At 40.2% G+C, this 72,089-nt stretch overlaps 1 protein-coding gene across 1 annotated transcript; it reads right to left on the bottom strand.

Moving 5' to 3' along the window:
* Positions 1-23,594: 23,594 nt before the first annotated feature.
* Positions 23,595-69,105, bottom strand: sel1l (SEL1L adaptor subunit of SYVN1 ubiquitin ligase). The gene is made up of 21 exons (XM_060829371.1): positions 68,842-69,105; positions 60,399-60,436; positions 59,563-59,725; positions 55,557-55,724; positions 53,970-54,075; positions 48,624-48,786; positions 47,125-47,178; positions 46,912-46,971; positions 45,236-45,317; positions 42,230-42,384; positions 41,917-41,973; positions 41,261-41,329; positions 41,099-41,176; positions 40,149-40,211; positions 38,282-38,369; positions 34,092-34,240; positions 31,874-32,039; positions 29,719-29,793; positions 28,588-28,760; positions 26,032-26,160; positions 23,595-25,565 (listed from the first exon to the last, which is right to left on the bottom strand). The coding sequence occupies exons 1-21, from the start codon at positions 68,936-68,938 to the stop codon at positions 25,383-25,385; spliced, it is 2,316 nt and encodes a 771-aa protein (XP_060685354.1). The 5' UTR covers positions 68,939-69,105; the 3' UTR covers positions 23,595-25,382.
* Positions 69,106-72,089: the final 2,984 nt, after the last annotated feature.

Genomic DNA, 72,089 nt, shown 5'->3' with positions numbered 1-72,089 from the left:
ATTACGTGAAGTTTTTCAAAGCCAGTGATGTGGGTGTCAATGTGGTGATCCTGCAGGAGGATGATGAAGGAATAGAAAGATCCATCGGGTATTTTTCTGAGGAGGTTGAACATTCATCAACAGAAATATTCAAAGGTGGAGAAAGAAACTTTAAGCTTGGTGTTGGCATTACACCATTTCTGTGTGTGTATTATAAGCAACGCATCTGAGACAATCGTATACACTGATCATAAGCCATTGACATTTGTGGAAAAATTTAGGGATAAAAACGCCAGACTGATTAGATGGAGCTTGTTGTTGCAGCCATTCAATTTGACAATTGTGCATGTGGCAGGTCGCAAAAACGTGATTGTTGATGAGTTATCGAGACTCGAATGAGATACGACGGTGCTCAGTGGCGGGTGTGCCACGGCCTGAGTTCACATATGGTTGTGCACGTCTGCATATTTATAGTTAGTATGGTATATATCTGTGTTATAGACTACTAGCCAGTTTGTTTTTGGTATTGATGGTTCATTTCTCTTTTAAAGGGAGAGGTGTCATAAAGCTGATCCCTTTTTTCTAAAAGCTGTTCCTTTTCTCAAGGACACTGGGTCCTTGACTTTTTTCAGAAAGGTCATAAAACTCTTCCAGTTCCGATTAGACTGGTTTGGTACAGAAATGAAAGGGTATTGAGAGGCCATTTTGTTTATATGTAAACAGATGAGACCTCAGATCAAAGTGGACATGTTTTGGAAGTGACTGGTATAATGAAAGGGGTGTGGTCAGCTCTCCAGTTGAGCAGTTCAGTCCAGAACTAGTTAGGAGTTCAATAGTGAGCTGAATGGAAACAGGTTGCTAAAAAACTCTCTCTCTCTCTTTCTGCCCTTCTAATTTCAACCTGTAGGCATCTATTCCATTTTTTAACTGTTGTTTAAGGGGGTTTGCTTATTGGGATTGTTGCATATATTCAGAACAGCATAATTAATTCTAGTTTGGATAGATTGAGTTCTGTGGGGGTTCTTTATTCTGCTTTTGGTGTTTCATTGTGTAATTTTGTCAATAAATTTCTGTCTATTTTAAAATCTTGCTGTCAACCTCGCTAACTTACTCTGTATGCTTACTGACACAAATTGCAAAGTTATCGTCTGGGTTATCTGCTCAAGAATTTTTCGAGTGGTCTGGCGTGGTCCATAACATCTGGCACTGAAACTTTCCACAGAATTGTGATGGACAGAAGGCAGCCAAGCTACCCATCATATCTGCATTGCCTCTGTGAGCACTTTAACTTTGTGAATCTTCCTCATAATTCAGTACTTTTTTTATTTGAATAACTGTCCAATGCCACTTGAATGCCTCAACTGAAATTACCTCCCACACACTTCGAGCAAATGTATTTCCAGACTGGAGTACTGGCTGTGTACCTTCCTTTAGAACACTATGCAAGCATATAAACATTTATGTGTTACCAAGCCAATTTGCTGCTTTCAAATGCCTTATCGATGTCATGGTCTTAACTTGCATCATGACAAACTGTGTTTTTATCTGAACCTGTTAAACAAAACTTATATTTCAGTTTCGGGCATAAGCCCGAAACGTCGATTCTCCTGCTCCTTGGATGCTGCCTGACCTGCTGCGCTTTTCCAGCAACACATTTTTCAGCTCTGATCTCCAGCATCTGCAGACTTCTGCAGTTCTCCTTATATTTCAGTTTACCTGACATAGGTTCTATTTCTGAGGGTTCCATATCAGGACAAATAAATGGAAAGTGTTGATCCTTAGTTTGCTTGATATTCCGGTGAAATCCCTGAAAAATACACAATGTAAATAGAATTGAATCTTCAGAATAACTTCCAAATGATTAAAAAATGCAGATCTGATGTACAAAATCTGGCAGACTTGGGATTTAGAATGCGTTAGTTTTGGATTTGCACAGGTTATGGATTATCTGCTGGATCAAATAAGAACACATAAGGTGTTTAAGTTCAGAACACAGGAACTGGAGCAGCTCTTAACAAATAAGCCCCTCGGGCCTACTCTGACATTAGATACAATTATGACTGATCTCATCCCAGCCTCAACCTTGCTGCCCACTCTCCATTATCCTTCAACTTATTACAAATTAAAAAACTATCTCCTCCTTAATTTTACTCAATGTCTCAGCGTCCATCTGAGATAGTGAATTCCATAGATTCACAGCACTTTGAAAGAAGTAATTTATCCTCATGTCTCTTTTAAATCAGCCACTCTGTCTCCTAAAACCATGGTCAGAAGTCACACAATACCAGGCTATAGTCCAACAGCTTTATTTGGCAAGTCTTTGCAGGTGATCAAAAGTGTCAAACGCTGTGAGTGAAGATACTCTTAATTACCTGAAATTATCTTACCATCATTCCTCTGCGTAAAAATTCTGTGCCTATGTGCTTCCCTCCACTTCCCCCGATAAAGGAGCAGCAGTCCAAAAGAATCTGATTTCAAATAAACCTGTTGGACTATAACTTGATGTCACGTCATGATGACCATGTCCACCCCAGTCCACTGGCACATCCACATCATGGCTGCCATTGACACTCTTAAAAGCATGACCTTTCTTTCTAGATTATCCCATATGAGAAAAAAAATCCTTTCTACGTTTACTATGTCATTCCCCTTTAGTATTTTATAAACCTCAATTTGATCTCCTCTCATTCTTCCCAACTTGAAAGAGTATAGGCCTAAACTGCTCAATCACTCCTTGTATGTCCAATCCCTCACCTCTGGAAAAAAATCTAGCAAAACTTCTCTGAACTGCATCCATTCCAATTACATCCCTCCTCAAGTAAGGGGACCAAAATTGTATTCAATACTCCAGGTGTAGTGTCACTAATATCTTGTACAGTTGAAGCAACACTTTCTAATTTTCATACTCTATTCTTTTTGCAATAAATGCCAAAATTCCATTTGCATTCATGTTATGCTTATTCGTACATTTTATATTCATATTTGCGAACTGGCCTGAGGTTGTTTATCCTTTTATTTTCTGAATTCTACAATCTCTTCTCGACACCTGTATTAACCCCCAAGCATTAGAGCAAAAGTGAGTTCCTCGCACTTAATCTTTGAATAGAAACAGCAAACCCAGTTTGAGAGTGAAAAATGCTGTTTAGTAGTTACAATGGACCAGACCGTTCAAGAATATCATTTATGTAACCACTCAGAGAGAACAGTATTGTACCTGCAGTATTGCTGTGCCTAACTGAATTACAATACTTTCAGCTCTGATCTCCAGCATCTGCAGTCCTCACTTTCTCCCTGAATTACAATACCACCTTAAATTGAATTCTGTGTGTTCAATCATGGATATTGTCTTCCAGTTGCCTTTTTCAACAAACAAGTCAAATTTCACTTGCCTTTTTCAAACAGTTCGGATATTGTATACCTATGTGTTTGTTACACCTGCATTTATCTATGTTCTCTCCTGTGAATAATTTTTGCAAGATGTCAAGTCTTTGTATTTATAAAGAAATCAGTATTAACAAAGGAAATTCAACAGAACTTTGCAAATTTGAAACAATATTTATGTATGACCTGAAAGTAATGGGGTTCCTCTCGGTAAAGCTGCGCCCAGTCTATCTGCATAAGGCAATGCCACTGTTGGCAATTTGATTGCAATGTAAGTCGCACCTCTCTGACTATCTATGCAATGGCTGTAAAGAGGTCAGCCAATGGACCTCATAGAGTATGAGTTCCCTGATTGGGGCGGTTAATCTGGTCCAATCAGGGAGACCTGGCTGACAGATATAAACAGGAGTGTCAGAAGTTCTGTTCATTCTGAGGGAGCTCGATCAATGTCAAGGACACTACTTGTATAAATAACAGGTGACTTGGTGATAGATAGCAGCCTCTGTGGCGTTATTTCAATCTAATCTTCCGTTATTGAATAAGCTTCTCAGGGTAGAAACATCTTAATCCCTGTCAATACAGATTCTGTTCTAACTACCTGTAAAATTAATATGTTGAAGATAAAAGGTACGAGAAAATATATTTTGTGTGACAAATATGAAGCACACTGTTTATTAATGCATGCCTTTGAACCTTGAACTACTTTGTACTGTGAGCAGTGAAGTTTCACTGAATCCATGCCATTACTTGCATGTGTCTTCCACAACATTGGTTTCAATGACTACCATAGAAAAATGAAGAAGAGTGGGCAAGGATTGAATGCTACTGGCCAATGTGCAGTATAGATAAATTGTCTGTGAACATCTCATTAGACTCTCATATCCTGTGGTCCCTCTTGCTCAACAAATGAAATAAGGAATGTGCAATCTGAGAGGGTATTGGAGGCAGCTTCTCTATTTAAGAAGCATCAGGAGGAACACTTAACAATTCTCCCTCAATAGAATCAGTTGGTAAATTGGACAGAGCAATGGCAGACATAATTTAATTCTGGTACATGTGAGGTGATGCATTTTGGTAAGTCTAATAAGGTAAGGATAGGGCAGGAGGGTGGCTCAGTATTTAGTAGTGCTGCCTCACAGTGACGGGGACCCAGGTTGAATTCCAGCCTTGGGCAACTGTCTGTGTAGAGTTTTCACATTGTCCCCGTGACTGCGTGGGTTTCCTCCGGGTGCTCCGGTTTCCTTCCATGGCCAACAATGTGCAGGTTGGTCATGCTAAATTACCCATAGTGCACAGGGATGTGTAGGCCAGGTGGATTAGCCATGCTAAAATAGATTAGGAGAGTGGGTCTGGGAGGGATGCTCTTCAGAGAGTCAGTGTGGTCTTAATGGGCCAAATGGCCTGTTTTAACATTGTGGGAAATGATTCCATATGCACAATGAATGGCAGATCCCTTTATGGGAGCACTAGACTTGAGTATGAATGCTGTCATCCTGAGAGAGGACAACACATTTTGGGACCACTGAACCATTGTCACTTCCCCAAACACAGTTGTGCAGCCTGCAATTGTGCACTCGTAGTTTTGAATGGAAGTTGCAGTGTGCCGAGCTGAGTAAACATCTCAACCCTTCAAAATAAATGCATAAAACTGAGGAAGTTTGGAAATCTGAAACAAAAACAAAATGCTGGAGAAACACCGCAGATCTGGCAGCATCTGTTGAGAGAAAAATAGAGTTAAGTTTTGAGTCCAGTGACCCTTCATGAGAACGCTTGAGTTCCAGATGCACTGCAGAGAAATCAAGCCAGACTCACACGGATCATTCGCTGCAAAAGGGAAATCAGAGAAAAAGACCCTCCCACAGTCCAACTTACTTCCTCAATCCAAACTGAAAGTGAGAATGAGAATGGAGATCAGAGGGAACTGAAACAATCCACATTGAACACTTGTATCACCACAGTCTTCAATTGAAGTAAATCAAACATTACCACAGTTCTAACCATGATGTGGAGTTGGTAATCAGGTTTATTTCTTGGATTTAATCATGAGGTGTGGGTACCAATGGCTAGGTCAGCATTTATTGCCGATGCCAAATTGGCAGTATTTGCTGACATCAAGACCTTCAGGCAATTACCCACGCTGAATCATTGAGAAATGCATGGGTCTAAGCCCTAATGTTATTACAAGGACTTTACATGAGACGTTATGCACAAATTCATCACAATACATGCGGAGGGAAGTCAGTGTCCAATTTTGGAGTGGGTTTCAGTGGTGGGGACAGTGTACACGGGAAATGTGGGAGAAGAGGGAGACTCAAGGAGCTGGGAGAAGCTCTCCACAACTTTCTACGTGCCACGACGTCTGTGCCCTTGTCTTCTGTGCTTTCATTGTTGACCCCACCTAACCTCCGGATCCCAAACTCTTCAACACTCCACCACCATTACCTCTGATGGGAACTCTCAAAGGCAATAATGAACGGGCAATAAAATGTTGGCCAGCCAGAAATGTTCATGTCCCATGAGTCCATCCTGATATCTACCCCCATCCCATACATCCCACTCTCTCCTGCACACTCCCATATACTCAGCTCTCTAGTCCCCACCCATTTCCCCCTCAGTCTGTCCTGATCTCTTTGCCCCCTGCCTCATCCTGTCCCTCTTCACCCCTATCTTAATCTCTTCTCCCCTATTCTGGCCATGTGCCCCAACCTGAAATCTGTACATATGAGAATTAAAGCAACACCGGCGTGCATCTGTTGGCATCAGCAAACACAGCCTTCCCAATTACCATTTAGCAGGTGATGGTGAATTGCCTTTTTGAACTGTTGCAGTCCATGTAGGTTTGGTACAGCCACAATGCTATGGGGAAGGAGTTCCAGGTTTTTGATCCAGTGCAGTGAATGAACCGTCATGTCTTTCCATGTCAGGATTGTGAGTGGGCTTGAAGGGGGCCTTTCAAGTCATGGCATTTCTATGCATTTCCTGCCCTTGTCCTTCTAAACCACAGAGATTGTGGGTTTAGAAACTTTAAAAATCTGCAGCAAATAATTTAACTAATGACTCCCTAATGTGTGTCCACCAACTACAAAGCACAGTCAGGCATGTGATGGAACACTGGCTACTTGCCTGGATAAATGCAGCTCCAGCAACATTCAAGTTGCTTGACTCTATCCATTCCAAAACAGTCCGCTAATGCTTTGGCATTGCCTGTCCTGAATACCAAAGATCCTCAGGATGTACTCCTGACAGCTTTTACAACTCTGAAACTGATTGCACATTTCTTTAAAACTGTAACATCAATCTCATCTAGTTTGGTCATGGCTAAGTTTAGCAGATTCAGAAAGATCTGATGGTGACCAGCTGTAATAGGTCATAAAGATCAACATTGATGAGTAGCCAGAATGCATCCAACAGATCCTAATCCTATTGATTTAACATTGCAGCTTGTTACAGACCTGAGGGCCAATTGCACTCAGATACCCTGAAAGCCTGCAAGAGAAGATTAGATATCCTACAGTGTGGAGACAGGCCATTTGGCCCAACAAGCCCACACTGACTCTTTTAAGAATAACCCACCCCAGACCCATTTCCCTCTGACTAATATATCTAACACGATGGGCAATTTCTCATGGCCAACTCACCTGATCTTTGGATTATGGGAGGAAACCAGAGCACCCAGAGGAAACCTACGCAGACACGGGGAGAAGGTGCAAACTCCACATAGACAGTATAGACAGTCACCCGAGGCGGGAATCGAACCCAGGTCCCTGGCACTGTGAGGCAGCAGTGCTAAGTACTAAGCTGCCTGTCTGCCTCACCTACAAACATCCCCTGACCCCGGGAACGTTGAAAGGAAACAGCGCTCAGAGACTCTGCAACAAAGAACTTCAGTGCGGTTGACCAATTATTGAACTGGAGGTCTTCTGTGGTCAACAACAATATGATAGCATCACCAAAAATCAAAAGATATGTGAGAAAGTCATATCATTCCTTTCTTATAGTTTAAACTCTTGGTCAACAGAATTTATTATTTTTTGGATTAAAATTTTCACCCGCGGTGTCTCTGCAGAACTGCCTGTCTGCTATGCCTTGCCTGTCCTGTTTCAGAATTAAAACATGCGCTGGGTTTAAAGAAGTTTTGTTTAATTTTGGATATTAGGAACTAATTATCTATTTTGACACTTGCAAAAGGATACATTCATTATAATAAAGAAGTTTTGTTTCCTTGTTTATCGATCAGACGTGGTGTGAGTTATTTTTATCGATGGTGGTCAAAGTCAGGCAAATTAACCGTATTAGCGATTAGGTTGGTCATTTATACATTTGACAAGTTGTAGGCTTAATTTCCAGTGCTCTCCTCCCATCAGGGTCTCAACCTTCCCACCAGAATTGATAGTAATCACTGAAGTCAATAAATGATAGCAAACAAATGCAATTCTTTTGCAATATCCTGATTTTTACAGAAAGTACTGGTCAAAAGAATCAATTGCTGAAAAAACAAGACTGCTTGATAATTTGGTATATGTAATCCATTGAAAAAAATACAGTCACAAAAGGTTCCATTTTCTCAGCTGTTATAACAGCCTAAATGAGCTCCAAATACATTTACACTGGCACTGCAAAACGCACTTTATATGTTGTTCCGATCTGATAGTTTGCTTTCTAACAGTGTAACACTCCACTGAATGTGAGATTAAATTCTCGTGCTGTTACCAGTCTCCATTAGGCAGTGAAAGACAGAGCAGACATTGTGAAAATGAAGGCTTCACAAATGAAAACACAATGCTGAGCATTATACAACTCACAATACAAATTACAAAAAGTTCTTCATGGGATAATTCACCATAAAAATTAAATGCCGCATCAGCTAATGTTTAAGCTAAATCCATATGACATTTAATATGTAAATTGCAAATCATACTTACACTGGCTCCAAACAGTGAAATATAATTTTTGATCCCATTTTCATAACTGTTCCACCACTGAGAAGCTGTAATAAAAATCAACAGTGAGTGAATTGATAATGTGCAGATAGTTAGCACAATCCTAGATGCTAAGGGAAGCAGTGGGTGATGAATACCTAGTGCATTTGAACCGAACAATATATAGATGGAGAGGAGCAGTGCTGTCTTTTCCATAGTTCACATGGCAGTGAAAGTCAGCTGCAGTCAGCAATTGTCTAAAGCTTATGGAAGTGACAACAGACAGAACTGATTACTCACTCCTATTTCATGGAAGGTCTCAGCACTAGCCTGGTGGTAAAGGAGAATGCAACTGCTTGTGAATCCAATTAATATCAGGACCAGGCAGATGCACTACTCTAGTACTTTCAAAGGGGAATAAAGACAGCAATCTGCTGACGGTGACATAGAGATGCAACAGTTATTTAATTAAATGCATATGGTTTAACTTGTGGAGTGCCAGGATTCCTCTGCAGTTAACAGATATGAACTTAGCCCATACTTGTCCAGAAGTTTAAATCAAACTAATGACAAAGTATTTTTTTTTAAAACTCATTGTTTCACTCTGTAACCAAGACCTTGTAGGATAAGAATATACTTAAATCATTAGCACTGCTGCAAAATATCTTTCCTCACAAAATTTAGCTTTTTGTTTTGAAAATCAGCCATGATCTAAAATGGTATAGCCAATTCAAGAAGCTGAATAGTCTACTTCTGCTCCAATGTTCCTCCATGTCATGAACTTGAATTTCTTACTTGCTAAACTGGACAGCATATGTTCAGCTTCCTTCTATTGGATGTTTGAAACTTAACATGTGATGGAGAAGAGACCAGGACCCTCTTGGATCATACTTCTGCAGGATAAATCCCTTTTACTCCTTGTTATGGACCAGACCAAACCTTCTCAAAATATTCAGCAAATATTTCTTATTTTAAAGGTAAATGGAAGGTCTTGCTTTCCAGGTGCTATTCAATCGGTCAAACTACCACATTTTGTTGTATTTTAAGAACATCCACTGTTGTTAAAATACAATAAAAGAAATAAGGAATTAGAATAACTTAACTCTACTAGACAACTTAACAGAATAATAAGTATAGTAATATGACTAATTAACTGTTCCAATATGATAACATCCAATAAACACACCCCTTGGCAAAAGGCAAATTCAGAAAACAGATGGTCTCACATCCAACTCCAGCAGCCCAGGAAAAAAATATCAAGAGAAAATTCTGAGAGAGTGTCACAGTGAGAAGACATATACTGCAGCTTCCAACCCTGCTGAGACCCCACCAACACGGTGGGCAGCACGGTGGCACAGTGGTTAGCACTGCTGCCTCACAGCGTCAGAGACCTGGGTTCAATTCCCACCTCGGGCAATTGTCTGTGTAGAGTTTGCACATTCTCCCCGTGTCTGCCAAGGTTTCCTCCGGGTGCTCCGGTTTCCTCCCATAGTCCAAAGATGTGCAGGTTAGATGAATTGGCCAAGCTAAAATTGCCCCTAGTGTTAGTTGTAGGGGTATGGGTTGCTCTTTGGAGTTGGTTGGGACAAAGGGTCTGTTTCCACACTGTAAGTAATCTAATCTAACGACTGTTGCTGCTGAAAATCCTGGTTCTGTAAGAGCTTGACCACACCCATTCAGGCTGCTTCTATTGTTCCAACTTAAAAAAAAAGGACAAGCTGTTTACTCTGGGGGCTCTGGTAGGCTGCAACATGCCTCTGCCTTAAAACCTCCCTTTTTTTATATAGCCACAGCCAAAATAACCTCTGGAAGCTATAGTGTTGTCACACTCATCAATATGTTTGGATTAAGGCTAGCTGTGAAATGCATTTGATAATAAAAGGGCTGAACTCATGTAAACTACAAACTTAGAAACATATGTATCATCATAGGAACTAGAGCAGGAGTGGGCCACTTAGCCTCTTGAGTCTCCTGTATTATTCACTGCAATTACAACTGATCTGAATACTTCACTCTCTGGCCAACCCTCATTACCTTTCACTCCCTTGCTTCATGAAAATCTAATTACTCTGCCTTAAAAACATCCAAGGACTCTGCTTCCACCTCCTTCTGAGGAAAAGAATTCCAAAGACTCAAGCCTCTGAGAGAAAATAATTTCTCTTTATTTCTGCTTCAAATACTTGTCCCTTATTTTTAATGCACTCTTTAGGCTCTTCTACAAAAGAAATATCTTTCTCGCATGCACCCTGCCAAGATTTGCCAGGATCTTATATTTTTCAATCAATTCACCTAGTACCAGCAAGGACAGTGATGGCCCGTTAATCCAGCAACCCAGATAATAATTTTTTGGGGACATGGGTTCGAATCCTACTATGGCAGATGGTGGAATTTGAATTCAATAAAAATCTGGAATTAAGACTCTAAGGATGACCACAAATCTACTGGAAAACACCACTTGCTTCACTAATGTCCTTTAGGGAAGGAAATTGTCACCTTTCCTCATCTGGTCGACATGTGACTCCAAACCCACAGAAATATGTGGTTGATTCTTAACTGCCCTTTAGGCAATCAGGGATGGCAATTCATGCAGGCCTAGCCCTCATCCCATGAATTAAAAAAAAATACAAGCCCAGCTTGCCCAAATTTTCCTCATAAGGCAATCCACCCATTTTAGATAATAATCATTGTTCTCTGAATTTCTTCCAAAATACTTATATCCTTCCTCAAAGGAGAGAAATAATACACACAAAACTCCAGAGGTGACTGCACGAATATCCTAAAGCATAATCCCCCACCCTCAGCTATCTCAGAGGGTGGTTAAGAGTCAACCACATTGTTGTGGGTTTGGAGTCACATGTGGGCCAGAGCAGGTCAGGATGAAAAGCTTCCTTCACTAGAGGGCATTAGTGAGCCTCTTGAGTTTTTACAACAATTGAGAATGGAGTTGTGGTCATCATCAGATTTTTCATTCCAGATTTTTTATTGGATTCAAATTCCACCATCAGCCATAGTGGGGTTTTAACACAGGATCCCCAGTACATTACCTGGGTTTCTGTAATACTAGTCCAACAACAGTATTGCTAGGCCAATTATGGTATTTTGTGTAATAAATTATCTGTTTCTGCCTGGTGGTTACTTCATATTATCAGTGGTTAGTGTTCTGGAGTTGAATTCATGCATTTCATAATGAGAAAGAACAATATTTTGGAGATGGCTTCTTGTCTTTGTTAGAAATATATTGTAAACATGCTAAAAATGAACTTGGTAAACAAAATAATCTTACACCAGAACAAAAAATCACAGAAAAAGATAGAAATTTTGCATCTGAAACATCACATTAAGGATAATTGAGGGCCATATAGCTACATTTGTACCCCCCTGTCCTTGGTTTTGCTGAGTTCAATATAATCAAACATTCTATGTTGCCTAGTTTCATTTGAGTATGATTGAGTAACCAGTTCTGAAATTTGGTATACTTCATAAGGGACTTTCCAAACTTAGTAGAAATATTGATCTGGACTTTCTGATGACGAGAGGCTGGAGCTGAACCTCAGAAGCATGAGGTATCCCTGGAGCAGCTGACTCCATGGGAATTGACAAGAAAATTAACTTTCCAATGGGCTTTTTGGCTTGCATCTGGAAACCACTGAAAATGTCTGAGAAACTGAAGGGATTTGGAGGAATCTGACTCACTTCAGCTAAATCATTACCCAGGAAAACTTCAAGATTAAAAGCTTTCTTTAACTCCTGAGTAACAATTAAACTGACTCCATGACTCAATATTGATCACTGCCCCAACCATACTTCCCACAACCCCTTCCACTCTCTCAGAGCCCTGACAAATATGACCTGACAACCATCCCCAACTCCCCAGCCTGATACCTCCTAGGTAAACACATGCAGCCTGCAAATTCCCACTGTACTCTGTTCCAGACTCCACTGTACCATGTATCTACCCATTCCTGTCCTGCCATTTGCATGAGTGTCCTCAGAAGTCTGCCCCTGAATTCCTTCATTTCTCTTTCATCTCCCCCGTGTTAAAATTCAACTCTGTGACAACTTGCTTTTGTATAACTAGTTGAATATCCTATTCTGCAATCTAAGAATGACTCAGATAACACTTTCATTGTTGCAACGAAATGTTTCACATTTAAGTCCTTAAGTTTAATTCTATTTAATGCTTTGAACAAATCTTTCCTGATTCAAAATAAGCTTGTTAATACATTATTTAACACTAGAGGGAGTTATTGCACCAGCATCATTGAAATGTGACAAGTGCTGCAAACAATTAAAATACTCATGATTTGAATGATTCTTCATTTAGAAATGATTATGAACGTCTGCAAAAATTTACAATGAAATTATGTTGGATACTGGAATTGAAAAAATGTCAAGCCAAAAGATTCAGAGATTGCTGAAGGTAAAGGCTTCTTCAGGAAGGGCTAATGCCCGAAACGTCGATTCTCCTGCTCCTTGGATGCTGCCTGACCTGCTGCGTTTTTCCAGCAATACATTTTCAGCTCTGATCTCCAGCATTTGCAGTCTTCACTTTCTCCTAGTGCATTCTCTTAGAATATGGTACAGGTAGTTCTCCTATAAAGCCGTAGTTGCATTCCAGTGCAACCTTGCTTAAAAGAAAATCGCTTAATATAAATAATGGGACCCACAGGAAAAGTGGGGTTAGGGCAGCCCATCAAAAATTATCCCTCACAATCGCTCAAAAATCACCCAAAGGTTGAACACAAAGTCTAGCACAGCCTGAATGATGGTTGAAATCATATTTACCAACAAAAGTAAATTTAACACATAACATTTAAAAATTGTAAGAAAGCTGCTTTCTGTATAGTACCTCTCACAGAAAGCTGCTCTGTCAGTAGCTAACATTGGTACATGTGTAGGATGGCACAAAGACCAGCGCTGATATCATGTGTGCGTAGAATGAAGCACATAAACCAATCCCTGCTTGAATCGCGCTCATTTGAACAGAGGTAAGCATTCTTGAAAATACCGTTCCCTAATTACTCAGCGATGTTAGAGCCAACTCGCGTTGCATTATCCCAGATACCTGTAATTTCAAATGCAGAGAATCCCTCTAAAACGATAATACTGAAAAATGTAAACCTTGAATTTATATGGCATCTAGGATATTCTACTCAGTCGATTAAGTACTTCTGAAATGTAATAACTGTCACAATGTAGTAAATACACCAACCAATTTACACACAGCAAGCTTCCACAGGTAGTGATAGTGAGAAGGCAGGTTCTTGATATCAAGGAAGCATTTGATACCGCTTCCCATCAAGGACTCATAATAAAATTGGGGTCAATTGAATACAGGAGGGAAAATTTCCTCTGGTTTCAGTCATAACTTGCACAAAAGAGAATGTGTGTGTTTGTTGAAGGCATGATTTTCAGCACCATTAACAAATCATCTCCAGTGAGAACAGTATTGAGATAGTAAAACTCTAAGAATTAGGAATTAAAAAATACTCAGTTGGGAGCACAACAGAGACCAAAGGACCAGAACCATAAGGTGTAGGAGCATAAGCAGGCCATTCAGCCCACCAAGTCAATGCACCAGACAATTAGATAAGAACTGATCTGAAAAGCCTCAAGTCCAGTTTTCTGCATAATGTCCACATCCTCTGATTACACATCTGGCTATAGCAGCCCTGGATTCATTGACAAACTCGCATTAACATCTCTCTGTGATAAAGAATTCCACAGATTGATTACCCTCAGAGACATAATACCCCTTTATCTGTTTTAAATGGTGACTTCTTGTTCTGTGCTTATGCGTTCTGGTCCTAGACTCTCTCACAATGCAAAACAGTCTCTACCGATCTACCCTGTCAAATCCCTTAAGAACCTTGTAGTTTCAATAAGGTCGCCTGTCATTCTTCTGAACTCCAATGGGTGCAGTTCAACACAGTCAACCACCCCGCATATGGAAATCAACACAGTTCAACAAAGGTGCTGGAAAAGCACAGCAGTTCAGGCAGCATCCAGGGAGCAGTAAAATCGACATTTCGGGCAAAAGCCCCTCATCAGGAATACAGGCAGAGAGCTTGAAGTGTGGAGAGATAAATGAGAGGAGGGTAGGAGTGGGGAGAAAGTAGCATAGAGTACAATAGGTGAGTGGGGGAGGGGATGAAGGTGATAGGTCAGGGAGGGGGGTGGAATGAATAGGTGGAAAGGAAGATAGGCAGGTAGGACAGGTCATGGGGACAGTGCTGAGCTGGAAGTTTGGAGCTGGGGTGAGGTGGGGGAAGGGGAAATGAGGAAACTGGTGAAGTCCACATTGATGCCCTGGGATTGAAGTGTTCCGAGGCGGAAGATGAGGCGTTCTTCCTCCAGTCGTCGGGTGATGAGGGAGCGGCGGTGAAGGAGGCCCAGGACCTCCATGTCCTCGGCTAAGTGGGAGGGGGAGTTGAAATGTTGGGCCACAGGGCGGTGTGGTTGATTGGTGCGGGTGTCCCAGAAATGTTCCCTAAGGCGCTCTGTTAGGAGGCGTCCAGTCTCCCCAGTGTAGAGCAGACCGCATCAGAAGCAACGGATACAATAAATGATATCACAGATTATAGATATCAACAAACACATTGACTTGAGCCCCATTTACCACCCCTTGAGAAAAAGAACAGGAAATAACATCACCCATAGGAAATGACATCATCAACCCAAAGAAACCCAAACATATAAATAGAAAGCAGGAATCATCAGCAGTGCTTCGTCCGGAGGCTCACTGGAGTTGTTACCTAGTGTGGTGACGAAACATCTGAAAATGAACCTTCCAGATCAGTGAGCAAACCTACATCCATCTTGAAAATAGTTAGGATCAGAAATTGCAACAAGAAATCTCTTTTTAATCTGGAAATGTCACTTTATTAAGAGATGGTCAAATGTCCAGTTGCTCATCGGGGACTGGCTAACAGCACGGGTTAATTTATTTAAAACAGTAGGCACATATGTTATAAAGAGAACATTACATCAGAGCAAATGATTTCTGAGTGCAGCTTGCAAGACTACAGCAGGGAAACTGACAGGGGGTATCACAACATTGTGAGCACAGAATACATAAAGATTGGGAGAGGACTGTTTTATGTGTATCTTGCTTTGAAATAACAACAGAGCCTGAGTTGCAATGACATATAAGTAATTTGCTGATGCTTCCAAATCCCATAACTGTGATCTTGTCTGGAGATGCTATTGAACTCCCACAGTTCCAATATTTTGTCACAAACAAAAACAGAAATTGCTGGAAAAGCTCAGCAGGTCTGGCAGCATCTGTGGAGAGAAAGCAGAGTTAATGTTTTGGGTCCAGTGACTCTTCCTCAGAACTTTTTTTGCTTCTGAGTTCCAGCATCCACAGTAACTTCGGTTTTCACCCAAAATTTCATAATTGTTTGACCTCCCAGTCACTGGCCATTTCAATTCCCTTTCCCACTCCCTCTCGCATGACCATCCTTGGTGTCTTCCATTGCCACACCAAATCTGACCACAAATTGGTGGAACAATATCTCATCGTCCAGTTGGGCAGCCTACAGCCCAGAGGACTCAACATTAAATAACCTCCCTTCCCATGTCCCAACTCCCTTTCCAGCCCCTCCCCCTCCCTTCCCTTCCTCTAAGCAGCCCTTCCTCCCATCGACCAATTAGACTGTATATACCTATCACTACCTCACCACTCCACCCCTCTCCCTACCCCAGACTCCCTTTATCTGTGGTTGCCCTTACACTGCCCCCCCTCCCCTTCCTCCCCCTCCCCCCCAGTCCTTAAGAAGGGTTACACCTGAAACATTGATTTCTTCATCACCTCCTGATGCTGCCTGGTGTCATTTTGTTTGGTTTCACTACATCTTGTTCACGTTCTTTCTCTCGAGCATCAATGCTGGCATTTATCCCTGAAAGGATGGTCTGCTAGGTGATTTTCTTGTATGCGGAGCACCTCCACCAGTTTTGTAGATGTGTCCTCTTCCCCAGCATTGCTTTGAGCTCAAGCTAATGTTTGCATAACTGTCTCTGGTGTGCCATTCTCCTTTACACACGATTTGCTTCAGATATTCCTGTAACTGGGCAACCTACTCATTGGATTTATGACAGAGTTTGTAGTTTATGCTGCTTCTCTCATTTCAGCTGTCATTTACATTAGAGAGTTGAGCAGAGATGCATCCTAAATGCCTCATCTCAGAGATCATACTCTCGTTAATTTATCGTGAGCCATTTTAGAGATTAAAACTCTACTAATTAAGAGGAAAGCGAACGTGTTTCATACTTCCCTTTTCAATCCAACAAGTATTTTGCGAGTAGTCAGCTGCACTTTCTATTGCTTTTCTCATGCCTGACTGATTCCATAGACTTACACTGTCACAGGCTGCTGACTTTTCTGCAAACACTGGTTCAATAATGGTTACAATGGAGAGAATTTGGTGTCCAGGTGGATGGGTTGTACGTGCATCCCTGTACATGAAATTGGTGAAATGCTTTATGGTGAAAACGTCGTACAAATAATTTGTGTATGCCATTTGCCATGTCTATCTTAGGCAATAATGAAAAACCTCCTGTTTTAGGACAGATTTTGAATTTTTGCATCCAATTTGGACAATATGACATCAATATTTTCCACAGCACTGACAATGTGAATTAATTGCCCAGTCTTGGTCATGTACAGAGTCAGATGCTGATATGAATATTACTTAATGAGTACAACTCTTGCAGGATAGGTATAGAAGTACTTCACGTGTATTGCCTGGATTGGTACACAGATGTTTGTCGTTGCATCTATCAATAGCCTTTACTGCTGATGCTTTGCAAAACTGGCTGAAAGCTAAGCATTTTCTTGTTGCACGCAGAAGGTCAGACCTTTCACATTTGTTGCTTTGCTTATGCATTCCAAAGATTGTGACCTCTCAGGCTTGTATTTAGGACCTACAATAATTTCTTCATGCTTGCTCCAAGCCTTCAGTAGTTCAATATTATACTTTCAAAAAAAGAAACAAAAATTGCTGGATAAACTCAGCAGATGTGGTTGCATCTGTTGCAGAGATAACTAATGTTTTGAGTTTGGCAACTCTTCATCAGAAGACTCAATTAACTGAGTTGTTCCAGCAATTCTTTTTTATTTCTGATCTCCAGCATCCACAGTTCTTGTTTAACTATCAGTTTTGTCCAGGAAGCTTCTAGAGGTGGATATGATCACTAACTCAACAGTTCTGTTTAGACCATAAGATATAAGAGCTGAAATTAGGCCATTCAGCTCATCAAGTCTGTTCCACCATTCAATCATGGCTGATAAGTTTCTCAACCTCATTCTCCCACTTTCTCTCATTACCTTTGATCCCCTTGACAATCACAAACCTATCTATAGCTGTCTTAAATACACTCAATGAGCTGGCCTCAACAGCCTTTTTTGTGGCAATGAATTTCATAGATTCACCACGCTCTGACAACGTTTCTCCTCATCTCCATTCTAAAGTGCCTTCCCTTTATTTTAAAGCTATGCCCTCAGGTCTAGTCTCTCCTGCCAATGGAAACATCTCCCCAGCAACCACTCTGTTCTGTAAGTTTCAGTTAGATCCCTCATCTCTCATCTAGTGTAGACCCAGAGTCCTCAATTGTGCCTTTCATTCCTCAGAAGATTCTTGTGAACCTTCTCTGGACCCACTCCAAGGCAAATGCATCCTTCCTGAGATCTACAGTCCAAAATTGCTTGCACTACTCTAAATCAGACTTGGGCATTTCACGGCCCTCGGGCCTTTGGTTGCTCCTGTCCGGCCTGCGTGAGGTCAATCTTAAATTAGAACACAAATGAAAAAGTATTTACACCATGCACACAATACAACTATGTTGCTTTTGTTTTGAAAAGGATTTTTATTTTATTTATGTATGGATCACATGCGCGTGTATGAACAGCTAAAAGTGATGCTTGCTGGCTAGCCCTCAAAATGTCAGCTCATGCCAAGACAAGTTATGCCATGTCCCACAAAATCACCAGAAACAGTAAACCATTTTCTGATGGAGAGTTTATTAAGGAGTGCTTGTTGGACTCTGCAGAACTAATATGCCCGGAGAAAAAGGAGGCATTTGAGAATGTGCCCCTCTCCCGATGCACTGTAACGAGAAGGATTGGGAACATCACGAGAAATCTGGAGCTTTAGCTACAGCACAGAGCGGTCAACTTTGACTTTTTTTTCCCTTGGCTTTGGATGAGAGCTGTGACGTTCGTGACACAGCCCAACTACTCCTCTTCATAGGTGGGATAACTACGGACTTTAAAATCACAGAGAAACGGGCAGCCATACAGTCAATGAAAGGAACAATTGGTAATGCATGTTTGGACACGTTGGGACTAAAATGGGACAAGCTGGCGGGTGTGACAATGGCTAGTTGTCCAAATCTAACGGGAAAAAAATGTTGGATTCTTAAAGAAAATGCAGGATAAAGTGACAGAAATTGATCCTGAACAGAAACTGATATTTTTGCATTGTTATACATCAGGAAGTGTTGTGTAAGTCAGTGTTAAAAATTAACCAGGTGGTTGATGTTGTAACTAAAATAGTTAACTTCATCAGGGCAAGAGCTTTGAATCACAGGCAGCTTGTTGCACTTTTGGAGGAAAATGAGACTGAGCATCATGACATAGGTTACCACACAGATGTCAGGTGGCTCAGTCTGGGCAAAATGCTGAAAAGTGTATGGGACCTGAGAGAAGAGATTCAAGATTTGTGTGTGAAGAAAGGGAATGGCATTCCACAGCTTTCAGATGCAGACTGGATTGCAGGCCTTGGTTTTGCTGTTGATGTGACCGTACTTATGAACTAAATGTGAAACTGCAGTGCAGGGGCCTTTTTGAGCATGAAATGTACAACTTGGTGAAGGTTTTTATGAGAAAAGGTGCAGCTTCTCTCAAGCCAAATGGAGGACAACATTCTCACCCACTTGCCAACACTGAAGGAAGCCACATCTTCAGCTGATCACCTCCACAGGTACTCATCTAGGTTAGAAGCACTGCACAGTGAATTTTCAAGACGATTTCAAGACTTTAAAACGGTGGAGAATGAAATGCACATGATTTTTTCTCCATTTACATGCAACGTGGAGAATGCACCTAGTGATGTCCAGCTTGAACTCATTGACCTACAGTCTGACATAATTCTGGCAGAGTACTTTAGGTCAGTCTCACTGCTTGATTTTTACTCTTCCTTCTAAGAGGAGAACTTTCCACACATGAGGAGGTATGCTCAGAAGATTCTAGTCCTCTTTGGATCTACCTATATATGCGAACAGACACTCTCAGTGATGAAGTTCAACAAATCCAAATACGGATCCTCTATCACTGATGATCACCTCTCAGGTGTCCTTCACATATTCACCTCAGGCATTCAACCAGATTTCAGTGCACTTGTCCAAGCCCAAAATAGACTGGACTTTTCTCACTAAAGTAAAAATGAACTGAAAACATCAAAAACACAATGCTTTTTATATAGAGTTGTTTGTAATACTGAACAATAATGAAACAACTTTTCATTATTAGTTTGAGAGATTAACATGTTAAAATAAAATGAAATACTGAAATTATTGTTTTTACTGTTTATTTCCTCTATATTTGACCTACTCCACAATTTCATATCTTTATTGTAACAGAATATCCTTATTCTTTTGATTGTAAGTTTCAGTGCAAAACTATATAATTTAGTACTTTTTACAATGGGAGACAATTAATACTGAGCAGAATTATATTCAACTTATTGTTGGTTCGACCCTCCAAACAACTCAGGTTTCTCATGTGGCCCCTTGGAAGAATTCATTGCCCACCCCTGCTCTAATTGTTGTTTGACTAGAGCCTTAAAAAGCCTTAGAAGTTCATCCCTGCTTTTATATTCTAGCCTTCTCAAAATAAATGCCAACATCGTATTTGCCTTTCTAACTACAGATTCAACCTGCATGAGAATCCTGGAGAAGGTCCTCCAAGTCCTTTTGCACTTCAGATTTCTAAATTCTCTATTTAAAAAATAATCTATGCGTCTATTCTTCCTACCACAGTTCATGACATCACACTTTCCCATGTTGTATTTCATCTGCCATTTCTTTGCCCAGTCTAAGTCAGTCCGCAGCCTCCCCATCTCCATAAAACTAACAGTCCTTCCACCTATTTTTGTATCATCTGTAACCTTAGCCAGAAGGCCCTGAGATCCTTCATGTAGATCACTAATGTGAAAAGTTGTGGTCCAAACATTGATCATTGCAGATCATCACCAGTTACTGGCTGCCATCCTGAGAAGAACCCTTTTATCTCCGCAATCTGGCTATCTAGTTGAAAGCAATCTTCTCTCCATGCTAGTACCTTGCCTCAAACACCATGAGCACTTATCAAACTCAGCAGCCTCCTGTGCAGTATCTTGTCAAGGCCTTCTGGAAGTTCTGCTGCTGCAAGTACAAAACCACAAAATGATTTTTTTTTGTTCCGTGTCCTGAATTGTTCTATGATTTCATAGGTAAAATAGCAGGAATTCTAGTTGATGAATACAAAAGTTTAACCTGTGCAGAATTGGCCTTCTAGCACTATCCATACCTTCTGAAGATTTTCATGCTCTTTAGCTATTAATGCTGACATTTCAAACCTGTGCATATCTTAGAATTCCATTAGCAATTGGAAGCCAACAGTGTACTTTTCTGAAAAACCCACAAAACATAGAAACCCTAGTTTCAATTGTTGTTTAAAAAAGGTGTTAAGTGGTCTGCTATGCACCAATTTGAGCAAGGGTATTTTGTGGACATTCTGACAATAGATACTGAACCTTCTTTTTGCTGGATATTGATTCAGCACACATATGGGTGGCACGGTGACACAGTGGTTAGCACTGCTGCCTCACAGCGCCAGAGACCCGGGTTCAATTCCCGCCTCAGGCGACTGACTGTGTGGAGTTTGCACGTTCTCCCCGTGTCTGCGTGGGTTTCCTCCGGTGCTCCGGTTTCCTCCCACAGTCCAAAGATGTGTGGGCCAGGTGAATTGGCCATGCTAAATTGCCTGTAGTGTTAGGTAAGTAGTAAATGTAGGGGTATGGGTTGGTTGCGCTTCGGCAGGTTGGTGTGGACTTGTTGGGTCGAAGGGCCTGTTTCCACACTAAGTAATCTAACATCCTGGTCACTGAGGATCATGGATCTCTTCACTTACCAGTAAGCGAAGATTTATTTGTAGGTTGGTTATTTGTTGATTGGTCAAGTATGACAGGCCTCATGAGTTTTATTTTCCACAGCTGTTCCACCATATTAATGGTAAATTGATTAGCTCATTGGTTTAGTTTATAAGTTGTGCTTTACTGTTAAATAAAACCAACATTGCAGCAACTGCTTCATGCAAGTCCGTAGCAGACAAACTGGTAGGGAGATGCAAAACACAGGTAGCCACCCTATAATCCTCTGGGACTATGGTGACTTTTGTTTACTTTTGGATAGACAACACATTAAGTCCTTAAAAAGGCGGACACATCTACTAGAAATTAGTTAAATGCTTAATTAAAAGACAAGGTACCAGAATAGTATAGCAAAAAGGGAAGTTGTGAAGAAAATCAAAATGGCAAAGATAAATGATCAAAGTTACACTTAAACTGATTAAGCAGCAAAATCCACAACTGACTTTTGGCATCTCCAAACATAGCAGAGCACATTGTGTCCATGTATAAACTCAAAGTAAATATATTGTAAGTAAATCATTGCAAACACTCCTTTGAGATAGAATCACATTGGTCAGTGGGAAGGGAGGTGGTAAAAAGGCATATGTATCTTCGTCACAATTTATTGTTCAGATTTCAGATTTGGATCCCTGAAAGACATGATCACTGAATCTGCACATTTATCAATAGCTGTTTTGAATATAAACAAAATTTCTGGTGTATAATTGTAGCCTAAATTCATATTCACAAAATTCATATGCCAAACGCTGAATTAAAGGAAACAAAAACAAATTGAAGAACCTCAGCAGACTTGGAGGATCTGTGGCGAGAAAGAAGAGTTAATGTTTCTGACCAGTGATCCTTCTTCAGAACTGCTTTCTTGCTCAATTAGAAGGTCTTGATATTAATTGAACCTTCATATAGACTGTAACCTCACATTACAAATATGCTTATTTAAACCACTGAAATTCCGTTAACATTTTCTTCACAACATTGTTCTTGTATGGAATAAAGGGGGACTTGAAAGCTAAACACCTATAATTTTGCTGTAATAATTAGATTAATGCCCACAACTGTTCTCATTGCCACTTGCAGAAAGTGGGAAAATAAAGTGTGGTGCAGCATAAAAGCACCTTCCAAGCCTGTGATCTCTACAGCCTGGGGCAATGCTTGGGAAAAATGAGAACACAACCATGTGCAAGTTTCCCCTCGCAACACCCCTCTCCTCCTCCCCACCCCAGCTAGACACCATTCCTTCACTGTTGTTCAATCAATATTCTGGAAATCCCTCCCAATTAGCATTATTGATGTACCTATAACCAGGAAGTTCAGTATTTCAACAGGCACTTTCTCAAAGGCAAGTAAGGATGGACAATAAATGCTGGCCCATCAAGCAACTCCTACATTGAGCAATTGATTATAGAGATTACAGTCTGAAATTTAAATATTTAAGTTTCCATACCTCTATCATGAATTCTAAATAACAGCTTAGTTACACAATTATATGCATTACGTGAAACAATTTTATAAAACTTTTTCCTTTTTGAATGGGTACCTGAAATGATCATTTGTGTGAATCGTAAACAAGGTGAAATGATGCTGAGACAGCACAGCCTTGTAAAATTAACTGTTGTTTACACACTAATTCATTTCATATGAACTGGTGATCCACTTACTAAATAAATTCTATTTATTCTAAGTCCCAAAAGGAAATTCGAGTTACAAAGCAATCATGGGTATGGAAACACAAATCATTATCGTGACTGAAGTTCCAAGATTCAAGCTCAATATATTGCTCAGCAAAGATTGAGGATACCAAAAGGATAGAAGTTCAGAAATATTGTACACAACCATCCCAGTAGTATTTTTGTTGAATTATATCTTATTTCTCATTTTTTCAAGTTTATTTAGTAGCTTCAGTTTTGAAGTTCACTGATAAGGATCTGGTATAGCTTACTATTGCTCGACTACAGAAAGGCTAAGATTCATTAACCAAGATACCTCTTCTCATTTTAATCAAGTGAAAAATGGTTGATTCTTCACAGATTATTATCGTACATTGTAGTATGCATACTCATTATATTTCATTAATAAACAGCCATAAACATTTAAGTATATCCTGAGTATTAAAATGAATATAGAAAGATTCTACAGCAGTTGGACAGTTTATTAAAATGAAGCACAAATATACAGTTTGCTGGTTAATTGGGCTGGAGTTTCCAATTCACAAAAGGTTACCATTACATTAAAAAAATCTGTACACCTTATTAACATTTTTTAACAATTTTACACAGCTTTTCTTTATTTCATTTACAATATAGTACATTTACAACAGTTAAGACTCCCACCACCGGTTATAATGGGGATTTGCATTTTCAAAATGTAGCTAAAGTTGCAAAACAAAAGTGCAGCTATTAAGAGCTACTGCACTCCCCAAACAAAACAAAAGGTGGGAGGAGGGGCAAAATCATTCTTTATTAGGCCGATCAGTGTTGTGTTTTTTTTACATCAACTGGACAATATTATACTAGGCTGCTTAAACTCCTCAACCCTTTCCTACTGCTCCCACCCCCCACCCCACACATCTATGTCTTAACAGATCTCTCCAGAGCAAAAGGCATGAGTCCAGTTGTAAATCTGTATTGCCGTTACTAATCAATCACTCGAATCCATAATTAAACACCAGTGCTGGCTCTTTAGGTAGACAGGCTTCAAGAAAGTCTATTGCAAACAGAAGTGTAATACAATAATGCTAGAAAAACCCAGTAGGTCAAGCAACATCTGTGGACAGAAAATGACAGCATCAATACTTCAGTTTGAGATAAAGTCAACTGGAAACATTCAACTCTGATCCTCTCCAAATGTGCTGCCGGACCTGATGAGTCTTTTGAGCATTTGTTGTTTTTATTTCAAATTTCCAGCTTTTGCAGTATTTTGCTTTTACATTAATGTGATTAATTTTGTCCAAGGCCAAAGGCCAAACTGACTGCAGGCTTTTTCAATTCTGCACATTTAATTTTTTTTAATATAAACAAGTTCCCACAATGTCAGATTGCAATGAAATAGTTCACTCAAAAATCCATGCTAGTTTCAGGCTGTTTGGATCGTCACTTTGCAAAAAATAAATTCAAACTCACAGATGTAAAATTGACAACAACTCAGTAGAAAAGAGATTCTCATTAATGGAAACTGAAGCTTCTATAGAAAACCCAGTTTTAAATTATTTTCTTTCTAATTAGGTAAATGCACTCAGATCTGATCTCAAATACATTTTAATGCATTATTGGATTTATCAACTGTCCTCAATCAAATTAAGTCAGCCAAATTAAAAAAAAACCTTCCTGCAAACATACCAGTAAAGCTCCATGAGGGCATATGGCTGTTGAGAGCAGTGGTATTCAAATAAATCATTCAGTTGGTTGACATATGCAACAAAAAGGAAAAAAATAAGTACATGTTCTTCACAGAAGAGCTGAAGTACTGGTATAAGACCTATTAGCAATTAGCTGTAAAGTTTCATGTAACTGCATTAACATACTATGTAGTGGCACATTTAGAATAACCTTCACCTGGGATTCAGCAGGATTTGTTAGGTCTCAACTTCTCTTGAAAAATAAATCAGGCTTTATGCTCTAAACAAATAAATTTAATACATAAACTTCTGGAAAATGTCAAGTAAATCAGTGTTTCTTTTTTAAGTTCAAAGGACCAAAGCTTTTTAAACTTCATATAAAACTATTCCTCCGATGCTGATCAAAATAGCTTAAAAACTCAGCAAGCCTGAAAATAGGCTATTTTATTAAGAAAATGTGCACTTCATACAAGTCAATAGTCCAACCTTTTCTTGCTGCATAAACAAATTGTTTAGAGGGTGTGGGGGTAGGGTTTGATGGATGTGGCAAGAAAGAAGACACCTAAGCTAGCTGCACCTTTGCTATTGCTGCTCACGTTGAGGTTCTGGCTGCTGGGGTCCCGGTGCCCGGAGATCAGGCTGTTGCTGTCTTTGCCTGTAAGCAATCACAGTCCCCAATAGCAGAGCAAGGACAGTCATGAGATAAAGGTCCCACTCAGGGCCCAGCAGCACATCCAAGTCAATCTGCATCCACATCTCTCGGAACTGCAATAAGAAACAATATTACAGTAGTATTTGTACAATGGATAATGGTATTGACAGAGATAAATCTTAAAGGGAAGTTGGGAGGGGGGTAGATGTCAGGAACTCATCTTTAGGCATTGCCCCTCCAACTGTAGGGGCTTACCTGCTTGGGTTAGAAACTCTTCAGCCAGTTTCAGCAGTGCCCAAACTGCTGGCAAGCTTGGTGGCAGCCAATTAGGAGGCAATGCCAGGAACCGCTTGCTAGTCTTGCTCCTGCCAAGTTTTGGCTCAAGATTTCCATTTGGGCCTGGTACCAGGGTCCCAAAATTTGCAGGAAAATCCAACCCTTGTGTTACTCCCGATTGTATCACAGATGGTGCAACATTCTCTGTGCAAAAGGATAAAATGAATAGGGCTGGACAGTAAAAGGGAAAAAAAAAGGTGTATTCGTAAAGTTCCTGGCAGCCTTTAATTTGCGTTTGCTTACCTTGGTTTCACTCAAGTAGTCTAATGAGTACATCATGCCTAATTTACAAAGTGCTAGGAAGACAGGGACTTGAGCATCAGGACTAGTCTCTGCAGCCATATCGTAAAATCGCTTTGCAAGGTAGATATCCTTTGAACAGAAAAAAAAGGGAGGAATGTTCATTTTTTAATACAAATGGTGAACTATAATAATTATCAAGAATACTACAGAAACAGCATTAGTACTGATGCTAGGTACTATGCTGTTAACGCAAATTTGGAAATTAACTACTGTGGATGCTGGAAAGTTATGAAGAAAAGTCATTGATTTTCTCTGTAGATACTGCCTGATCTGGGTATTTCCAATTCTTGTGTGTATGAGTCTCCTTTACACTACCGAGGCAAAACAATTCCGCTTCCTGAACAGAAACATTTGGATGTAGGTTTGCTCGCTGAGCTGCAAGGTTCATTTTGAGACGTTTCGTTACCCTACTATGTAACATCTTCAGTGGACCTCAGGCGAAGCAATGCTGGAAATTCCTGCAGGACATTAACCTTGCAGCTCAGCGAGCAAACCTACATCCAAAACATCAACCTGAGCTACCTCAAAACTCGCTAAGAAACATTTGGATATGCATGGTTACATATAGATGCAAAACTACTTCCCAGTGGTTAAAATGTAACATGTTTGGAAGTGTACATACATAGCATCTGAATAAAATATAGAAAAAACGTTATGTTCATCAGATTAAGGCATTGCAATTACATTCGGTGTCAAACTAAACAGGTGTTAATTTCCTGGAGCAGTCTCAAATTTTAATCAGCAATTTTCAATACTTTTTTCTCTTCAGGCTTTGAACAGACTTTGAACTGCAGCAAACCCAACAGAAACTGAACATGACAATCTTAATCGAACACCAAGACCAGGAAATTCAAGGTGTCTGAATTACTGACCATCAGCTGTCACACTTTAGCATCAAAATTAAACATATGCTCCTGCACTAAAAACAGGATATTAGAAAGATCCAGTCTGAACAAAACTTCCAAGAACTCATGACAAAAAAGTGAAAAATAATTCTAGCAGGAAAGCAAACATATTAATGTCATCAAAAAATAAAAGTTAATAAAAACAAATTGGTTTTCAACTAGAATGCTTATTTCAAAGAACTCCAAACGCTGCAAACCAGAAAGAAAATGCTGGAAAAACTTGGCAGATTGAACAGCATCTACGGAGAGAAAGCATACTTAACATTTCAGGTCCAGCAACTCTTCTTCAGAATATGCAAATTGGCTTGTCTTGGGGTAGGAGGGAAATACCAAAAATAGTGCTTGCTAAGCATTTCGGCCCCAAAGGAGTCTCAGACTCATTATGTCACTGATGCTTTATTAAGACTGAAAAGGTCCTAAAACAGAGACTGTACTTGTGTGAAGTTTAATGTTCCAACTATTATCTCTGAAACCCCCAGGTACCTATGCTCATTTCCTGGATACTTAAACAACGCTGACTTAACTGTGTCACTACTTGAGTTCATTGTCTAATCGACATTTCTCAGGACTTCTTTCCATAAAAGTCTGGATCTCTCTTCCTCACTTTAAGAATATATGGCATGGGCCTGACAGAGCCATCTTGAGAAGGTGGTGGTGAACTGTAGATCACAATGCTGAGAGGGAGGAAGGGAGGGAAGTTTGACGCAATGATGAGGAAAAAACTGCAATATATTTCCAAATTTGGACAGTGAGTTGTTTGGAGGGGAACTTGCAGGTGGTGGTGTTCTGACGTATCCCACTGTCCACGTCCTTCTAAATGGTACTGACCATCAATTTGGAAGGTGATGCCAAAAGGACCTTGGTGAATTTCTGCAGTTCATCTTTGCGACAGTACAAATGGCTGCCATTGAACACTGGCGATCGAGGAAGTCAATGTGTTTCCAATCAAGTTGGCTGCTTTGTTCTGGATGGTGTCAAGCTTCTCAAGTGCTGCTGAAGTTGCACTCATCCAGACAAGTGAAAAGTATCCCATCACACTCTCGACTTGTCTTATAAATGATGGACAGGCTGGGGGTGGGGGCTCAGAAGCGAAGTACTCATTGCAAGGTTCTTAGACTCTAATCTGACTTTGTAGCCATATATGGTTAGTCCGGTTCAGTTTCTGGCCTGTGGTAATTACAAGGATGTTGTTACTTGGGGATTCAAGGAGCAATGATTGTAAATGTTAAATGCCTGGCAACTGTGCAACTCAAATGTTACTTCCAGTTTCTACCTGTGAAAGGCTCTGACCAAGTTTTTGGTCATTTCCCTGAATACGCAATCTGGTTGACATCATTGAAGATGTGAAGTATGTGGAGAAGTTATGAGAAAAGGCTACTTAAATAGAAACAGCGTTGCCACATTCAAGGATAAATGACACAGGCTGGTTACAATATTAGTCATAGAGGAGAAAGGACACTAACAGCAGTGAAAAAAAGTGACCATTAATACAAAGTTATCAAATGCAGCAAAGACAGGGGTAACATCTTTAAACTTTGAAAACTCACAAATGTGTCAGAAAATACAAATGAATAGATTTTCAAATTCTTACCTGTTTAATGCCTAAACCCTTCTCATGCATGTAGCCTAGGTTAAACATGGCCTGGGCACTATGCTGCTGTTCAGAGGCGAGTCTATAATGAATTACGGCAGTTTCATAGTCAATGTCTGTGCCGTAACCATAGAAATGATAATCGCCCAGTTTGATCCTTGCAACCGTATAACCTAAAACACAAAAGTATTTCAATACATACAGAACTTGATGATATTTATTATGGATAGCAACTTTATTTCCTTCGTGTGGACCTTGAGAGCCCCAAGAAAACAAATTAATGCCACAAGACACATGAAGCATTGAAATTTGAAACACAGAATTTTCATTGCACTTTCCCATTTAGTAACCTAAATGGCAGCATTTCTTCAGAATCTTTTTGCTCTATCTTGATTTAAAACTTTCCAATAAGGCTTGAAAGGAAGGATTATTTGTTGCTTTTCTCAATACAAAATTGTTGAGAATTAAGCAACTGCAAATTATGCTAACTGTACATAAAGTATAATCCTTTCACTTTGAGATGTGCTCGAATTTTCAAAGTTTATAAACTGGCTTTAACACAAAAATGAATGTTTACAAATTTGAACTGGTAACTGCCTGCAGATTAAATGAAAAAAAAAACAAAATTTCAGAAGAAAGGTCATGTAAATGCCACCTCTAGTAACACAACAGCTTCTCATTACTGCAGGGAGGGAAATGAAAATGAGGAAGCCTTGCATTGTGTTTTGAAATAGAATTAAGGATTTATATTGTATTTAAATTGAGAAGTACCCTTTGAGCATTTGCATGATTTTATACAGGTAACATATTTCACAAATAATTTTCTCCAGTCAGAGAAGCTTTGCAGTGCAATTTTACAACCACCTTCAAAATAAAAAAAGGCACAAATATCGTTACACAAATAGTTTGTCAGAGAAACTATGGTGGGTTGACTATATGAATTCAGGCAAACAGCACATTTGATGGGTCTCAGTCTTTTTCTTTGAATGACAAGCAAACGCTTAAAAATCCTATATGCAAACCAATGTCCCTTTCTCTCTATCCCTAGCATTTGAAAACAAATCAAATTACATTAAGCAGAGTTCATGAATGTCAGCACAACACTACCTGCTTTTTCTTTACCAGTCTCACCTTGTGCTGCTGCTCTATTCCAATGTAACAATGCTCGTGGATAAGTTTCATTCTCACCAAAGATTTTAGCTTCCTCTACAAAGGTAGAAATGCAAATAAAGCATTATTAGTTATGGACCTTGAAGAAACTTTGTCCAACAAGAATATCTTAACCTTTTAAGGCATTCTTTTCCTAACTGAAAAATAAGCCATTAGAACTCAACAACATTGGTTCATTTTAACTTTAAATTTCTAAAGCCTTCCTTTATTAAAAATATGTGGAGGTGCCAATGTTGGACTCGGGCAGACAAAGTTAAAAATCACTCAACACCAGATTATAGTCTAACAGGTCTATTTGGAAGTACAAACTTTTGAAGCGCTGTTCCTTCATCAGGTAGAGCGCTCTGAAAGTTTTACTTTCAAATAAACTTGTTGGAATTATAACCTGGTGTCGTGTGATTTTTTTAACTTTACCAAATATAGTCACTGTCATTATCAACACACATAACAAGACTACAAACATATGTTAATCAATTGCAATACTACATGCAATTATGACTATGTTAATTGCAGTTCTTCACCGCCAAGGACTGACAAATTTCCTTACAAAATTTTAAATCTTCTGCTGGACAACATTTCACATCAGTTCCTTATTCCCTGAAGATATTTTGAACTAATTCAACATTTACAGTAATTAGCAAGTTTTGAGAAGATTTGTAGCTCAGGTTGAAGTTCTGGATACAGATTTGCTCGCTGAGCTAGAAGGTTCGTTTTTAGATGTTTTGTCACCATACTATTTACCACCTCCCGAGAAAAAGAACAGAAAATGGCATCATAGGAAATAACATCACCAACCCAAGGAAACCCAAACATATAAATAGATAGTGGGCTACACCACCAGTGCTTCATCTGGAGGCTCACTGAAGATGTTACCTGGTATGGTGATGAAACTTCTGAAAATGAACCTTCCAGCTCAGTGAGCAAACCTAAATTCATTTACAGTAATTGGATTTTACCTTAATTTTCTTGGTGCCAATTATCAGCAGTTCCATTATCAAGCATTTCATGGTACAACAGCTCACATTCCTTGGAACTAAATAAAATTTAGTTTGCTTATCATGGAAATTAGAACATTAAAACCACAACACCTTCTTGCTTTAAATCCACACAAGGTACTTGTTTTGCAATACATTTAGTAGAATAAGTTAACTAAGTATGCTAAATTTGCCGATCCCCAATTTTATGAACTGATTAGGAGCTGGTAACTTTTTGAACACCAGATCTAACTGAACTGAGCACAGTTTAAAGTCCCAGTCACTATAAGATTAAAGCAACAAGATTCTATGATGTTAGACACAAAGAAATCTAACTGCACAAGAGTCAATCAACAAAAAACAGTAAATACTACCTTATATTCTAAGATCCAGAATGAACAAGTAGTATACATGGATTAGCAGGTAAACTGGTTGAAACAAATCAAGTTTTCTCAGCAACAAAAAGAACTTCAGTTCCTTTTCTTCAAGAATATAGCCTTCAATTTCCATCAACAACCACTCCAATATATTGTGTCCTCAAGGCTACAAGCAAAAGAAAGGCTAAATCACTTAACTAGAGACTGTTTCTAGTCAGTTTTAGAGGGCCAGCAACTAATTCCCTGCTCTCCAACAATGCCAGCTCTCCTGCAGTCAACCGTTGTTCATAGATTTCCTTTGCCCCAGCTGCACTTAACAGAACCTCCTTCAGCTTCACCAAGTTGGCACTGGATTGAATGAGCTATCAACTCATTCTAGGGGTCTGAGCCCCCAACATTTCAGCTGTACGGGGTACTGACTTTCTGCTGCCACTTCAGCTCCTAGCTTGTCTTTTCACCCTACAAAACAGGTCCACTAGTCACATTGATGCATTAACACCCTAATTATTCTTTTCAAATCACCACCCTGTTTTTGCCAAAGGAAACCTAGATCAAACCACGTACAGCCAGTCCCCTACCTTGCACAACACATTTGTGCTGGACACCCAGGTGTCTCATGAGTTCAGTGATACAGAGCAGCATGCGTGGGATCAGATACTTTCACAAGTAACAGCTCAAAGAATAAGGCCAATTAAAATGCTACAAGTTTTAAAATAAGAATCAGTCACACAGCTGAAACAATGCCAGGCAGGTCTTGGTTCTCACTTTGATCCAGGATGAATGCAGCATTGCTCTGGGCCACCTCATAGCCTTGTTCAGCCAATAACAGGTACTGAACTAATGCAGAGTCTGTGTCACCCTCCTTGTAGCTGTTGTATGCAGACATTAGCCGCTCTGACCAGCGACCACGCTCACAGACATTTTTGAACAGCTGCAAAAACAGAAATATTTCAGGATGTTAGTCAGAGCAAACAAAAAATAAATTTACAGCTAGTTAATGCAAAATTTGAAGAGAAATTTGAATGAAACTGTCAATCTTTTCTTATTGCTTTTAAAGAACTCATGAGAGAGACCTAAAACAAAGGCTTAAAAGTAATTTTCCAATTGACATTATGAATTGCTAAAATTGTTCAGAGCCTTCTTTCTAGAAAGTAGTAACTTGAAAAAAATCAGAAAGGAAATTCCAAATTTAATATTAACCACTGGGTGGAAGTGAGGACTGCAGATGCTGGAGATCAGAGCTGAAAATGTGTTGCTGGAAAAGCACAGCAGGTCAGGCAGCATCCAAGGAGCAGGAGAGTCGACATTTCGGGCATGAGCCCTTCTGTAGGAAGCCCTTCCTGAAGAAGGGCTCATGCCCGAAACATCGGCTCTCCTGCTCCTTGGATGCTGCCTGACCTGCTGCGCTTTTTCAGCAACACATTTTCAGCTATTAACCACTGGGTGCCTTTTACCACCTGTTTCAAAATATCACTGAACAAAATCACTTAACATTATGCAAAAAATGTTGGTGGATTATGCATCATTTTAGAGCTCAAAGTGAAATGTAAACTATACAAATATACAGCAACATAGAGTACCTTTATGCCCATTTATTTGTTTTTAGTTTACTTAGCATCGCATTTGCCCATCTCAAGAGCAAAAATCAGAACACAATGTTTCACTCCAACTCACAGCTTGTGCATGATTTGATGCTTTCACCCCACCAATGGTTGAGATGATACAAATGACTAACATTTAAACTGAAAGAAAGCAGACATCCTATATTTGGCCAAAATCTACTGAACAGAAGTGAAGTGTATGAGTACCCAAATTATGAAACAGGACTGGATTAGTTGTGCCAAATCAAAACGTCTGGGAACAAAATTCACATGAATAGCGTTGCCAGACATCATCTTAAAATAGGAACAAAAAGGAAGAAAAATCTGTAGGAGTTGTAGGAATCAATTTTTAAATAAAAAGATATTTTTGTTTTACTTAAAAGGAATCCAAGGTAGTCATTTATTTACCAACTTCTTATGGTCTTATGATTTGTAGATGTAGGAGTAAAATTAGGTCAGTTGGCTCATCAAGTCTTCTTCATCATTTGATTTTGACTGATAGATTTCTCAACCACATTCTCATGCCTTCTCGCCATGATCCACTTACTAATCAATAAGTGCTCTTTCTTAAATATACTCAATGACTTTGGCTTCCACAGCTTTCTGCAATAATGTGTACCACAGATTCGCTACCCTTGGCTGAAGGCATCCTTCATCATCCCCGAACTAAAGGGTTGTCCATTCACTCTGAGGCAGTGTACTCGAGTCCTGGTGTCCACTAACATCTTCATATCCATTCTACAAATATCAATGAGATCTCGCTCTGATCCTTCGAAGCTCCATTGAGTACAAACCCAGAGGCCTCAATTGCCCCTCATATGAAGAGTCCTTCATCCCAGGAATATTCTTGTAAACCTTTTCTGGAACCCCTTCAAAGTCAGCACAGTTCCTTATCTCCAGGGCACAAAATAGTTCACAATATTCCAAATGTGGTCTAACCAGAGCCTCAGGAGTACATTCCTGCTCTTGCATTCTAGCCCTCTTGAAATTAATGCTAACATTGCATTTACCCTGCTAACTGCAACTGCATGTTAACCTTAGCGAACCTTGAACAAAGGCTCCCAAACCCATTTATGCCTCAATTTTTGAAGCCTTTCCTCGCTTGGAAAATAGTCTATATTTCCACTCTTCTAATCAAAACGTATATTCTTACTTTGCCATATTGTATTACATCTGCCACTTCCTTACCCACTCTTCCAGCCTGATCATGTCCTTCTGCAGCTTCAACACTATTTGGCCCTTCACTTATCAGATTTGTGCTGTTGCATAGCCACTGTAATCATGTAGATTAGAATATTACATTTTCAGGAAAATAAATTTCACTAAAGCTACAAAGAAGGACATTTTAAAATGAAAGGATACTTCCAGTTGCAGATTCTTACCTCAACAGCTGTGTGACAAGATCGAATCACACCACTCCCAACTGCATGCATTTGAGCCAAGTTATAAAAAGCCAGTATGTGTCCACCTTGTGAGGCGAGATTAAAATACTTCAAGGCTTGTTTGTAATCTCTTTTCACACCTACACCATCTACGAAACAAACAGACAAAGCTGTAAAAATCACAAATAGTTTAAAAAAAAGTCTGGGTTTCAGCTTAAGCAGAAATAAAGTCAGTGATAAGTAAATCAGCAACTCTGCTGAGATTGCAGATTACAGCTCTTGAAATTAAAAAAAGGCAAAAGCTCAAAACAAAGTTACAGAATCACAGAATCCCTACAGTACAGAAAGAGGCTATTCAGTCCATCATGACTGCAACGGCCCTCTGAATAGTTTCCCATTGGAGCCCCCACTCCCATCCTATTCTCATAAATCTGCATCAGGTTTTATTTCATGGTTAAGCTACCTAGCCTGCACATCCTGGAACACTTCAGGCAATTTAGCATGGTCAATCAACCTAACCTACACATTGTTGCGGTTCTGTTCACCGAGCTGGGAATTTGTGTTGCAGACATTTCGTCCCCTGTCTAGATGACATCCTCAGTGCTTGGGAGCCTCCTGTGAAGCGCTTCTGTGATGTTTCCTCCGGCATTTATAGTGGTTTGTCTCTGCCACTTCCGGTTGTCAGTTCCAGGTTGATGTGCTTATTGATTGAATCTGTGGATGAGTGCCATGCCTCTAGGAAAGACAACGGAATGAGGACATGCCACAACCCAAAGGACTAGCCACACTACCGTACATCAAGAGCATTTCCGAACTGACAGCCAGACTACTGCGACCACTAGGACTCATAACAGCACACAAACCAACAGCCACTCTCCGACAACAACTCACCAGAACAAAGGACCCGATACCCAGCATGAGCAAAACCAATGTAGTGTAAAAATTCCCATGCAAGGACTGCACAAAACACTTCATAGGACAAACAGGAAGACAGCTAACGATCCGCATCCATGAACACCAACTAGCCATGAAACGACACGACCAGCTCTCCTTAGTAGCCACACATGCAGATGACAAGCAACATGAGTTCGACTGGGACAACACTACAATTATAGGGAGACAAACAGAACAGCCAGGGAATTCCTAGAGGCATGGCACTCATCCACAGATTCAATCAATAAGCACATTGACCTGGAACCAATATACCGACCACCGCAAGGACAGCTGGAACTGACAACCGGAAGCGGCAGAGACAAACCACTATAAATGCCGGAGGTAACATCACAGAAGTGCTTCACAGAAGGCTCCCAAGCACGGAGGATGTCACCTAGACAGGGACGAAACATCTGCAACAAATTCCCAGCTCAGCGAACAGAACCACAACAACGAGCACCCGAGCTACAAATCTTCTCACGAACTTTGATAACCTACACATCTTTGGACTGAGAGGGGAAAATCGAAGCACACTGTGGAAACCCACACACAGAACATGCAAACTTTACACAGATGGTCACCCAAGGCCGAAGGAACCTGGCTCGCTGGTGCTGAGACACAGCAGTGCTAACCACTGACCACTATGCTGTCCACTTTGATCTTTATCTATTGAACACAAGATAGATGAACAGGACGACCTCTTCATTTCCAACTGCTGCCGGGACATAAACCGCCTCAACCTGTCTACCCCCCTCCCCCACGCCAACCCCTCACCCTCAACACGCAGCCCTCCAATCCCTCTGCTCCAATACCAACCTCACCATCAAGCCAGCGGATAAAGGGGACGCAGTGGTAGTCTGGCGCACTGACCTCTACGCCACTGAAGCCAAACGCCAACTCAAGGACACCTCTTCCTACTGCCCCCTCGAACATGACCCCATCTCCCATCACCAAACCATCATTTCCCAGACCATACAGAACCTCATCACCTCAGGAAATCTCCCACCCACAGCTTCCAACCTCAGTCCGGGAAACCCGCACTGCCCGGTTCTACCTGCTTCCCAAGATCCACAAGCCTGACCACCCGGGCCGACCCATTGTCTCAGCATGCTCCTGCCCCACTGAACTCATCTCTCCCTACCTCAAACACTGTCCTATCGCCCCAGTCCAGGAACTCCCCACATACATTCGAGACACCACCCACACCCTCCACCTCCTCCAAGACTTCCATTTCCCCTGCCCCCAATGCCTCATCTTCACCATGGATACCCAATCCCTCTACACCTCCATCTTCCATGACCAAGGCCTCCAAGCCCTCTGTTTTTTCCTCTCCAGATGTCCCCAACAGTACCCTTCCACCGTCACGCTCATTTGTTTGGCCAAACTGGTCCTCACCCTGAACAATTTCTCCTTTGAATCCTCCCACTTCCTCCAGACCAAAGGGGTAGCCATGGGCACACGTATGGGCCCCAGCTATGCCTGTCTTTTTGTTGGCTGCTTAGAACAGTTGATCTTCTGTAATTACACCGGCACCACTCCCCACCTCTTCTTCCGCTACATTGATGACTGTATTGGCGCCACCTCGTGCTCCCGCGAGGAGGTTGAGCAATTCATCAACTTCACCAACACATTCCACCCTGACCTTAAATTTACCTGGACCATCTCTGACACCTCCCTCCCCTTCCTGGACCTCTCCATCTCCATTAATGACAACCGACTTGACACGGACATTTTTTCCAAACCCACCAACTCCCACAGCTACCTGGATTACACCTCTTCCCACCTACCTCTTGCAAAAATGCCATCCCGTATTCCCAATTCCTCCGCTGTATCTGCTCCCAGGAGGACCAGTTCCACCATAGAACACATCAGATAGCCTTCTTCTTTAGAGACCGTAATTTCCCTTCCCACGTGATTAAAGATGCCCTCCAACGCATCTCGTCCACATCCCGCACTTCCGCCCTCAGACCCCACCTCTTCAACCGTAACAAGGACAGAACACCCCTGGTGCTCACCTTCCACCCTACAAACCTTCACATAAACCAAATCATCCGCTGACATTTCCGCCGCCTCCAAAAAGACCCCACCGCCAGGGATATATTTCCCTCCCCGCCCCTTTCCGCCTTCCGTAAAGACCGTTCCTTCCGTGACTACCTGGTCAGGTCCACGCCCACCTACAATCCACCCTCCCATTCTGGCACTTTCCCCTGCTACCGCAGGAACTGTAAAACTTGTGCCCACACCTTCTCCCTCACCTCTATCCAAGGCCCTAAAGGAGCCTTCCACATCCAAAGTTTTACCTGCACATCCACTAATATAATTTATTGTATCCGTTGCTCCCCTTGCGGTCTCCTCTACATTGGGGAGACTGGGCGCCTCCCCGCAGAGCGCTTTAGGGAACATCTCCGGGACACCCGCACCAATCAACCACACTGCCCTGTGGCCCAACATTTCAACTCCCCCTCCCACTCTGCCAAGGACATGGAGGTCCTGGGCCTCCTTCACCACCGCTTCCTCACCACCGGACGCCTGGAGGAAGAATGCCTCATCTTCCGCCTCGGAACACTTCAACCCCAGGGCATCAATGTGGACTTCAACAGTTTCCTCATTTCCCCTTCCCCCACCTCACCCTAGTTCTAAACTTCCAGCTCAGCACTGTCCCCATGATTTGTCTGGACTTGTCCGACCTGTCCATCTCCTTTTCCACCTATCCACTCCACCCTCTCCTCCCTGACCTATCACCTTCATCCCCTCCCCCACTCACCCATTGTACTCTATGCTACTTTCTCCCCACCCCCAGCCTCCTCTAGCTTATCTCTCCATGCTTCAGGCTCACTGCCTTTATTCCTGATGAAGGGCTTTTGCCCGAAACGTCGATTTCGCTGCACTTTGGATGCTGCCTGAACTGTTGTGCTCTTCCAGCACCACTAATCCAGAATCTGGTTTCCAGCATCTGCAATCATTGGTTTAGTCCTGGTAAAAACAATTCTAATACCTTCCACTAATGCATACTCAGGTACTATACATAATAACCCTATTTTGCTTTTTATTGGTTCATCAGTAACATACAATGCATCACTTATTGCTGGACATTATTTAAATAATTTATTTAAAAAAAGTTAATCGGTGAAAGGAAAATTTACTGACAAAGCTGCTTTAAAAACTAAAATATCTATAGTTGTACCTCCAATAGAAAAATGAACAGATCAGTATATAATTGAACATATTTTCTAAACAAGTGTTTAACTGTGACTTACTGTAGTACATGGAGCCCAACTGTAGCTGTCCATCCACCCAGCCCTGTTCAGCAGCTTTCTGAAAGTACTTCAGAGCCAAATCATGATTCTATTCAAGGAGGGAAAATAAAATCCTGCATTTCCACTCAAATAAAGAAGTCACTATGCCAAGTTTGCAACATCAAGAATAGAAATATTAAAATAAAAGCATTTGGCTCAGCAATACCCAACAATGCTCAGCTATATTTGAATAGCCCACATCTTTCCTTCAATTACATTGCTTAAAATGTATTCCAATAACTTATATTTTGCATCATTGCAAAAACAAAAATCAGGAAAGTAAGTGTGGGTAAACATGAAGTTGAAATTGATCAAGCCTATTTGTTTTTCTTCAGGTTGGATGCCTCAGTTGAAGATAAATGTGGATTTGTAACAACTTTTAAAATTTTACCAGATTTCTAACCTTAGTTCATTTTTACACAAAATTTTAATTCACATTTTCTGTTTCCAATTTAAAGATTCTTGATCCATTTGATTTGTTAGTGTGGTGACCACTGCGGGGGAAAGTCACCATAGTCTCACCAGACTGTAGGGCTGCTTTCTCATTACAGACAGACAACTTGCAGCAATTTAACATTAGCATCACCATGCCTCAGGCAAAAGAGGTCGAGAAGGACTGTCCTCCACAGTAACCTGAGGGAATTGAACACATGATGTTGACATCACCGTAATCTTGCATCGGGGTAGTACAAGAGGGGGCTCGAGATTATGATCCTGAACAGTAGCAAGCATGATTGCCGACAGAGGTGGATGGAGGGGTACCCAGAGTTGGAGGAATGCTGAATTCTTGGAGGGACTGTAGGACAGGATATCAGAGCAATAAAGAGGCCCCAGAGGGATCCGAACAGAAGGATAATTGAAAAAAAGTTTGTTGAGGTTTTTCATCTTGCACTCATCAAGTCAATTCACAAGTAGTAGGAAAGAAAAGGGAAAATAACATTAATAAGGTATGAGGGGAAAGAGCTGATTTGTTGAGGCACTATGACAGTTGGCAGTTAACTGCTAGCCTTGGTTAAAATTTTAAACAAGTTGGGTGACTGATTGAGACTGCCCCAAGAAATGTATCACAGAATGGACATCACATACTTTTGAAACAGACGGCATGTACATCTGTCTTCTGTCTTTAAAAAGTAACCTCTTATGTGTTCAAATGCAATTTCTGTATATGGTGAGGGATTCTGTCAGCACAATTGACGATATTAAACTGATAGTGTGCAAAGAATTATGCTGGCAAAGGATTATGGAGGAAATGCTGTCCAAATCGCATTTAAGGTTGGACATCAATGTGGGTTTTATAAGCACAGGCTGGATGACCACTTGCTTGCTCTGAACAACCAAGGGGCATTGGTTTGACATGACATACCAGTTTTTGAAATAATTAATACCTGGCATCACACTGGCAGTGAAACTTAAATACTAGATTCGTCATTTGTGCAATTGGCAGAACATCTTTTGGGCTTGACAGCAGCATCCTGTTAGTGGCCAACACTTGTGTTGATACTGATATTATGCAAGCAGCTGGCTTCAACTGCTACTCAATCCTTTGCGATATTGTACCTTCCAAGTAATTTGAGACAGACTGAGCACTTTTTAAGATCTCAGGCCCACTCATTTGTGCATCGTAAAGCAAATTGTCTGATCAGGGTAACCATCATCCTGTACGATGGCTTTGAGATATACAATTTCACTATCATGCTGACAGTGAACTAATAGCTCAGGCCCTACTTAAGAGGTTAGCGATGAGGCTAGCCGCAAATAGATGTAAAAACTGAACTCTCCTCCCCAGTTGCAAATAAACAGTCAGACATGATCAAATAGTAATAATCACCACTGGGACGCCTTTTCCATATAAATAAGCCATTCCAAGACCACTCTGTCCAACTGGATTACCCTGAAAATTAACAAAAGTAAGAGTTAATGCCGACCATAAAAGTTTTTCCACTTTTAGATTAGATCAAAGCAGAATAAAGAAGACAAGGTTATTTTCTACTTCAGCTATAATAACCTGAAGGCAGGAATTTGATCAGTGGAGCTGCAGGGGTGTAGACTTGCTAGCAGACAATATCATCAATTCATGGAAGGATTTAACTAAAGGCAACCATGTTAATAAAAAGAGGTCTTTGATGTATTGAAACCACCACAATTTAGAGTCTTTAAACAGTTTGGCCTGTGTTTACTGGATTTAGGATCTCTACGGTGATCCACATCTCTTGATTTCTCCCAACACCTCACTATGCATTGGGCTGATGGTGGAAATTGATGTTCAGTTAACAGCACGTTTTGAAGTATTGATTTGCTGATTAACTCACCACGACCACCATTATTCTTTCTGATGAGTCTACTTATTAGTTGATCTATTCTGATCTACAGTATTAATAGAATCCAATTGGTAACCCTTTCTGTGGAGTTCAGGCATCAGTTCAAAGTTTGTCATCAATTGACCCAGTTTCAATCTTACATCTAGGATACAACTAAGGACCCCTTACTTTGGGAAAGGAAATGTTTCACAGTAGAATCAAGCATAACCAGAACAGGAAAACAGCAGCAAACTGGAGGTACAAAGATTGGAGCTGTGGAAGAACCCAGAACCTCCCATTTAAAGGTTGAACTGTATCTCCCCTAGAAGAGTGCTGTCCAGATACTTGGAAGAAATAAAACAAAATTTTCTTCACGATGAACAGAAAGGAATCCAGAAAATGTATTATTTAACTCCTCAAAGTCTGAAAGTGCATAGGAAAGTGAAGAAAAATTAATTTCTGACAGTTACTAAAGACATACCATATCTGCAGACTTCTTGAAGTAATGAAAAGCAGTGTCATTGTTCTGAGGCACAACATTACTGCCCTCGGAGTACATCTGTTTAACAAAAACAAATGTTTAATATTAAAGTTTTAAGTATAACCAAATTGGATTTTGTGAACTGTTATCTTACACATTTACCTTTCCAAGGAAGGCCATTGCTTGGGAATTCCCAGTTGCTGCTGCTTGGTTAAAATAATCAAAGGCTCTCTATGAACATAAATAAAAGGAACAACACTAAATTCAGGTATCTATTTATGACATTGCAGCAGATTTTTATGCATAAACAAATTCAAAAGTTTAAAGTAGAGAGGAAATAATTCCTGTGACTGAAATATGATAAATGAAAGGGAGGAACATATCCATCAAACTCCGAGAACTCGACCAGCATGGCTTAAACATGGTTTATAGTGATAGTATAATATTCAAGAGGCTGCGGGATACCCGACTGAAAAGGAGAGAGTACACTGTTTCTCGAAGTTTTGATGTGGTGGCCCCTCATTAATGCTTTTGGAGCAGGCTTTAAACAGTTTGGACCCATTATTTCTTAGTTGATCACAACACAATCTTTAGCTAATGACTATCTAGCAGAAAAGATGGCATAATTAATTTTCTAAAAACATTTTTGGAAACTATCAATAAACAAAACAGCAAAAATATTTTTTAAAAAATATGTGTAGACTCTATGGATTTTAAAGAAAAATCTATGCCTTTAAAAATTCAGTAGAAACCACACATTTGATGAAACACTATGGATATATGGTCTAATTTCTCAAGCACACTTATCAAATGGTTACCTGAAAATTCTGTTCCACGCCTCGTCCGCCATGCAAATGCAATTGACCAAGTCCAACCTTAAAAATAAAATGGCAACTTTTTTTGACTAAACAGGACTCTTTACTCAAGAATGCTACTTGAAGGATGGTCATGTTTGCAATTTTTGTCTTAGTAGAAACAAAATAGAAAGATGTTGGGAGGAGAACCATTAGGTTGTATGGAAAAGCTGCTGAAGGACAATAATTACAAGACTCTTACATTCAGATTGGTTTTGGGACTAAGCAATTCTTTTACTTTTATTCAGAATATTGCAAATCAATTTCAATAATTTACCTGAGCTTGGACATCTCCCTTTTCAGCCAAAAACTGGTAATATTGGATTAAATCATCTTCCAGCATCCCACTGCCAACACCAGAGTTTTCAGCTTCATCGAGAAGACGAATTCTCTGAACAACATTACCACCAGTCAAAGAGATATCATTGGCAACTAAGGAAGAAATTCAATCATTAAAAATAGTGGATACTATTCTATCCACAATGATATTTCAAAGACAAGCTCTGGGAATAGACTTTGTATTTCGTGCTATTATAGAATTAGTAATTATAAAACCTAATTCAAAAGTATTCATTTTCCTGCACATGCAAGACTATTAAACAAACGTGTCATTCTAACAAACTGGAAAACTTTGATTTAAAAATGATCCCAGATGCCTCAAGTCTTTTTCGAATATCTAGAAGCAGTGCCCAGGCTGCAAATGGATTACAGTTATGAATCCATTTAAAAGTCAATTTTTATGCATGTCTGAACACAATGCAGGGCAATGTAAAGCAACTGTTTGTAAATACAGGAAACGTTGGGAGGCAGAATATTTAAAATTACACACCGGCAATGGATTCATCTGGAAGTCAGACATTAAATTGGGGCCCCCTCTACATTGGGTCATAGACATTAGCAGTTAACAAAAAAAAGCAGGCACAGATCTACATGTAACCATAAATACAAGATTAAAATATTAAAAACAAGGCATAAACATGAAACTTAAAACTTGAGACATTCCAACTAAGCAGTTGAATAGAAACTTAAATCAACATCCCTTTTATCACCTCTCATCTTGAAAGGTGATATGAATAAAATAATTTAATCCCAATTAGAGTAAATGCTGATATGAACTGGCTAGGCAACAGTCTCTTTCTAGTGTTGTGATATTAATGTACATACATTTGTCATCCATTAAAGTTCAGCTATATACTTGGGGAAGTTTAATGACTTCAGTAATCTCTTTACTGCAATTGCTTGAAAATAAATTATAAATAAGTTTGTTTGGACAATGTCTTGGTAATATTGTTTTGGCTAGTGTGGAAAATTTTACAATAGAAGAAAATCTGTACATCTGTAAAGAAAATAGAAAAGGGTGGCCAAAGACACTCAGTCCAGGGACTAGAACCTCTCTTTCACAAGCACATGCACCCAAGATCATCAGCAACTAAATACATGCCAGTTTCTGCATTGCTTTGTTACTATTGAAGTAGAGGGCAAAATTACAAGTTTTAGCCAGTTTCAAACATTGGTAAGTCAGCAGGTTTGTTGAAGATTGAGAAAGTGCAAAGATGCTAGCGGCCAAAGTCTGGTGGCTAGTAATTTGCACAGAGTGGACGTAGAGAACATGCTTCCTCTAGGAGGAGAGAGACTAAGACCGGAGTGTACAGCCTCAGAGTGAAGTGACAACCCTGTAGCTTAAGGGTGGGAATCTGTGGAACTCATTGCGACAGAGGGCAGTGGAGGCCAAATCACTAGGGCAGAGATCGATAAGTTCCTGATTAGTCAGGGGATCAAGAGTTACCAGGATAAAGCAGGAAAATATGTTTGAAAAATATATCAGCCATGATCAAATGGCAGAGCAGATGGGCTGAACAACCTAATTCCGTATCTGTACCTAATGGCCTTAGTCATCTAAATAGTTAATATATTTAACAGTCCTCATTTAGAGTCAGAGATATACAGCATGGAAGCAGACCCTTGAGTTCATCTCGTCCATATCAACCAGCTATCTTAACATAATCACGTCCCATTTGCCAGCACATAGCCCATATCCTTCTAACCCCTTCCTATTCATATACCTATCCAGATGCCTTTTAAATGTTTTAATTATACCAGCTTCCAACACTTCCTCTGGCAGCTCATTCCATACACACATCACCTTCTGCATGAAAACATTGCCCTTAGGTCCCTTTTACATCTTTCCCCTCTCACCCTTAACCTAAACCCTCTAGTTCTGGACTCCCCCACTCCAGAGAAAAAACTTAGTCTTTTTATCCTATCTATGCCCATCTCAGGTCATCCCTCAGCTAGACACTCCAGGGCAAACAGCTCCAGCCTATTCAGCCTCTCCTTTTTGCTCAAATCCTCCTGTAATGTTAAAGATTAAATGGGAATATCTCTGGGGGTTGTCTTCAGTGTCAAGTGACTGTGGGGGAGTGGCCATAGTGTCTGTAGGCATGGCCAACTGACCTCATATAGAGGATGAGTTTTCTTTGTTTAGGGCCTCACTTTGACTCAACTTTGCATGCCTATGAGGAGGGTCAAAAGGAGGTCACCTAGCTTGTACAAGCTTTAATAAACTTTTAACAGTTTGCAGAAGTGTATGCCATTTGCATCTCGTGCGCAAAACCTTGGGAAAAGAACCTAACACTCCAACCCTGGCAACATCCTTGTAAATCTTTTCTGAATGATTTCAAGCTTCACAACATCCTTCAGATAGAAAAGAAACCAGAATTGCACCCAATATTCCAAAAGTGGCCTAACCAATGCCCCGTACAGCTGCAACATGACCTCCCAGCTCCTATACTCAATCCTCTGACCAATAAAGGAAAGCACAGCAAATACTTTCTTCATTAGCCTATCTACCTGTAATTCTACTTTCAAGAAACTATGCATCCATCTGCCACTCCTCCTCCCGGTGTACCAATCTTGATCAGGTGGACCAACGCAATTTTGTAAATTTGAACCAGTCTCTTGCAGGAAATATAGAACTCTATTTATTTGGATCACAGGAAGTATATTACATTAGGAAATACTTAAAATCTTGGAGATCTTCTGTATTTTAAAAAACTTGCACCACTATCATTCAATTAGGCATCACACCATTAACTGTGTTATTAAACATCTTCAGACTTCCACCCTATCACACTCTTACTCCTTCACAATGCTCCATAAACCATTTGTTTAAAATATTTCAAACTTTCTGCAGTCATAATGAAAAGTCATCGATCTAAAGTATTCTCTTCATACGTACATACAAAATTCATGTACAGTATCCAGAGCCCATTTGATTGCTTACCATAACTTGCCACGAGCTTGTAATGAGTTAATGCAGATTCACAACTCTGGGGGACTCCAATGCCAGCCCAGTATCTATAACCCTGACGGAATAAAAAAGATGCATTACTGAAAAAATACTGATTCTGTCCATTTATTAAATGCGATCAGTTACAAAATTTATTGCTGGCTGAAAGGTCTATGGAAATTCATATCCCGCTGCTCAATTCATAAAATAAAATGTAAAAACTGAAGAGATTATGCCACTGACCTTTTTAATACTTGCTAAATTTTAATTTTATTCCACTGTTGTCTGGTAAATCAAAAGCACAGTGCACTGTAAATCTTTAATGTGCTTTATTTATATGCGAACCTTCATATTAACATAAGCAGGAGTGGACTAACCAGGCCCTGAGCCTGCTTCACCTTTCACGATAATCATAGTTAACCTCAAATGCAAATCCACATTCCTACCTACCCTTGATGACCTTTCACCCCCCTGCCTGATAAGAGTCTACCTACATCTGCCAGAAGTTTACTTCAAGGGCTCTGCTTCTTCAGAAAGTGTTCCAAAGTCTATGACCTTGAAAATAAATGTTCTCTCATCTGTTTTAAATGGAACGCACCTAGTTCTACATGCCCTCATAATAGGAAACAGAACCATGGAAACAATCTAAAATATAAAAGCTTTTCGTTCTCATGAGACGATGACTGTTCATTCCTATTGATATCTGACTCAGATGGTAGGGTATGGTGTCATAGAGTCACAGAGCTATACAGCATGGAAACAAATCCTTCAGTCCTAAAAGTCCATGTAAACCAGATATCCTAAATTAATCTAGTCCCACTTGCCAGAATTTGGCCCATTTTTCTCTAAACCCTTCCTATTCGTAGACACATCCAGATGCTTTTTAAAATGTTGTAATTGTACCAGCCTCCTCCACTTCCTCTGGCAGCTCATTCCATTCATGCACCTCCTTCTGCGTAAAAAGGTTGCCCCTTAGGTCCCTTTTAAAATTTTCCCCCTCTGACCTTAAACCTATGCCCTCTAGTTTTGGACTCTCACGCCCAAGAAAAAGCCCAGTCTATATTCTCCCTATCCATACCCCTCATGATTTTATAAACTTCTTTCAGGACATCCTTAGCCTCAGACGCGCCATGGAAAATAGCCCCAGCCTATTCAACTATTCCCCATAGCACAAATCCCACCAATTTTGGCAACTTCCTCATAAATGTTTTCTGAACCCTTTCAACTGTCACAACATTCTTCTAATAGGAAGGAGACCAGAATTGCATGCAGCATTCCAAAAGTGGCCAAACCAACATCCTGTACAGCCACATGATCTTCCAACTCCTATACTCAAAGCACTGACGAATGAAGGAACGCATATCAAACACCTCCTTCACTATCCTACCTACCTGTGACTCTATGTTCACAGAATTATGGACCTGCACTCCAAAATCTCAGTTCAGCAACATTGCCCAGAACCTTACCAGGAAGTGTATAAGTCCTGCCTGATTTGCCTTTCCAAAATGCAGCACCTCACATTTTTCTAAATTATTCTCCAACTGCCACTTCTCAGCCCATTGACCCATCCAGATCAAGATCCCGTTGTACTGAGGTAACCTTCTTTCCACAGCTATCCTGTCAAGACCCCTCAAGATCTTAGTCTGCCTATTTTGTAACCAGTTACTTACCAAAATCATGTGCGCCAACAAATTTCCTCCAAGTGCTCCAAAAGTGTAAAATACCAATGCCTTTATAAAGGAAGTAGAAAGTGTGTGATTAAAAATGTGCAATCAGCTGGATATACCAAAAAGGCAGTTTGTTGCCAGTATGTTTACAACACCACATTTAGCAAGGGACACCAGTGAGGTTTATTTAAAAACAAGATCTCATTAAACAACTACCTTAGCTTGACTTGAGTGGACACCCACTCCAGATGCATAAAGGAATCCAAGAGCCTAGAAACAGAACAGGCCAGTAGATATGTTAGACAGTTCCCTCATTAGAAATAAAATCACTAACATAGTCTTTGCTTTCTCTTCCAAAAGCAGATGGCTACATAAAATTCAGATATTTCAAATGCTTAATTACTTAATTAAAGCAGATAATGCAAGAAACTAGTTTCCTAACACTGGTACATACCAGTTTGAAATCAAATAACATAACTAAAGTTTTCAAAGAAGTTGAATCTTGGGAGGCAAGCCTGACATTTCACATTTGATACTGCATTATGTACTTTTACTATGCATGAATAGTGTGCCATTTGGAAAAAAGATTGGAATGCAAAACAGCTTGGTCAAAAGAAAAGTGGAGAGGCAGAGGAATTTAAGAATAAAATTCCAGAATAGAGGGAAAAAAGAATGATTGACAGTATTTTTATTTAAGAAAGCAAGAATCGGTGGAACATCAATAATGCAGACATTATGAGGGCTCTACAAATTCACAATGGCAGGAAAGGAATCAGAGAATGAAGGAACATAAACAAAATTGAGAATTTGAACTTGAGTATTTGAGAAACTAAAAGCTAAATACAGGTCAGTGAGGCCTACGGTTATGGATTAACACAGGGAGAGTTTTGAATGCAGCAACAATTAGATGGTGTGGACTGCAGGGCAGAAGTGGTTGGCACTTGTTTGACACTCAGCTTAGTTTCAAGCAGACTACTGAAGCACAGCCTGAGACAGTGTCAGGGAAGGACAATTTGTGCAGAGCGCCAAGATAATTGCTCATAAGAGACAATGAGAGCACTAAGTCCTATCAGCATGTACAGAAACTGGTTGTGTCTACACATTGCTAAGATAAACAATTGGATAAAACTTGATGCAAGTGCATAAGAACTAAAAAAAAGCTCATCTATTCTGAGCTAGGTCAGAAAGGTAGGTAATTGGCTTTTATAGGAGAATACTGTTTGGATGAAACAATCCACATGCTCAAACATTTTTCATCAATTTAAGGAAACATTCAAGCTGCATGCTATTCAGAACAATAGTAATCATTCCAAAAATAAGATGAAGTACAAAGCATGCCCAAAACGTATCAAGTTGTCAAAGACAAAGATTGAACTGTCATGCACATTTGACTAAGCTGAAACTTGTAAGAAAAATTTAAGAACTTTGTCACAGAACATGCCAGTTGAGGTATAGGGTGAATTACAAGTGAAATTTTAGTTAAAATATATGAAGTCTCACGTACACAAAAATTCTGTATTTTAAATATGCTAGTAGCACCAAGAGGGAGTCTATTATTATAAATTCATATGCAATTACAATTCCTAGATTTTGAAGCTCAAATCACTTTTTTAAAGCTGCATTCAAAATTGTTCAGTTGGTGCAAACATCCTTTGATACTAGAATCATTAATGATTAAAAGTTACTTAGCAATGGTGTAGTTAAAGCACACCTACTGTTTGACCTTTTGGAGAACCCTGCTGTGCAAGTGTCTCAAAGTAATTCTTAGCTTCACCAATGTTCAACTTCAGGTAGTCACCCAACAGCATGGCATAGCCCACTTTCTCCATGGCCTTGGTATTTCCCATATCAGCTGCTTTGACAAGTATTTTATACCCTCTAGATCAAAAAGATATAAAAATAACACATGTAAGCAGTATTCAATAAATGGATTTATGATTGAGGCATGACAATTAACCAGCTGAAAATGAACACGAACAAAAGTCGTCCACTTGGGTGTTCGAGACTACTTTGTCATTCAATAAGAGAATGGCTGATTGGAGTTCAATCCTGTATACCCCCAATAATCTTTCATCCCCATGGTAATCAAGGATCTACCTACCTCTCCAACATTACTGGAGTTTGCACAAAGCTAAGTCTGGGGGGCTGATGGACTTAGCATTGTATATTCCCATCCAGGATTTTGTTGTTGCGAAGATATTTTGCAGAAAAGGTGACATTTTTCAATGAATAGACTCACTGGAATTTACTTATGCTGTTAGTGACTTCTGGTCATACTTCCAATGTGAAAGATCAAAAGGACCACAAGATATAGGAGCAGAATTAGGCCATTCAGCCCATCAGGTCTGCTCCACCATTTGATGATGTCTGATGTGTTTCTCAAACCCACAAGCCTGCCTTCTCTCTGTAAACCTTGAACCCTTACTAATTAAGAACCCATCCATCTCAATGTTAAATACACTCAATGACTTGGCCTCCACAGCAATGAATTTCACAGATTAACCACTGGCTGAAGAAAATCCTCATCTCAATTGTAAAGGGCTGACCCTTCACTCTCAGGCTATGTCCTCGGGTCCTAGTCTCTCTTACTAAAGGAAGCATCTTCTTTACATCCACTCCACACAGGCCTCTCCATATACTTTAGGTTTCAATCAGATTCTACCCCCCACCATCCTTCTCAACTCCATTGAATACAGACCCAGAGTCCTCAACTGATCCTCATATGACAAGCCCATATCCCCAGGATCATTCTTGTAAACCTCCTCTGGATCCCATCCAACGTCAGCACATCCTTCCTTAGATAAGGGGCCCAAAATTGCTCAAGATATTCCAAATGTGGTCAGGCTACAACCTTACACTGCCTCAGCTGCACATTTTTGCTCTTCTATTCTACCCTTCTTGGAATTGTATTAGCCTGACAGCCAACTGAACCTGCATGCCAACCTTATGGGAACCTTCAACGAGGACTCCCAAGTCCATTTTGCTTCAGATTTCCCAGGTCTTTCACCGGGGGGGGGGGGGGGAAAGAGAATAACCACATGCTTTCCCACACTGTATTCCACTGGTACTTCTTTTCTCCACTTTCCTACCCAGTCCAAGACCTTCTGTAGTCTTTCTGCTTCCTCAACACTATCTATCTTTGTTTCACCTGCAAACTGAAGAACAATGCCCTGAGTTCCTTCATTCATATTGTTAATGTATAAGGTCTACAGTGTAGTAGCAAAAAAAAACCCTGCAGAATACTAGTCACCAACTGCAAACAATCCCTTTATCCCCACTCTCCACCTTCTCCCAGTCAGTGAATCCTTTATTTATTAGAATATCCTACCCCAATACAACTGATCCTTGTCGTATTTAGCAGCCTCCTGTGCATTATCTAATCAAAGGTCTTCTGGAAATCCAAATAGATCACATTTGACTTCATTCTTGATCTTATCCAGACCAACCTGCTGGCTGCTATGAGGTTACAGATTATGTTGGAATACAATTCTGCCGCTGTTGATGGCCAATAGTGCTTTAGGGATGCCGAGTTTCGAATCACCAGATCTATTCAAAGTTTGTCCCATTTATCACTGTGACAGTTTCATACACAACACAATGCAGGGTATTCTCAACATGAAAGCAGAACCTTGGCTCAACAAGGATTGTGCAGTGGTCACTCTTACCAATACAACCAGGACTACTTGCACGTTAAACAACGTAACCAATGATCCGTTTGAGGTTCTGCAGGCCTGCCACATCTAGTTGTGAATGGTCATGGCAGTGGACAATTAAATAACTCACTGGAGCAGGAGGCTCCACAAATATCCTCATCCCCAGTGATGGAAGAGCCAACACATCAATGCAAAAGATAAGGCTGAAGCATTCGCAGCACCCTTCAGCCAGCAGTGCTAAGTGCACCATCAACCTCTGCCTCATCCACTGTCCCATTATTGCAGACAATCCTCAGCCAATTCAATTAATTCCACATTATACCAAGAAAAGGGTGAAGGCACTGGATAGTGCACAGGATATGAGCCCTGAGAAGATTGCACAACTTCTTGCTCCCCTATCCAAGCAGTTCAGTACAACACTGGCATCTATGCAATATTGTGGAAAATTGCCCTGCACACAATAAGCATGAACAAATCCAACTCAGTCAATCACCACCGCATCAGTCTACACTCAATCATTGCAGTAGGTGTCATCAATGCTATGAAGCAGCACCTGCTCAGGGACATCCAGATTGGTTTCCACCAGGGCTACTCAGCTCCTGACCTCATTACAGCCCTGGTTCAAAAAGAGCAGAATTCCAAAGGTGAGAGGAGAATGACAGCCCTCGTTATCATGGCTGCATTCAGACTGTAGCATCAAGGAATCCTAGCAAAACTGAAATCAATGGGAAACGGGGGGAGGGGCATTGGAACTGCGGGTGCAGTCATACCTGGCACATAGGAAGATGATTGCGGTCATTGGTCATCAGTCATCTCAGATCCAGGATATCTTTGCATTGGTACCTCAGGGTCATATCTTAGCATCAACCACCTACAGCTGCTTCATTAATGACGTTCCCTCCATCTTAGTCAGAAGTGGGTATGTTCCCCAATGTTTGCACAATGTTCGACATCATTGGCAACTACTCAGAGACTGAACCAGTCCACGTTCAAATGCAAATAAGGTGTGAACAATATCCAGGCTTGGGCTGCTAAGTGGCAAGTAACATTCACGCTACACAAGTGAACGTTACTTCAATAAGAGAATCTATCGTCTGACCCTTGACAGTCAATGGTGTTATCATCACTGAATTTCCCCAAAACATCCTGGGGGAGGGATTACCATTGGCCACAAGCACAACTAGACTTGCCTTTAACACAGTGGCTACAACAGAAAGTCAGAGGCTAGGAATATTATAGCAAGTAACTCACTTCCTAATCCCAAAGCATATCCAACATCCACAAGGCAAAGTCAGAAGTCCCACTAGCCTGGATGGGTACAGCTCTTACAACACTCAAAAACTTGACACCAAGAGATCAAAAACAGCCTGCTTGATTGACACTACATCCCCAAACATCCATTACCCCACCGCCAAAACTCAGTAGCAGCTGTGTATACTATCTACAAGATGCACTGCAGGAATTCAAAGATCCTCAGACAGTGCCTTCTAAACACATGACCACTTCCATTTAGAAGGAAAGGAGCAGCAGATATATGGAACATCACCATCTGCATTTCCTTCTCCAAGAGACCAATCACGCTGATTTGGAAATGCATCATTCCTTCACTATCACTAGATCAAATTCCTGGAATTCCCTCCACCAGGGCTTTGTGGTCAACCTACAGCACGAGTGCAGCAGCTCACATAGCAACAAGAGACGGGCAATAAAATGCCAGCTGGCCAGCGATGCCCATGTTCCACAAATGAATTTTTAAAAAGTCCACGGCTCTCCTTGCCCAAATTTGCTCTTTAACTCCTTAAAGAATTCCAACAGATTTGTCAGGTATGACCTCCCCTTGATGAAGCCATGATGACTCAGCCTTTTATCACCATACACTTCCAAATACGCCATAATCTTATCCTTAATAACGGACTCTAAAATGCCAATGACGGAGGTCAGGGCAACTGAACTATAATATCCTGTATTTTGCCTCCCTCCCTTCTTAAACATGGGTGTTACATTAGCTATGTTCCAGTCCTCTGTGACACTCCCTGACTCCAGTAATTCCTGAAGAAAGAAAACCAATATCTCTACAATCTCCTCAGTTATCCCGTTCAAAACTGGGATGTAACCCATCTTTTTCTGGGCAATTTATCCCCCTTTAGACCTTCCAGTTCTCCCAGCACTATCCTTAGTGGCAGCCACTCCACTCCCCTGATTCTTTTGATGTTCTGGCATGCTGGCATTTTCCACTGCAAACAAGGCAATTCCCTCCGCCCTGCTTAACTTCCTGGCGTTTTAATAGGAAGAGTACTGTTGGATATTTTGTTCCCTGCCCCGATCCCCTTACTGCCATGTCTCCGCAATACCATAACCACACCTGCTAATTTCAATCTGTGCTAAATCTCATATATATTGTTTCATAGACTGAGAACATTCAAGTACCATACCCACAGTCCTGCATTGATTACCTCCCAACCCCTTCTTATATATGCCCTCTTATCTGCTGTGTGAAGTTTGACTCCCAACCCTTTCCATATCCTGTTCTATTACTTGTTTCGGAAACTTTAATACCCTCTGCTGAAGCCTCCTCCCTTTTAATTTGTTCTATAGTTGTTCTTGTAAGTGAACCAGCCCAGAACACCCTACCCACCAACCCCCCAACATTCCCAAGGCCATTTTGTTAAAAGCCTTATCCTCAGCCTTAGCTTGCCAAGACTCTTAAAAGGGAGAAATACTTAAGAAAATTATTTATCGTGGATTCTGGTACAGTCAGTTCTGCTATTATGGTCTTTCATTAACACGAAATGGCTGAACATGATTGATGAATAGGGAAAGCTATTTCTAAAACACAAGCTTGTAAAACATGCGTTGGCTGTAACTTGATTACATCGCCAACACTAAGTGCTATTTTAATTGTGCAATTTTTGTACAGCATTGGATCGTGCTGGAATGTGACTACTGCGTTATAGGAGAAATGACTGTACCACTAACAGCCCAAAAGACAAGACAACATTCATGTCCATCTAGCCCAACAGGTCTGGCAACATCTGAGAAGAGAAACCAGAGTTGGCATTTCAGGTCAAGTGACCCTTCCTCAGAAATTCAGGTCTCTTGACAAGCAATGTTTGCTGTTTACTCTTCATAGATACTGCCAGACTTGAGCTTTTCCAGCAATTTTTATTTTTGTCTCTGATTCACAGCATCCACAGCTCTTTCGGTTTTCATGTCCATTTAGTCGAGTGGCATCTCTAAACTAACAAAGCAAACAATCTCAACTAATACAAAAGATCATGCAGCACAATATTCAATTCCAGGTGGATGAATAACAAAGCAAAAGCTTGCCTGCATCCATACTAGACATGATAAAATAAAGAAAGATCAGCACAAAAATCCTATAAATCACATGAGATTGAGAATACTTACTCTTTCTTTTGGCTCTTCTTATTTGTAATGTTAATCATTTTTATCCCGGAGTGATAAAGTCTCTCCGCTTCCTGTGCAAGTTTTCTTTGATTGGCTTCTTCATCAGCTTGATGACAAGAAAATAAGTCTTAATACCTCAAGACAAACAGAGATTAACCTCTAGTTGATGCTAAGATGCATTGTTTTCTTCAAAACACTTGCAAAATAAAACCTAGCTATGCTACTTCACACATTGGAACAGATTAATCCAATCTAGCTGCAATTCGCAAACTTTTAAATACCACTGCCTTAGGACTAAATGTCTTCCTATAAGTCAATTAACTTCCATCCAAGATAAGTACTATATGGAATTGAAACCTTTCTTTTAATTAATCTCTCATTTACATGGCAGTACCGTAGGTCTATATTCCAGATATTAGGCAACGAGGTTAAAAACAAATGAAATCTGCAGAATGTCGCATTCAGATCAGAAAATAAGTCAGGATAAGTCAGGATTAAAAAAAAGTCAGGATATGCAAGGCACATTGCAAGAGCTAATCAAGTGATGCTTTCTTTTAAAGTAAAGAGTATGCATGATCAACATACGTTTTATTGAATCACCTTTTGTCAATACCAAAGTGAACAGTATGTGCTATTCAATTGTCAGGTCATAACAAAGCTTATCTTAAAAAAAACAGACTAATCATTTGCACATAAGAACTACCAGTCAGTATGCTGTTAAATTAAATCGCTATAACGTTCAATCTGTATTTTTTAAGCTGTAGATCCACAGTATATCCATGTACTTAGATACACCATTGTTAGTTTACACTGCAGTAAATTGTTCTCAGTTAGGTGCAAAATAAAGCAGCTTAACTGCAGGGGAGGAACAAGTCTGCTGACCCAGACTTGCTAAAACATACACAGAGGTAAATTAAAAGGATTAAACGTGCAAGCTTTCTATATACTCAACACAAGATGGTTTACTCAAACAGCCCATCAGCTCAGACTCAGACCCAAAAAATACCAAGCTCACAATTAGGACACTCTCCCCGTAAATCCTTCATTAGGTAATTACAGTCCCAGATGAAAATACATTAAACTAGCGAACTGAGTTGGCATAAATAACACAATGATAGAAGAAGTTCATATTTCTCTAGGGTTTAGCATTGTGCTCAAAACATTGAAAAGTACAAAACTTAACATTCAAGATTTTACAAAGGGGCACAGTCAGAGGCTTTTTCAGAGCGGAAGGATCAAGAGGGCACAGATTCAAGGTTGGGGGGGGGCAAATTTAGTGGAGAAGTGCAAGGAAAATGTTTCACAAAGGGTGCTGGGTGCCTGGAACACACTGCCAGTGGAGGTAGTGGAAGCAGTACATTAGCAACGTTTAAGGCATATCTTGACGTTCATGTAAGCATGAGGTGAAGAGGGGAATAGATACCGTATGTGTCTAAATGAGGACTGGTAAACCACACAGGGCTGGTGGGCGGAAAGACCTGTTCCTGTGCTGTATTGTACCTGAAATATTTAACTCAATACAAGTTAAAACTCTTGCAAAAGAAAAAGGGTCCAGTTGTATAAACTGAACATGAGAAAAGTTCTCACTTTCACAAAATCCCCACTTGTGGTCCTGATTATAGTTGTATGTTGTTGCACACCAGAATCGGTCATCATCTCGCCCATCAGTAGTACAGCTAAAGTATTCCTGATCCAAAAACAGGAATGGAAATATGCAGGGCTCACCATCAGCAGTGCCACCAATTGCAGTTTGATCTAAATTAATTAAGAAAAACAAATATGTGTGTCCATTTAATCAGAAACCAAAATCTCAAGTTTAGGAAAATATTAGAATTTTGACTTTAAACAGGCCAGATTGCACACATTAAATACTATTTGAAACTAACAAGCTCTCAATAATTTCACATACTGTACAAAAAGTTGAATTACTAATTCAAATTGAAATTTCAATCTGGGTTATCAGAAATAATAATATAATTGAGAATGGAAAGCAAAAGGAATAATAAAATAAATCACAGGTTATGACTTTCGTCTATATTTGTTAATAATTCTATAAGCGAAAACATATTTTTAATGAAAATACATGCAAAACAAGGTGGAGTGATGTCATGAACAGGACACAAGTGCAAGCAAAGCAGCTTGACTTTTTAAACAGTATTGGTAAATATTTCTGGGCTTTAAAACAAGCTGAGCCTTCAGTGTTTTCAGCAAGGTCTAGTCTTTTCCTCCTCTTTTGTAAAATGTTAAGATTATACTTAAATAAAATTACAGTGATGTGAAAAGAATAGAGAATCTAGAGTAATTATCCAATAAATTGAAACTGATAACTGCAGGACAAGTCACGTGTTATACTGCATCACATGGAAGGTGTCAGAAACTAAGGTAGTCCAGAACAAACATCTGCAGTGTTTACAACTTGAGGAGTTTGGGGTCCAGGTTAAGGAACTGCGAGCTAACCTAAAGAGTTTGTGCCACACCAGGGAACAAGAAAATTACCTGAACACTTTGCTCAAGAAAACAATCACATACCTTGTGTAGGTAATACAGATTTGGTCTGTGTCCAGGGGCAGGAGGATGTGATCAGGTATGGGGACCCAGGGGGCTGCATTTGAGAAATCTTGGCCCTTGCAATTACCCACAAAATACAAAGGTTCTTGTAAGTTGTGTGAATGAAAATGAGGATGAGGATGAGAAATCTGACCACAGCACCATTGCTTAGGGAGTCATTTGAGTCAGGAGAGGAAATAGGACTGTAATTGTACTGGGGGAAGTACAGTTATGTTGATAAATGCATCTCTGCAGGCAGGAGTACAAGTCCTGAAAACTGTGATGCATTCCTTTAACCAGTATAGTTAAGGATAGCATCAAATAAAATATACAATGTAGCAAAGATTAACGGCAAATCAGAGGATTAGGGAAGTTCTAAAACCACAAGACAGAAATAGTAAAAAGGTATAATAAATTGAGGGTAAACTTGCAAAAAATATTAAATGGGATAGAAGAGAGACCAAAGTGAACAATGGTCCCTTAAAGAACAAGGTTGGGGAAATGATAATGGGAGATCAGGAAATGTCAGAGAAGTGGAGTATACAGTTGGCATCAGTATTGATGGTAGAAGGCAGTAATAATGCTTCAAAAGTACTAAATAACCAAGGAACAAAAGTGAGCAAGGGAATAAATCTCACTCTCACTAGTTGTGAACTCATAGGACAAGAAGTGACAAGTCCCATGGACTAGCTGCGATGCTTTGTAAAACATTAATCAAAGCAGCTGCAGAAATAGTGGATGCACTGGGAGTCCTTAGATTCTAGGAAAGTACTGAAGTTTGGAAAACTGACAATTTAACACTTTTATTCAAAAAGGGAAAGTGAGAAAAAATAGTAATTATAGTCCAGTCAGTTTAATGTGTCATCAGAAAAGAGTCTATTATTAGGGATGCAACAGCAGACCATTTCAACATACATAATCAAATAGAATCGGCATGGCTTCCAAAAAAGAGGAAATCATAGCTGAAAAAATTATTAGAATTCTTTGAAGAGGTAACAAGGACGATTGATAAAGTGGAATCAATGTATGGAATACATTTGGATTTTCATAAGGCATTTGGAACGGTATCCTATGTTAGGTTGTTAAAATGATGGAGGTAAAATATTAGCACAAATAAAAGATCGGCTAATGAACAGAAGATAGTGTTGGGACAAAAGGGGCATTTTCAGGATGGCACTCCTGCAGTTACTGTCGGGGCTACAATTATTTACAACATTTACAGGAAAGTGAAATGCATTACAGCCAATTTTGCAGGTAAGTGGGAGGGCAAGTGGTGAGGATGATCGAGGGATATAGCCTAATAAAAGGAGTAGGTAAAACACTTAGAATATAATGTGGAAAATATAAGGTTATATACTTCCAACAGAGAAACTATTATTTAAACAGAGAAAGATTGGAGAAAGCTCCAGCACAATCTTCAGAATTGTCATTCACAAATCACAAAAACTGGCAAAGTTCAGCAGATAATAGAGAAGACAAATGTAGGTTGATCTCATGTGCAAATGGAGTGCCTTATAGAGAAACGGATAAGTATGCCAGACTTGTCCTCATTGGAGTTCAGAAGAATGAATAACGACTGAATGCTGCAAGAGTCTACAATGAGAGGACATAATCTCAAAGCAGTTGCCCAGTTAGGGCCAGAGATAAGAAGGATTATTTTCTGAGGATAGTGAATCATCGGAATTCTTTACTGCCGACAGTGATCAAGGTGAGGTTAAGCAAATTCAAGGTTCAGATCTTTAATCAGTAAGGAAATCAAGGAATTTGGGAAAAAGACAAGGAAGTGGAGCAAGGATTATTAAATCAGCCATAATCTGAATAGCAGAACAGACTCAACTGACCAAATGGCTCCCTTCTGTTCTTGCGTCTTATGGTCAATAAAGCAAAAGCTATTGATCTCTTAAAGGAAACTAACTATTGTGTAATTAAAAACAATCAGATTGCATAAAGTTCTGAAATTGGATTAAAAATATATCAAACATAAGTTACAACCTGTTAGTCCAAAATTTAGTGTGCATTATACCACATTATTCATCTTTTCAATCTATAAAAAGGTCATGTAATGCAATTAATTGGAACTTCACTAAACAAATAAATCAAAGTGAAAGAGTATAACTCAATACATAAGACAATATTTCACTATCTTCTACCAATTATGCCTTAAATTTCGCCAGATTTAAATTAAAATCAAGTTTAAGTGCTTATGCCAATGCACAAAAATAAGCTAAGTCAAAATGCTCACTTTACAAACCATATATCTGGCATTTGACTCGATGCTTATCCTTTCACTTACCATATACATGCAAACTATTAAGTCTAAAATAATCTATTAAATACAGATTAACTGATCAATTTGTTAGATTCAATGTTTGAAGAAATACATATCATAAGGGGGAAAAAATTTATTTTTTGCTTTCTCTCCAACATATTGACTACATAATAGGAACTCTTTCTTTGTATACGTGGCGCAAATTAATCATGATAGAAGTAGCTGGTGGTGGGGCATAACACCTGTGTTCGCCACCAACAACTTTGTTTCGTTACAGCTAATAATTGATATGATCTACTGTTCTATTTTTAGGTGCAAGAGTTTCAGATGGAGTTAAACAAGCTCCAAAAACATATAGCTGAGAGATGCTTTATAAGCAATAAACATAGCACAATATAGAAAGAAAAAAATCCCTCATTTTTATTAAGCCACTAGAAGTAAATTTAGAGTTTTGCATGCAGTATTATTGATGTAGTCATCGACGTACATGTTTACAACACAATCCTAATTTACAACCGATTAACGTTGATTAGAATGAATACATTAACCCACTGAACATTAAAAATGAAATTCTGTTAGAAAAATATTTAAACCAACGTCAGTCATAACCCATTTAACAATTTCAGTCATATCCACATTGGTATGTCACTATTAAAAGACTTTTTTTGGATGTCAAGTCATTCCTCTTCCTAGCACTTGCATTTTCAGCAGTCCATTTTGTGTGAAGGTTGTTTAAGTTGTTTGCGGATTCCTTGAAAAGATGATTCTCAGTCTCACCTTTTATAACATCTTCCATATTGTCAACGATTGGACTTTCTTCATCAGAGGTAGAATGCTGGGGTTCTTCATCTTTACCTTCCCAGATATCTTCTTTGGAATCTATAATTTGCCCAGCAACTACACGGGCTTCATTTGGATGATCTTCATTCTGTTCACTTGACTAAAAATGAACAACGCACACAAAAGGTACAACATAAATAAAATCTGACATACTTTTCTCACAACTCCCTCATATGTCCTTCCCACATCTTTTTAAAGCAGAAGATGTACCTCCATAAAATTACAAATGCATTAATATCTAACAAGATTCTAACTACTGCATTTTTCAGAAGGAAACATTACTTTCAAGAACTCGTATTAACAATTTAACTAATGCAGTTAAATATTGAATTTACAGTGAGGAGGATAACGACAATAGCATAAAGTAGCATAGCTTCAGACCACTGATTAAGGTCTGGCTGGTGATCTTGATCAGGGACAGCAGAAATCTAAGTGCAGAAGCTGCTATTTATGCTCCACAGGTCTTTGCACACTATTTAATCCTACCAACATTCTTGCCTAGTTCTTGTCCAAGGATGTTCTTATGAAAGCTTTTTCGTTGAAAATACATCTATACTGTTTGCCTTAGCTAGTCTGAGGTAGCACTTTCGACATTCTTACCACTTTGGGCAAAGTTTATCCCCTAGACTTATCATTGGCTACAGAAGCCCAAAGAAAAGTTTTTAAAAAGTTCTTGCAAAGTTCTCAGTTCTGAAAATTCAACACCATAAGATTCAATACTTTTAGGCTCTCTGACTTATTTTAGTGTGATTGGTCACAACATGAAAGATTACCTTTGAGTCCAGTGATTCATTGTCAATTTCTTGTATATCTGCAAAAAAGGAAGGAAAAACGTCATGTAATGATACATTTTATATAGACTGACGCAGATATAATTTTAAAAAGCAGAAACACTAATATATAATTTAATTCATGTCATGTTCACCACGTGGTACACTGGTCAAAAATGTTTCAAAATAAAATTCTTTGCCAAAGCTTTCTCTATTAGTTTAAAAATGCAAGCTTTTCCGAAACATTAAAATTATGGCTTTTAATTATGAGTTGTACAATTACTTGTATTTACATTGTTATCTGCAGAACAGAAACTGTGCTACTCATTCAATGTACATAAGCAGGAGGCTGTATATCCAGACAGTTTAATATCTAGAAAGACTTGTTACGTTAGAGAAAAACAATAAACATGTAACTGAAATTCGCTTAACTGTTCATAAGCCTGTCTATTAATTCAATAATTGGTTTAGACGTTATAATATATGGTTGAATAAAATAGATGCGTTACAATTTTGTAGTCAATAAAGAATGACTTTTCCACTATAATTAAGAGAAAATTCAGCCCTTCAAGCCTGTTCCACCATTTGATACTATAATGGCTGATGTCATCTTGGCCTCAACTCCAATTTTCTTCCTACTTTCCATAACTCTTCAACTCACTGCAAATTAAAAATCCATCACTATCTCTTTAAATTTACTCAATGTCCCAGCATCCACTACAGTCTGGGTTCACTACTCAGAGAAGCAAATGTTTATTCATGTCTGTTTTAAATCTGCTGCACTTTACCTTAAAACTATCACCTCTTCTTTCCCATGAAGTATTCTCTCTATGTATATTTTGTCAATTCACTTTAGCATCCTGTATAGCTCAATTTGATCTCCTTTCATTCTTCGAAAATCCAGAGAGTACAAGCTTAAACTGCTCAACATCTCTCAAGACAGACTCCTCAGAACATAAAACAGTACAGCACAGGAACAGGCCCCTTCAGCCCACCATGTCTGTAACAGCCATGAAGCCATTCTAAACTCATTCTATTTTTGCTTGCTCATGTGCTGCCTAAGTGCCTCAACTGTTGCTATTCCATCTTTCTACCACCTCCTTGGCAGTGAATTCCAGGCATGAAGACCCTCACAAATAAAACTTGTCTCGCACATCATTTTAAAACTTAACCCTGTGCCCCCTAGTATTTGACATTTTCACCCAACTCTGGAATCAATCTAATAAATCTTGTCTAAATTGCCTCTGATGCAACTACATCCCTTAAGGGATCAAAATTGTAAGCAAAACTCAAGGTGCAGTCTCACTAATGCCTTGTATAGTTGCAGAAGCACTTTCCTATTTTACACTCTATTGCTTTAGCAATAAATGCCAAAATTCCATTTGCTTTTCTTATTACCTGCAGTACCTGCATGCAAGCTTTTTGCAATTCTGGCATGAGAACACTCAGATCCCTTTGTACCAAAGCACTCTGATGTTTCTCTCCAATTACATACGGATCTGATTTTTTTTAATATTCCTCTCACCAAAATGGGTAATTATAAAAATTCAGGATCATCAACAATCTGCCATGCATAAGAGGGAATCCAAATAGTCAATCCTACACTTCTGTATTTTTAGCTTTGTCTTTGAACATATAAAAATGAGCATGGGCCAAAGCCAAGAGCTTGGTTCAAGCAAATATTTACTATTCTCAAGGGTTTTCACAGAGTAGAATAGAAGATGCTTCCATATGTTGGAGAGAGGGTGGCACAATGGCTCAGTGGTTAGCACTGCTGCCTCACAGCATCAGGGACCCGGGTTCGATTCCAGCTTCGGGTGTCTGTCTGTGTGGAGTTTGCACATTCTCCCTGTGTCTGCGTGGGTTTCCTCCGGGTGCTCCAGTTTCCTCTCACAGTCCAAAGATGTGCAGGTCAGGTGGACTGGCCATACTAAATTGCCCATGTTAGGTGCTTTAGTCAGAAGGAAATGGGTCTGGGTGGGTTACTCTTCGGAGGGTCGGTGTGGACTTGTTGGGCCGAAGAGCTGTTTCCATACTGTAGGGAATCTAATCCAATCAAAAAAAAATCAAAACCAGAAACTATCATTACGGTGCTGCCATTCAATCACAATAGCAAATTCAGGAGGAACTGCACCCAGAGTGCGGAAGTTGCTTTCATCAAGAATAGCAATCAAATAAAATTGATATGTATAAAGAGGAAGTTAGGATGGAAGGAATAAAAGATAAAAATAGTGAGTTTATATTAAATGGGACAGAAAAGTTTGTGATGGAAAACCACTTACATGCACTAATTCGGCAAATTGTTTGTTTTAATGCTGTACATTCTATGTACAGAATCAAAATGAATAGTATGTGACATTCTCCAACTGCACGAGGCAATCTTAATTAGTGGGGTAGCATTTGCTGCCCCTTGATTAACTAATTTGACAAAGTAAACTAGTCACCCAACAACATATCTAAATACTGCATGAAGTGACTGAGGAATACAGCAGATCTATAAGTCTACACAACTTAGTCTAGTCCATAAAAATTCTACAAAAATGTACTGGGCCATAATCCTCAACTGTTTCAGAACTGTTTAACAAAAGTTCACTTTCAAGGTGGGCTGTCTGCTTAAAATGTAAATATTTACTACTGATTTTGTGATTACTAAATGCATAACCTTCAACCAGCTTGTAAAACAAAACTGTACAGTATATACAGCGTCCCTGCTTTGGCAAGATTAGTAGATTTCATAATCATTACTAAATAGATGCCAAATTCCAATTTTTAAAATATTTATTCATGGAATGGAGGCACCACTAGCCAGCTCAGCATTTAGTACCTTCCCCTAATTCCCCATAGGGCAGTTAAGTGTCAACCGCATCACTACAGATCTGGAGGTATGTAGATCAGACCCGGTAAGGATGGCAGCCTTTTTTCCCCCGAAAGACTTTAATGAACCAGATGAGATGTTTTTCCCCTGACAATCAACGATGATTTCATAGTCATCACAAGACTTCTAATTCCAGATATGCATTGAATCAAATTCCACTATCAGCCATGACAGCATGAGAGGTCTATCACCTCCTCTTTTGTCATTAATCACTCCAGATTACTAACAGGTTAATACTGATCAATCTCTGACCAAATTTGTACTCCATATTCTCCCAGTTCAATTATCCAAGTCCTCATTCTCCCTTACAGTCCAGCAACAAGCGCCAACAGTTCCACTTCCAGTCTCGCCAGCTTCTGCTTGTTTCTATACTATATTCACACAAGGTACAGTATGAAGTTTACTGGGAAAAAAAGACACAAATGTAGTCTGTCAGGGATGGAGGCAAGGCTCAAAGAGGTAAAATGATGATGATAGAAAGAAATGATAAAGTAGCCAGGATGAAGATGGAGCTTCAATCCAATGCACATTCAACTTGCAATGAAATACATGCATTTCTTTAGGCAGTCATCTCTTATCTATCCTTGGAGGTGCTGGTATTGGACTGGGGTGGACAAGGTTTAAAAAACACAACGTCAGGTACAACATGTTTATTTGGACGTACTAGCTGAAGGAGCTGACTTCCGAAAGCTAGTGCTTCCAAATAAACCTGTTGGACGATAACTTGGTACTGTGCGATGTTTTTAACCATCTCTCATCTATTTAGCCTCAACTAGCCCAATGACCAGGGCTTTGATCTGCAGGATTATCTTAAAAAATTGAGAAGAAACGTTTGTCCCAAGTTACCCCAATAACATGTTTCCTTCGCACTGGTTAGTTGTCCTCAATTATCGTAATTGAGGACTTGACTGGTTTTTTGGACTATCACAAGGACGAATTTACATCCACCTTATTGCTAGGCATCATTGATCTACTTTAACCCAAGAACACAGCTTGTTCCTCATGAAAGGGGAACGAGCAACTTGTCACAAAACATCCAATACTCATTGATTTGGGCCCTCGTGCATCAGGTTCTCCATAAATAATACAATTGACCAGAGTGTTGAGAAAATTGTCACCAGCCTCAAAACATATTCTACCATCAGAAAAAGTCTGCAGCTTTAGCAGCAGCTGCTGGATCTCTACGATGTACGAAGGCTGAGACAAGAACACACTTCACCTGCTATTAGATAACATACTCTCAAAGTTATCAGCGTATTTCATAATTAACAAGATAAAAACATCTCACTTTAAAAAGTAACTTGCATTATGCCACTAACATCAAAAATGCTTACTGATCATAAACTACTTGCTATAAATTATGCCTTTTGCATTAAGACTTGGAAATTGATTGGCTGACTGCTCTCACCAAGGAAGTCAATAGCAACTTAGTGCTTACAGGACTCTCCTTGCAAGCACTTCCTTTTATTGGTAAAGATTCACCTCAAAAATGGACACAAGGCAGTGGAAACCTGGACACTGCATTCTCAGCAGATCAAAAGAATTGTTCAAAAACTTAAGAAGGGCACCATAGATTCTTCTGTCTGCTCCACCATCCTGCAAGACCATGGGTAAACTCCTAACTCAGTCATAGCCATAGAGATATACAGCACAGAAACCGATCCTTCAGTCCGATTCGCCCATGCTGACCAGATATCCGAAATAAATCTAGTCTCATTTGCCAGCATTTGGCCCCTATCCCTCTAAATCCTTCCTATACAGATGCCTAATATATGTTCTGTTTGCATGAGCTGCAACTACTTCCTTTGGCAGATCATTTCATACATGCACCTCACCCCTGTTAAATCTTTCTCCTCTGAGCTGAAAGCTCTGCCTTCTAGTTTTAGACTCCAGCAACCCAGGGAAAAGTCCTTATCTATTTATGCTGTTCATGCTCATGATTTTATAAACCTCTATAATGTCACGCCTCAGCCTCCAATGCTCCAGGCTGTTCAGCCTCTCCCTATAGCTCAAGCCCTGCAACCCTGGCAACAGCCTTGGAAAAGTTTTCTGAACCCTTTAAGTTTCATAGCATCCCTCCTACAGCAGGGAGACCAGAATTGTACACAATACTCCAACAGTGGCCTAACCAATGTTCTGTACAGCAGCAACATCACTTGCCAACTTCCATACGCAATGCACTGACCAATAAAGGCAAGCATACCAAACACCTCCTTCACAATCCTATTTACTGGTGACTCCATTTTCAACGAACTATGAACCTGCATTCCAAGGTCTCTTTGTGCAGCAACACTCCCCAGGACCTTATCATTAAGCCTGTAAGTCCTGCCCTGTAATGTGTCTTTCCAAAATGCAGAAGCTCACATTTATCTAAATTAAACTCCATCTGCAACTCCTCAGCCACTGGCTCATCTGATCAAGATCTTGTTGTACTCTGAAATACCTTCCTTGCTGTCCACTAAGCCACCACTTTTGGTATCAACTGCAAACGTATGAACCATGCCTCCTAGTTCACATCAAAATCATTTGTGTATACAACAAAAAGCAGTGGATCCAGCACTGACCCTTGTGGCACACTGCTGGTCATAGGCCTCCAGTCAGAAAAGCAACCATCCACCACCCAGTTCTGATTAGCTTCCTGATTAGATTAGATTAGCTTCTCTACAGTATGGAAACAGAGTCTTCGGCCGAACAAATCCATACTGAACTCCAAAGAGTAACCCACCCAGACCCATTTTCCTCTGACTAAAGCACCTAGCATTATGGGCAATTTAGTATGGCCTATCCACCTGACCTGCACATCTTTGGACTGTGGGAGGAAACCCACACAGACACAGGGAGAATGTGCAAACTCCACACAGACAGTCACCTAAGGCTGGAATCGAACCCGGGTCCCTGCCGTTGAGGCTGCAGTGCTAACCACTGAACCACCGTGCTGCCCTTTGTATCTAAATGGCTAGATCTGTATCTAAATAGCTAGTTTTTTTAATTAGATTAGATTTACAGTGTGGAAACAGGCCCTTCGGCCCAACAAGTCCACACCGACCCACCGAAGCGCAACCCACCCATACCCCTACCCTAACACTACGGGCAATTTAGCTTGGCCAATTCACCTGGCCCGCACATCTTTGTGACTGTGGGAGGAAACCGGAGCACCCGGAGGAAACCCACGCAGACACGGGGAGAACGTGCAAACTCCACACAGTCAGTCGCCTGAGTCGGGAATTGAACCCGGATCTACAGGCGCTGTGAGGCAGCAGTGCTAACCACTGTGCCACCGTGCGTTCTACCCCTAATCCGTATGATCTGATCTTGCTAACAGTCTACAATGAGGAACCTTGTCAAATGCCTTACTGAAGTCCAGATAGATCATGTCCACCACTCTAACTTAGTCAATTCACTTTGTTACTTCTTCAAAAAACTCAAACCAAGTTCGAGACATGATTTCCCACACACACCATTTTGACTATCCCTAATCAGTCTTTGCCTTTACAAATAAATGTAAGTTCTCAACTCCACTATTCCAGCATATTATGTGATAAGATCTTAAGAAACAGGAACAGGAGTAGGCCAGTCAGCTCCCCAAGCATTCTTCTCCCATTCAATAGGACCATGGCTAGTCATAGAGGCAAAGAAAAATGTGGGAAACCTAAGCCTTGAATCTATTCAATGACATGCTCACTGTCTTCTGGGGGCAGTTTATGCTCAAATTTCACAACAGAAATTTCCTCACCTCCAGCCTAAATGGCAATACCTTATGTCTGGAATATGAACCTACTTCTTGGCTCATTAGCCAGATGAAATCATCTCTCAACATTGTAACCTCTTATTTTGTATCTTAGAGACTTTGCTTTTAGTGAATGGTAAGCTTTGTCTCTTCTCAATGATTTCCTGTCATCAGGCTGGTACCAAGAGCCATTTTGGCTGAAATGCTGATGTCATGTATCATATATGCACTGCCCAAAGGCATGCCCTTGCCTCACTGTCTGCTTAGCAGTTTTCTTGGCACTTATTTTTTTGCCAGTGAAACCTCATTAATCACCTTCTGCTCGGCAAAGAGATTGATCAAAATCTACCTCGCCAGAAGAGGAATCTTTGTCATTTTGTTGTTAACCATATACGAACCATTCAACCAGAGCTTTTTAGCCTGATGTATATTAACAATTCTGAAGGATATCCCTGGAAGTATTAGGAAAGTAAAGAATTTGCTCCTTTTTACCTATTAAATGGCCATGTTTTCTCACTTTAAAATGAAGTTAGAAAAGTAAAAAAAAGACATTTTAGCATTAAGGCTGAAATGACTCAATGTAAGGTTGCAAGTATTCAAGTGACAAAACAGTCCGATTATTATTTCCAACAGTAAGGTATGCAGTCATATTTTATAAACAAAGCTATGCTAGCAGGTCGTGAAATGAATGATGACTCTTGATCCTGAGTCACTAGTCATGACAGCCTCTCAGTATCATTCTCTGCCTGTTCTGTGGTGCATTGTGGTAGTGGCAGGTTACATTTTACATTAATACATTTTGTTATTACCAGCATTCTTCAGATAGGAGATGGAGCATATCCATTCACGTAACCCATTGCTTTACCTCATTCTCCTTTAACGAGCAAGGTTAAACATAAATAAACAATGGTTTCAGTATGCTAATGCCAACACACTGCAATTTCTGGTCACTGACAGCTGAGAGATTGAATGGAATAGTTTTGTTGTTGTGGGCTCCTTCTAATATTCAAAGTCTCAAAAATGGAACATTTCAAATACCTTTGCAAAAGTCATTTTCAGGATGGGGAACCAACAACTGAACGTGAAGTGTATTAGTTAATAGCCCCAACCACAAACAGCAGTTTCAGTGTTCTGTTAAGCAACCTGAAGTCAGTTGGGAGCAAAAGCACCAGTGAACCATTTCTTTCATGGCAGTCAGATATATTTTTCAACTTAGCTTGTCAAAGTGTCACGTGTGGTTATGACTACGCTCAGCAGCAAAGTTACTCGAAGGGTATCACAAGTCAGTGACTTGTGACGCAGAGAAAGCACCTCTACCTCTGGGTCAGCAGATTCATTAAGTCTCACCTGCCACTGCAGTACATTGCAACTTATAGGTCGGTTTCCAAAAAAAAATTGGGGGGGGGGGGTGGTGGAGGAGTCTGGGGGTGCAATCGTACTGCCCCTATCTCTAGACCAGAAGGGGTGAGTTCAAAACCCAACCTGCTCCAAGTGTAGAGTGACATGCCTGTTCTGGTCGGATTAAAACAAAAGACACGTACTGCACAACCCAAAATAGTCAATCGCAACCCATCGTGAACGCACTTGCTCCCCTAGCCTTTTTTTAAAAAAAAATGAACTGGGATCACAAGCGCAGACGCGAAACAACGAAATAGTTCCACACCATCAGTGTTACTCTGGGTGAGTGAGTGAGATGTGACGGTCAGTGCCCAAGGCCTTCAACCAGGGCGATATCTGAGACACAGCTCGTGGTGAGAGTGAGTGTGAGTGAGCCAGGAGCCATGCCTGGAGAGAGAGAAGCGATACTCTCAGTGCTCCGAGAAGTAATTAGGCCGGTTACTCACCCCCTGAAACGGGCTTTGGCCCTGACACCAGGATCAGTAACAGTAACAGTAACAGCAGGGGCCAAATGCGGACCTTCCTGACTTGATTCCCAGTCATCGCTCTCCTTGTACTTTACTCGTTTTCTTTCCCCTTCTGTCTCCGGGTGATGAAGACTGTCGCGCTCTCGTCGTCCCCCTATTTCTCAAACACCAGCCCTTACCCACCCTCAGGCCTCCTCAGCCATGACCGCCATCGCGGCTTTTATCACCTCGGCCGCCGAGCGAACGAGCCAGCCGAGCGCTGGCCAATCAGCCGCTCCCACACATCGCTCAAAGCGGCGAGACGCCACGTCTCCCTCTACATGGCTCTTCGCCATTGGACGGCGCTCGAGGCGGGCAGCCAATGGGGGGTCATACGTTTCCTCCTCCCCTCACGGCAATCTCTGAAGCACATCTCCCTCCAGCTCGCTCCCCCTCCCCCCCGCGCAGGGGGAAAAGCGGGCGGAGCGCAGGCGCAGAGAGGTCCTCGCGCTCTTTACTGAATAACGGTTTTAGAGGAGGGGGACGGCGGTGGCAAACTGTGTCGCAGGCACCGGGTGGGGGCGCTGGAGGCGGAGGTCTTGATCCTGATCTCCCCGTCACGTACCGCATTCAAAACCTGGGTCGGGAGGGGAGATGAAAAATGTGGTGCTGGAAAAACGCAGCAGGCCAGGCAGCGTCGCGGAGCAGGAGAATCAATGTTTCTGGTATAAGCCCTGCTTCAGGAATCGGGAGGGGAGATGTTGAGCTTGCTCATACTATTAGAGTTGACCAACACAGGGAGCTGTTCGAGAATTTTATTCGTCATTCAATCGTTATGTTACGATGTGGGTGGGAGATCGGGTGTCCCTCCTCAATCCATGGTGGTAGAGAACACCAGTTGTTAAAGTGTACTTGAGAATGTAACTTTTAAAAAGTTGTGATATATATTTATATATAATGTGAAAAAACTGACACCAGCACGTTCATTCTAGAACAATCCAGGACTTTTCAATATATAATTTCAGTTGCATTGCACTGTAAACGTTGGCTGAAAATTCTGTGTCTTAAGATCTTATACTCCACAATCACCTGATGAAGGAGCAGCTCCGAAAGCTTGTACTTCCAGATAAATCTGTTGGACTGTAACCTGATGTTATGTGATTTTTAATGTGGGAGAGAACGAAATTTCACAGACCCTTCCAACAATAGGACAGCACAGAAGGTGATCATTTTGGCCTGTTTTTTGTCTCTGCAGGGCTGCTCTGAGGGAGGGAGGGAAAGAAGTCGTTCGTTGAGTGTCTTTTCTGCATTTAAGGCTCATGTATTTTCCACTGTGCCATAACTGATTTTCCCTTTCAATACCATTCCATTTTGAAAGCTGTGTACATCTCTATGATTACGACTCTATGACTGCATTCCCACTTCACTCAAGATACAGTGCATTCATTCCAGATCTTAAAAAGAAGTTTGATTTAAACAAAATCTTGTTTGTTGCATGACAGCAAACAGGTACAAATTACATTTATATGATAAAGTTAAAAAAACAAACAACACCAGGTTACAGTGCAATGGGTTTATTTGAAAGTACAAGCTTGCGAAGAGGAGCAGCACTCCAAAAGCTTGTGCTTTCAAATAAACCTGTTGGACTATAACCTGGTGTGATTTTTAACTTTATCGAGAATGTGGTGCTGGAAAAGCACAGCAGGTCAGGCAGCCTCCGAGGAGCAGGAGAATCAATGTTTCGGGCAAAAGCCCCTCACCAGGAAGGTGATTTTTAACTTTGTCCACCTCAGTCCAACACTGGCACCTCCACATCAACTATAAGATAGACGTTGTTATTAAGACTGCAAAGACACTTTGGATACATGTCTTCTGTATAAAATCCTAAACCACCATTCTGCCTTTCCCGACCTAAATTCTTACACCAGCAGTTTGGGTCGAGCTTAATTTTTTTTAGCATTAACCTTTTTAGGACCAACATACAATTCCCACGCAGGCATCTTATTATTCATAATTATTGTGCTACAAATTTCATGCCATTTGCATTTTGAAATTTTCTCTTTATGTTTTATATTTGACTATGAGCCAATCATATACAAGGATTGGTGAGCATTCAATACGTACTTGGCAATAAGACAAGTGTTGTTCACTGAAAGACCATATCTTATTCCTCTGCTTTTAAACTGACTTAAAATTATGGAACTGATAATCATATTCTGCCAAGCTAATAATGATTGACATGTCATCATGAAGTGTTTGACAACAGGCTTCTGTAGATCAACAAAACTAGCGTACAGTGTAGTTATGATTATGACATGACTATACTGCAGTGAAACCATAAGAAAAAGGACCATGAGTAGGCCACATGGCCCTTTGAGTGTGCTGTACCATTTAGTGTGATCACTGCTGATCCAACATTCCTCACATCCACTTTCTTGCCCATTCCCTGTAACCTTTGATTCCCCCCTCTGATAAGAATCTATCAATGTCAGCCTTAAATATACACAAAGGCTCTACCTCCACAGCTGTCTGAAGTAAGGAGTTCCAAAAACTCTTAACCCTCTGAGAGAAGATATTCCTCATCTCAGTGTTATTCTGAGATTATGCCAACTAGTCCTAAACTCTCCCATGAGGGGAAGCATTCTCTCAGCATTAACTCTGTCAAGCCCTTTAAGAATCCTATAAGTTTCAATGAGATCATCTTTCATTCTTCTAAACTACAGTGAGTAGAGGATCTACCTGTTTAGCTTTGCTTATAAGACTTTCCCTCCATACCAGGGATCATCCTAGTGAACCTTCTTTGAAATAGCTCCAATACAGTTTGTCTTTCCTTAAATAAAGGGATCAAAATTGTTCTCAGTTCTCCAGATGTGGTATCACCAGCACCTTGTTGCAATAAGACTTCCCTACTCTTATATTCCAATCTCCTTGAAATGCAGTTGGTTCTTCTATAATGCATGTTCCTTCAACATGAATTTGCTTAACGTGATTGAAGAATTTAGACCGTTACTTGTTGAATGTGTGCTTTTTTTTATCTGTATTGGCTATAATCCAATTCTGGCCCCAATAGTTTAAATTGAACGGCTATTGCGCAATTTTCTTGTAATGCAGGATCACATAAGAACAGAATTATCGCGTTCTATCAGAACCGACTGTAAGGGCCAACCTGTGCCAATATGCTAGCTTTGTATTTTGTGCACAAGTACCCCTAAAGTCACTTTGTATTGCAGCTTTCTGCAATTTTTCTC

Source organism: Hemiscyllium ocellatum, chromosome 8 (assembly GCF_020745735.1).
Source record: "Hemiscyllium ocellatum isolate sHemOce1 chromosome 8, sHemOce1.pat.X.cur, whole genome shotgun sequence".
Taxonomy (NCBI): Eukaryota; Metazoa; Chordata; class Chondrichthyes; order Orectolobiformes; family Hemiscylliidae; genus Hemiscyllium; species Hemiscyllium ocellatum.
This window is presented reverse-complemented; position numbering and strand designations above follow the sequence as displayed.

Excerpts from the sequence above, each read along its gene's own strand:
- sel1l (XM_060829371.1), bottom strand. The coding sequence starts at position 68,938 with ATGACTGGGAATCAAGTCAGGAAGGTCCGCATTTGGCCCCTGCTGTTA. Across the intron at positions 55,725-59,562 it reads TATGGAAGATGTTATAAAAG|ATCAAACTGCAATTGGTGGC; the intron begins GTGAGACTGAGA and ends TAATTAATTTAG. Across the intron at positions 41,330-41,916 it reads GCGTGGAACAGAATTTTCAG|AGAGCCTTTGATTATTTTAA; the intron begins GTAACCATTTGA and ends TTATGTTCATAG.